This window comes from Lynx rufus, unplaced genomic scaffold, assembly GCF_022079265.1.
Source record: "Lynx rufus isolate CCGP_SWC_20201006 ecotype Redwood Valley unplaced genomic scaffold, mLynRuf1.p SCAF_5, whole genome shotgun sequence".
Classification (NCBI taxonomy): Eukaryota; Metazoa; Chordata; class Mammalia; order Carnivora; family Felidae; genus Lynx; species Lynx rufus.
The window spans coordinates 115,577,938-115,650,026 of record NW_025814867.1 but is presented as its reverse complement, the minus strand read 5'-3'; positions in this window follow the sequence as shown (position 1 = coordinate 115,650,026).

Here is a 72,089-nt window from a genome sequence, read left to right as displayed (position 1 = left end):
TATGCGGCATACCTCCTTGGCTGCCACCTGTTGTATTTTGAATGCTCCTTGGAATAAAACCGATGTACAATAAATGTTTTAATGAATGGGTGAATTGAATGGATGACTTAATGAACAAAGTTTTCTAGAAGTTTTAGTGGGCGTCTTTGCTTGCCCTTTTTTTAAAAATAGATTTTCTTTGCTTGTGCTTTTTTAAACAAATGCATATTTTGAAATATGAATAGTAAGGAGAATTTAACTGACTCTTACAATGTCCTTGATTTCTTTAGGATTACATATTCATCAATTAAGATTACTAGCCAGATAAATTATGTAATTGGTATTTATATCCAAATAATCAGTAAATATATTTTAGTATGCCACAGATCTATTGCTTCCCCTTTTATTCCTCACATAGACTTAATTAAGAATGTGTGGTTACTCTCTGCTATCTCGTGTCAAATAATGACATCTGTTTTGTTGTTATTCGTTTCTACACATCTTATAGAGCAGAAAAATTAACCGCAAAATGACACTGTTGCCATAACATTAATGTCAAACACCTATTGCTTCAGTAGGAATCAATATTTAAAGCAACCAAAAAAATTTCATTTTCAAAGAATTTTTCCAATTGAACTAAAGCCCTTTTCTTTAAATAATGCAGGCTCTGGGTTTTAAATATTATTGCTCAGTGAAATGATGGAACAAGCTTAAAATGCTAATGTGAATTAAATTTTACTAAAGAAAAAAATGTAATTTATTTCCACTCAGTAATGTAAGTATTGTCCTTAATTTTGAAATAGAACAATTGCATGTTTTTTTATACAAAGTATCTTCTAAAACGCTATTTTTCTTAATAACTTGAGCTATATTCAGGCTTTTGAAATGTACATAAAAATGTAATTTGGGGGTGCCTGGGTGGCTCAGTCGGTTAAACGTGCGACTTCAGTTCAGGTCATGCTCTCTCTCTGCCCCTCCCCTGCTTGTGCTCTGTCTCTCTGTCTCAAAAATTAAACATTAAAAAAAAAAAAAGAAATGCAATTTGGATTTTAAATCCAAATATATGTATGAATATATATTTATGTATATTTTAAATACATATATTCCTAAACGTGAGATTTTTGCACATGTGTAAATATGAGATATTTTAGCAGTGACAAATGATTATCAATCTGAATTTAAAAGTGAAAAATAATTTACATAAAAGAATTATTTTCCTTTTGTAGATTATATACCTAATTTTGAAAGCAAAATTTAATCTTGAGTAAATTCAAAATTCCAGGTTTCTTTTAAATGAGATTTTTAAAAGAAGCACGCGAGGTAATATTTATATTAATAGGCATGTACATTAGTTTCTTAGAGCTGCCATCACAAAGTACCATGCACTGGGTGACTCAAATAATAGAAATTTATTCTTTCACAGTTTTGGAGGATAGAAATTTGAAAGTGTCAGCAAGATCATAATCTTCCTGAAGGCTCTAGGGGAGTTTCTTTTTTTTTTTTTTTTTTTTTTTTGCCTGATTCTGCTTCTGATACATTCTGGCCGTCCTTGGCATTCATTAGATTGTGCATATATGACTCCAATATGTGTCCTATCTTCACATGATTTTTTTCTCCTCTGTCTTCTTATCACCTTCTCCTGTGTCTATGTCTCTGTGTTTATTCTCTTCTATTATAGGGATACCAGTGGTAACAGATTTAGAGCTCACGCTACTCCAGCATGACTTCATCTTAACCTAACTAATTACAAAGGCCCTATTTTCAAACAAGATCAGGGGCGCCTGGGTGGCGCAGTCGGCTAAGCGTCTGACATCAGCCAGGTCACGATCTGCGGTCCGTGAGTTCGAGCCCCGCGTCAGGCTCTGGGCTGATGGCTCAGAGCCTGGAGCCTGTTTCCGATTCTGTGTCTCCCTCTCTCTCTGCCCCTCCCCCATTCATGCTCTGTCTCTCTCTGTTCCCCCCCCCCAAAAAAAAACGTTGAAAAACAAGATCACATTCTGAGGTTCCAGGAAGAACTTGAATTTGAGGGACACTATCTAACTAGATAAAGGATGTAACCAATATGTAACACTAAAATCTATTTTTTATGCTAAGTTCAAAGTGTTGAGTTTATCAAATACTCTAGGAGAAAATTGTTAGATAGTCTAAAGAAAAACAACAAAATTGATCATGTTGGCCATAACTGAAAATAATACACACGGACACCCACTATGAGTTTGTACAATGAATACGGAGTGATCGATCAACTTAGTGCTCCAGTGTTGTAGGAAAGTATCCCAGACTGTATCACTTTTCATAAGAGCCAATCTAATATTTAGGGTTTTTAAAATTGCCCCAAATTCAAATATGTTCAGCTACAATACACTGATCACAAATAATATGACGTAGCACATGTTTTTTAAGTTCTTCAATTCATTCTCATTAAGCTGTGTGGGAAGTTAAGAATTTACCTGAAACATATGTGAAAGCATAATTGGCCAAAAAAGACTCTTAGTACAGGGAACAAGTCACCTAGAGCTTTGGCCTGGAGAGGGAAACAGAGAGCAAGCTACACGTGGGTGTTTGTAAAGTCTTTAATAAAGAAATTCTTTATAAAGATGTACACAGGGTATAGGGCAGCATTAAGTTATAGGGGAGTGTCCTAGAGCTAGTGGCGGTAATGGTAAGGCTGCTCTTCTTTCTCTATGGCCAGAAAGGGAGAGGGGAAAGAAGTAACCTGAAACCAGAAACAGAGAGGCTAAGAAGAAGGTCACCTTACGAAAGCTGGGACCCTTAGTGATGTGTTCAATCCAGTGAAGCGAACCTTGCACGAAAGAAGCTGAGGTAATAATTAATTTGGCTTCTCTCTATTTCTTCCCTCTATATGCCCACCCCCCCCACCCCCCAACTCCATTGTCAGATTCTAGCCAGAAGTCAGAAGCAAGAAAGCTCCTTGATCTATATCCATATACAGGTTAGCCTCTCAGAGCACAGACCTGGGTGGACAAGGATGTAGTTCAGATCTGAAAGTCCGTGTCAGTATCATTCTCTACCCATCCTAGAAAATTGTTTACGCTGTCTGATAAAGGTTAAATATGCTCCTTTTTAAACGTTCATTTTTAATACGATTTAGTCCTAATGTCAGGCTGAAAAACTGAGAGTTTAGCTAGACCCTGCAATCAAACCAGTGATAGCAGGTAGGGTCACTGGCTTTTTGTTACATGTAGCAGCAAGCACTGTGCAATTGACAGGGACATCACGCGTGTTTGTGTAGCGGGCAGCAGATTCAGTCTAGCATGCTTTACAGAAATTGCTGCCATTTGATAAGTAACTCCATATGGACTGAGGCTGAAGCACTAAATCATTGTGTCTCCTTCATGCCAAGCACTGATTCATTGCAGTGTCTTACCCTGGAACTCATTGCTACTAGATTTCAGAAAATATGCTTGTTTTCCCCAATCACAACGATATCTTCAATTTATTATTTCTCTGGCTGAATTTGATGATGTTGATATTTGAACATCACCGTGTGTGTGCTAACCTATTTTCAACAAGGCATCTACTTATAATAGTAGCAGGGTTTGAAGGAACCTTAAAGGTCACATAATCTCACTTCTTACCACATGCATACCATCCCCAAATGATAGTCATATATCTGACTTCTGCTCGAATAATTCCAATGACAAGGAACTGACTACTTGAGATGCAGCCTTTTCTATGCTTGGATAGCTTTCATTGCTAAAAAGTTCTTCCTTATGTTGAGTGGAAATTTATTAACTCCATTTTCCAAAACTTGGTCCTAGTTCTGTTCTCCAGAACAATAAATTTAACTTTATATTCTTTTGTTAACTCTTGGACATTCACTAACGCGAGATTTTTAGCAAAGCACACGCAATTTAGATGTGGTGTATATCCCATCATAACCATACGGAACAGATTTATTCTGTTCCCTGTTTTCAGCAGCAGTGAGTGCTATTGTGTTCTAATTTTATGTCAAAATTCAAGTTAAAAATCAAACTAGACTATATAGAAGTGTCAAAATCAAAGAAGTATTCAAAATTGTACATTGATATCCTGATTCTGCTTCAGAGTTCATGGTAGAAGCAGGCTATTTGTAGGAATTTCAGAAAAAAAAATTTCATTTGTATATAAATGACATTGCTCATGCAGCATTCCCAATCGCAAATTGTGAACTTAAACTTGATGTTGAAAATAAAACTGAAATTTGAGTGAAGTTTTTACTAGTGCCCAAACTTTATTTTATTTTCCATCTACATATGAAACAGAGAAAAGAAAAAGTGAATATGTTAACAGATATGTCAACAAAACACAAATATTGACTGTATATTGACCACTAAATTTAATAACAGAACATACATATACAACATGGTGCGTCCATGCTCTGGCTTAAGAGCACTTCTTTTCTGAATGGTTTCTCCAGAGTTCCATCCCTTCACTATGAGGAGCTCACTCACATTACTTATTCCCCTTCATCTAGTTTATGTTGTCTCCCTGACTTACCTCTGCTATAACTACTACATTATGGGCTGAATACCTGCTGAGTTAGTCTTAATCTGGATTCAAGTCAACATAATATGTTTATTGAGAATTGAACATTTAGTCTGTCAGGCACAAAAGAAAAAAGGAACAGGAGTCGGTCAAAACTATGGAAACAGCAACTTTTTTCCAGGATTACTTCTGCACGCCACACTCTGCCTACATTCTTTTCCTAAGCAGCAGTGTCTTGAGAATATTATTTTTTGTTCGTTGTATTCTAGTATTAGCTATTTTGCTTGAATTCCATTCCATTAGAACTTGTGGCAGTTATTCAGATTTTGCAAATGGCTCTGAGGTTTACACTTCGATGCAGCTTGGTTCCAATTTTGCTGTTAGGATAGCTGACCTGCATTTAATAAGAATCATGCTCCAATTTTTGATTTTCTCAGTGAAATAGACTCTGAGAAGATGAAACACTGAAAAAGTTTAAATAACTCATTTTGCCTATGTAGATATTGCTTATAGCTAAAGATAGTATGAATGCTACCAACTGAATAACTGTAAAAAATTAAGTTCTCAACTCATCCAAAATATTTACTAATTCCTCTGATAGTTTATGTATGCTCTACTCTTCAAGACACTATCATTTTTTTTCTGAATAATATGATTAGAATTAATATTTCAAAATAAAATCAGCCAAAATCATGGATCAATTGATGTACAACCACAAGAAAAACATTGATTATTTGTATATGAATTGCTTACAGTTAAGTGGACTTAAATCTAAGAAATTTAATATAAAATCAAATGAATAATATGGTTAAAATTTCATGATTATATCACCTTGTAGTCATAACAATTCATTTATGCTATTTTCGCTAATTTGAATCTGTAATTAGGGCTTCTTAATAAAACATAGAACAAAAAAAAATTGCCAAGCTAAAATAACATAATTGCTTCCTTGTGATAAGCATCCCGTAACATATGTACAGTATTTAGCAATAATCTTCATAGAGAGTGTTGCTTAAGTTGACTTTTGGTACCTGTCCATAACTGTAAAGTGTCACAACAAAATAATTTTCTACACAGGTGTGTGTCTATTTAGGTTTCAGTAAAATTTTGGATAATGAATGAATGTTTTCCCTTGAAACAGAGCAGCTGTGTACTTAGGTGATGTCAGCATATTTACAGAAAGATTGCATCATCTGTTCGATTCACTTTGTAAGCTATTTACACGAATGAGGTAAAAACAGCAGAATATTGTTTATGTTGCACTGTGGCTTTGAAAGTGACACCATAGTCTTTCTAAAACTTAATTTAGCAACACAAATGCAGATTTCTTCCTACTTTTCTGATAGTAATAGAAATTTCTTTTAAAATAAGGAAAAAAAATGTACCTAGCATATTTGAAGCTTTAGTTCCATAATTTGTTTGCATTTTAGTAACAGGTAAATACAGTGAAGAGGGTTCAAGTTGCAGCCTATTTGATCAGTGTTCTCAGACATTTTAAAGACGAGTGTGACCTCAAAATCATTTCTACCCAAAACTGAGTTGAACTGAAATAATGGTGGGGTTGGAAATTGAGCAGGGATTCCTGAGCTCTGTCGGTGATTTATTATTAACTGAGAACTTTTGGGGATCTTCCATGAAAGAAAGCCTTCCTCCCTGAGTTCTTCTACTTAAATCGCAATATACTGAAATGTTTTTATTTTTCCCATCTTTGTAACCAATGTGCTTCGGCTTCCAGCTTGCTGGTTTGACGGCATTGCCCCAAAGCACGGGGGGGGAGCCGCCAAAAATGCAATTGCTACTCCACATCTGATGTGAGACCTCCTAGCTCACATATTAGAAGCAATAATGTTGCTCCTGTCTGTCCCAACCAGCTCTCCCTCTGATTTAGGTTCCTGGTAGTTGCAGAGTGATGATTAAGCACAAGTGGGATGGGGAGAGAAAGAAGTCATATTTATTACACAGGTAGCTTTCCAACTAGGCACTATGCTAGCTCTTCATATATATTATTATTCAACTTCCTTTCTGCTTTAATGACTCTTTACATCTCTCTACCAATGAATTCAATTTCTTGATGAGACCTTCCAGAGAAATGCGCAGTCTTGATTCCTGGTTGGTCTTTTCCCTACAGTCCCTAATTGCTTTATTATACTGGCAAACAAAGGCCCTATGCTTAGTTTTGTTTTGTTGTTTTTATTCATCTTCCTGAAAGTCTAAAACTTCAGCCACGGGTGAGAGACCATTTCCTGGATTGTATCTTGGCCCCACTTTCCTTCCAAAGTGGAAGGTACCTCTCAACCAAGAGACCATATTATTTGTTTTTCTTTTCGTTCCTTTTCTCTCCTTTTCTCTCCTTTCTTTCCTTTCCTTTCCTTTCCTTTCCTTTCCTTTCCTTTCCTTTCCTTTCCTTTCCTTCCCTTTCCTTTCCTTTCCTTTCCTTTCCTTTTTTTCTTTTCTTTTTTCTTTTCTCTTTTCTTTTCTTTCTTTTCTTGTTTCTTCTTCTTCTTCTTCTTCTTCTTCTTCTTCTTCTTCTAGTTCTGGAGAAACAGAAATAGGTAGATAAAAGAATTCAGAGCATCACTTTTCTGTTTCTTTCAAAGGTACAAATGAAAGAGGCTTGATTTCTTTATGTCTTTTAGATATATGATCACTTAATCTCTTTTTCATTTCAAAAAAATAATTTAAAAAGATCTGACATTATTCCCCATCCCAGGTTATTGAAAAGAGCATGGGTAGAGTTTTGTTCTAATTTGGTGCACTCAGTGTCCTGTGATGTGACTTAATTCAGTCTGGACTTGCCTATCTCAGAAATTTGAAGCGAAACAGATAAGGGTAAGAGAAAATCATACTCAAAACGACCATACAGGGTAAGCATTATTATTCAAATTTTATTGATGAAAAAACTGAGACTCATACAATTTTAGTGTTATTCAACAAAAAGAGTGACAAAAATGGAACCCAGTTCTCTTTAAATCTCAAGATAATAGACTTTGCATTATAATGTTTCCTAACAGAAGAGATACATAGAAGAAGCCTATCTGTGACTTATGTACACTAAATACTCAACACATGAGTGAGAGTTTGCAACCAAGAGATTTTATATTTTATGATAGATCACATATTATATAGGTGAAATATGACAAATGGTTGAGTTTGATTCATTTTTGAAATAAATGATAAGAGTTATAATTGTCATACAATAAAATAGAATCATTTTAAGATTATAGTTCAGTAAGTTTTAATAAACATAGGCACTTGGGCAAGTACTACCCGAATCAAAATCTGGAGTGTTTTTATAACTTAAAAAAATTCTCTCATTCCTTGATTCAGTCAATCCACTCTGACCTCTCACCTCATACAACCCTTATCCAATCTCTACCAGAGATACAGACTAGTTTGACCTGATCTAGATTTTAAAGAAATGGTTACACAGTACTTTCTTGTTTGCACCTAGTTGTACCTGGTTTATTTTCCTCATTATATTTTTTTGAGACTCATCCTTGTTGTTGTATATATATCAGAATTTCATAAATTTTATTACAAATAATGTTCCATTATATATACGTGCCTTTATTTATCCATTCACTAATTAACTGGTATTAGGTTTGTTTCCATTTTTGGTCATTTTAAATCAAATGGTTTTGATCATTTGTGTAGTAGTCCCTTTGTGGGCCATTTTTCTTTTGAATTAAAAAAAATGTCCATATATATTTTGGATGTAAGTCCTTTATTAGATAGATATGTTTACAAACATGTTTTCCATGTCTGTGACTTACCTAAGCATTTCCTTGCTGTTATCTTTTGAAGACCATAATATTTAATTTTGATGAAATATGTTTCATGTTTCTTTTTTTTTTTTCTACACACATTTATTATCTTATAGTTCTGGATGTCAAAAGTACCAAATGGGTCTCATAGGGCTAAAATCAAGAAGTCAGCAGAACTGCATTCCTCGCCTTTGCCAGAACTGTTTTCTTCGCCTTTGCCAACTCCTATAGGTCACTCACTTTCTTCACTCATGGATTCCTTCCTCCATCTTCAAAGCCAACAAGATCAGGCAGAATGCTTTTCATGTTATCATCTTTCTGCTCCTCTCTTTTCTGCCTTTCTTTTCAACTGGTGAGGATCCATTCTAGGCCCAGACAGATAATCCAGTCTAGTCCTCCATTGCAAGGTCAGCTGATAAGCAAGCTTGATTCTTTCTTCAGCCTTAACTCAACTTTGCCATGTAAGGTAACATATCCATTGGTTCCAGGGATTAGTATTTGGGCATATTTGAGGGGCCGTTCTTCTGCCTACCAAACTCGCATAGCTGTATGGTGTATCTTGAAATAACAGCACGAGAATTCTTCCAACTTTGTTCTTTTTTTATTGTGTCTTTTCTTGGATTTGTTTCCTTTTTCTTTTCCAGAAATATTTTGAAATTATCTTCTTAATATCTTACAAACACACACACACACACACACACACACATCACACATCAAAACTGGAGGAATTTTGAGGTGCCTGGGTGGCTCAGTTGGTTAAGCCTCTGACTTCAGCTCAGGTCATGATCTCACGGTTCATGAGTTTGAGCCCCACATAGGGCTCTGTGCTGACAGCTCAGAGCCTGGAGCCTGCTTCAGATTCTGGTCTCCCTCTCTCTCTGCTCCTCCCCTGCTTGAGCTCTGGCTCTCTCTCTCTCTCAAAAATAAATAAACATTAAAAAAAAACTGGAGGGATTTTTATTTCAATTGCAAATTTCCATTTTCTTTGCTTTTTTCCCCCCTGAATTCTTTTGAATTATGGTTTAGCATTTAATTTTACTCCTCCATTTGTTTGTTAGCTTTCTTGCCTGCCTTCTTGCTTGCATGCCTGTCTTCTTTCCTTTTCTTTTTCTTTCTTCCTTTCCTTCTTCCTTTCTTCTTTCTTTCTTTCTTTCTTTCTTTCTTTCTTTCTTTCTTTCCATCTTTTTTCCTTCCTTCCTCCTCCCGTCATTCCTTCCTTCCTTTTCCTTTCCTTTCCTTTCCTTTCCTTTCCTTTCCTTTCCTTTCCTTTCCTTTCCTTTTCCTTTCCTTTCCTTTCCTTTCCTTTCCTTTCCTTTCCTTTTTTTCTTTTCTTTTTTCCCTTCCCTTCCCTTCCCTTTCTTTCCCTTCCCTTCTCTTCCTTTTACTTTTGAGGTTTTATCCAAGGTTCACAATATGTATTTTTAACCTCTCACATGCACCTTCAAAAAACACTATAATACCATTGTATTACTTTACCTATAATCTAAAAACATCACCCTTAGAGTGTTTGGGTTTTTTGGCTATTGATTTTTATATATTTTTTGTATATTACTCCTTATCAGATAAATGATTTGCAAATATTTTCTCTGATTCCCTAGTCTGCCTTTTCAGTTTGTTGATGGTTTGTTTTGCTGTGCAGAAGCTTTTGAGTTTGATGTAGTCCTACTTGTTTACTTTTGGTTCTGTTGCCTTTGCTTTTGGTGCTAAATTCAAAAAAATCATTTTGAGGTCCACCTGGGTGGTTCAGTCAGTTGAACTGCCAACTCTTGATTTCAGCTCAGGTTATGATCTGACAGTAGTGAGATAGACCCCCACACTCAGTGTGGAGCCTTCTTAAGATTCTCTCCCTCCCCCTCTGTCCCTTACCTGCTCTCTATCTCTCTCTTTCTCTCTCTCTCAAAAAAAATCATATACATATAAAAAAGAATCATAGCATAAACCATTGTCAAGGATCTTACTGTCTAGGTTTTATTCTAGGAGTTTTATGGCTTCAGGTCTTAATTTCTTTTAACTCTCTAATCTATTTTGACCTGATTTTTGTAACTGGTGTTAGATAGGGGTCCAGTTTCATTATTTTGCAGGTAGCTATCCATTTTTACCAACACAATTTATTAAAGAGACTATTTTTTTTCCCATAGCATATTCTTGGCTTCTTGGTTGTAATTAATTGACCATATACAAAGGGGTTTATTTCTGGGTTCTTTATTCTGTTCTACTGATCAAATCAGTAAAATTAAAAAATAAAACATTTAAATAAAAAATAAAAACATCACAAAATATATTTCTGTTTCTCCCCTGTTGTCTGTGTTATTAAGGTCATATGGTTTATTTCACTTATAACTCTCACTGTAGAATGGTATGGTTTTGCTTTAAAAGATCAAGTATGTTTTGAATCAACTTGTATTTTTAAAGGAAAAATAATCTTTTATATTTATTCACATTCTTATCAATGGCAACATTGTTAATGTCTTTCTAATTTGAGTTTCTAACTGGAATCGTGTTCCTCTACATTATAGAATATCTTTTAATATTTCTCATATTGTGAACTTTCTCAAATTTGTTTAGAAAAATAAATTAAAAATAAAGGTAAAATAAAAATATTTTCTAATTTTTTTTTCTGAATGTAACATTCCATTCCACCTTGAGAGGTTTTTTGTTTTTGTTTTTGTTTGTTTTTAGCTCGATTAATAATTTATTCTTTTGTTTTCAGGCTTGCATTGTTTCCAATGCAAAATCAGCCATTGTTTTTATATTTATTTCCCTGTACATATGTATTTTTCTTTGTTGGCTACTGTCAAGATTTTCTGTCGATCATTGGTTTCCAGAATTTTTATCAGGATTTCTTGAGGTTATTTTCTTTATTTTTATTCTACTCTGATTTTACTCAGGTTCTGGGATCTGTGGAGTTATATTGCTCTTAAAATTACAAAATATTTCATTATTATTTTTTCAAATATTTTTTCCCCTCACATTGCCATAGAATCAAATTGCACATATATTAAGATACTTATTTTCCTTTAGGTCACTGAATTTCTATTTATTTTTAGCCTTTATATTAAGTATGTTTCATTTTGATAGTTTCTGTTGATCTGTCATTAAGCTTTGGTTCTTGATATTTTTTGTTTATAGGGTCTGATCTGTTATTTTGTCAGTAATGTTTTTCATATCAGATTTTTATAATATAGAATACCATTTGTTTCCTTCTTGAAATTTAATTCCTTTATTATGTTCATTTAAAAAGTTCTGTACATATTTATGGCAGCTGTTTTTAAAACCATGTTTGATTACATTATATCTGTTATTTCTGTTCTTTGTTATTTACTGATTTTGTTTTGGACCAAAGAAGACATTTCCCTGCCTATAAATTTTTCTTCAATGGTAAACAATGAGAATTTTGTTGTTGTGTATCTGGATTTGTTGTTTTTCTTTAAGAATGCTTAGTTTTGTTCTGGTCAGCAGCAAAAATGTTTGTGGCTCAACTTGATATATTCAGGTGTTATTAATACATTTTATTATCTAGACTAAACTTCAGGGCCAGGTAGGTTAAAACACATGACATGGGGCTTCACTGAAAGCTGGGTCCTCAGTGTGGACAATTTGATTCCTGATTCTGTCAGACTTGAACATCTCCCAAACCTACGCAAGTCTCGGGAGGTTTTCAGTGTTTAGCTCTTTGATATTTATTCTTTTTGGTCTAGTTGGGTTTTACCCTATATGTACCTTATTACTCAGCCAAAATCCATGGAACACCTAAACAGATTTGTAGGTGTCTTTCTTCTGTATAACTCCCTACTCTCTATTATTCTGTCTTAAAAATTCCTGTTGCATTAGACTTTCTGAGTTTTAATCCCTCTCAACCTCAGCAAAGTCACTCTGCTTCATCTTCCCCACACAGGCCTTTGTTTCAGGGCAGAAAGCTGGTATTAGCAAAGGATTCCTTCAGTTAGTTTCCTGAATTAAATTAAAACAATACCTAACAATATTCCTAATTTAAGAAAAACAATAGCAGCAGTAATATTAATGTAAAAATAAGTTCATAATTTTACTTTATCTGCTTAGGTAACTCAGTGGAGCTGAATAAAATTGCCCACCTGCTCACATTCACTTTGATATCTTGGGTATCCGCAGACCTAATCTATTAGCATAGGAAGGGGCAGATCTGCTCCTTCCAAACTGTTCAGCTATTCAGCTCCCTCCAAATGAGCGCATGTAAGTGCTGAATAGAAAATACAAAACCAAAACGTTTTTCAAAATGAAAATTTGAAAATGAAAACTCCCAAAAATGAACTTTTCTGAAAGAGGTAATACCTTTCAGAAGTTAGTTATTACATTTTATGAACATAAGTTTCTATAGGATATTCATCGAAGCATCTACACATTTGTGCCTAACAGTTGAAAGCATCTGCCTTCATGCATGGTTTGATAAACCCATGTGAGTTTTTGAAGAATTTTACAAAAGAGTTATCTGGCAATCATTTGAAAAATTAACAAATATTGATTTGATTTTCTTCCCTTTCTCTTTCTTTGTTTCTTTCTTTGTTTCTTTTCTTTCTCTCTCTTTTTATTTATTTATTTATTTATTTGAGAATTAAGAAAGGAATATTGACCAAACACACATAATGCACTAGGCAGTGTTCTGGTGGCCTCATATACTTTCATTTAGTCCTCACAACAATACTGTAACACTGTGAGTTATACATTATTGTCCCATTTTCCACACGATTAAACTTAAGAAGGGAGTTTATTTACCAAGATACAACAACTATCAAGTTGCGGTGCTGGAGTTTCAACCTAATTATTATAGTCTGGAACCCATTGTCTTTTCCTAAATATGATGCTTTGTTATTGTTACCTATTGCTCTGTTGTAACTGCATACCACATGTTGTAATCATACATCCATCATCTGTACAAGCAGAGACCTGTGGCAGCAGGTGTTAGTTGTTCTCCTTTCTTCTTTTTTTTTTTTATTTTTTAAAGTTTGTTTACTTATTTTTGAGAGAGAGAGAGAAAGAGAGAGAGAGAGAGTGTGGGGACTGGGGGGGGGCAGAGAGAGGGGAGAGGGAGAACCTCAAACAGGCTTGGAGCTGTGAGCACAGAAGTAAACCCAGGGCTCCATGAGATCATGACCTGAGCTGAAATCAAGAGTCAGAGTCTTAACCAACTGAGCCACCCAGATGCCCCTCTTCCTCTCTTCTAAATTCCCACTCACACATGTGTGTTAGTGGAAGATACAGAATTCTCTGGAGGTGAAATAAAGCAAGAAAGAGAGGTTATAGAGCCCAGGATGACAGCAAAATCATAAAAACGAAAAGGCAAACAAAACAAAACAAAAACCCAAATTGTGATCTTTCTGTTCTCTAAAAATTCTGTTTTGCAAACTGTTTTCTCACAAGGTCTTTAGCTTTTTCTCTCCCTTATTTTCTCGCCTCTCAAGTCCTTACCTCTGATTTCTTGTTGCCTTTTCCCCTCCATCCCTACACCCTGTTCCTGTGTTCAGCCTCACTAAGCATTTTCCACTTCCTGTTCCCTTCACTAGCCACATTTATTCCTCTTTATTGTAGGCACGTGTCGTAAGTAGTTTATCAAGAACAATATCCCCATTAACTCAAGTAAAAAAGGTCACAGAAACTGTCAAGAGAATACATACTGCTGTAGGTAATTCTATATACATATTTTTCATTTCAAATTTCACTGTCAATATAAATTAACATAAGCAAGAACAAAGAAATACAAATGCTAATGTTTCCATGGTATTGCCACCAAATGATTCTTTTTAAAACATACCTGAAAATTTGCACTTCATATATGTTTTTCTTTTCTTACTTCTCTCTGCTATTTAGGTAGGTGCTAATATGGTAAAAATAGTTGATAACAATGAAACATTTATTCTAGAGAAAATAAGGCCCAGACAACCAGTTTTTAATGCTTGTATGATGTCATAGATTATCAGTAATATTACTGATTTTTAGTGACTATTATAAATACATGTACAATGAATCATTTGCTACAATATAATTGAATGTTAAAAGAGACATACTTTGGCATTATTGCTATACATAATAAAACATTGGTTAAAAATTATTTGTTAATTTCCTGAAGGATTTTCGTAGGCTCGTGAGTGTTTTACATTTATACTTATGACAATGAAAAAATTGAAGGAATGATATCAAAGTGCCAGGTCAAAGTTTTGATAATATTCACAGTGTCTTATTTTGTGCTTAATGACGATGATAAAATGGAGCAATGTTTTATTTCACAACTGCGAGTGTTTTTCAACCGTGTTGTAACATTTCACTTCACAAGTGTGCATGTGCGTGTGTGTGTATAAATGGGTTTATGGGAGTGTAAATATATTTTTTTTGTTTTTAGAAGTACATACATTTTATTAAGAAAATTAAATAGCAAATTTCCCTAGCAATTGATCCCAAGGGTTTGAAATTTGCATTAATTATTTAAGAAAAAAAATGTTATATTCCTTGGGATATATCAGGCGATTCATGGAGCATTTCGGAATTCTCTGAATCATAATAGTCCTTTAAGCGAATGAAAGTATGGAACATCTAAATAGTTATGCCTGCATCATTTCTTTTAGGGCCTTGGAAAGTCTAAAACTAACTTTAAGGAGAGCGAGTATCACAGTTATTAAAGAAACAGGTGTTGGAATCTGGACAAGTACTTGGGATATCCCTATGCTTGTGACCATAGCATAGAAATAGCACAGTTATGAGAGAAGACCCTATAAACTATTTTATTAAGAAGTTACTTAAAAAATTAAGTGGCTAGCATTATAAATCATTTAATTTGCTCACTACATTCCAGAATTTCTGGGGCAGTAAGCTCGTTACTCAAGGGCCAACTGCAAATTGTTTTATGAGAATATTGCACTTGTGATGATTGGTCGTGTTTCATCTAGAAGTTGTTTTTAAAATCAAACACAAACATAATTCAGCTACATTGTCCTAAAAATCTATACACAAAAATTGGGCACTTTAGATTGTATGGCTTTATATACCTTTTGATCTTAGGAGAAATAATAGTATAAAAATTCTCTTACTTAAGACTAAAAGTGCCATTAAGCACGATTAATAATTGAGGTAGACATATTAAGTGCTAACCTACAGGAGACCTATGAGACCTTCAATACACAGATAGCTAATGCCAGTCTGTTTTAATAACTTTTTAATTGTGTGTTAATTATTTATTCATTAAATTGTTTATTCTAGTACTTTATCTAGAGTCTCTAGTGGCACTGGATGAAGGAATTCAAGCCCCCAGTTGCTTGTAAACAACCATGCAGACGTTTTTATTACATTTAAATTAGTTGTGATGGGAAAACACACGAGAATAGGCACTGAACCCTTTCAGATTTCATAAGCTTACACTTACCTCCTGAATTAGAAATCTCAACATTTAAATATTAGCTCTAAAATTAATTTAATTATGCTGACTTTTAGACTCAAAACTAGAATATGAATTTATGGTAAATGCATATAGTGGGAAGAGTGGGGCAGAATGTTTAATATAATTTCTTGCTATAAACTGGACCCATAATTACACAAATGGTACATACTTTTTTTTTTCACAAAAACTTATTTGGGGCCAAGGATATGGAATAACATAACACAGTCTCTGTGCTTGATGAGACTATGACCTGGTGGAAGATACAGTTGTAAAAATAAACTATTAAAATATGAGATATAAGTATAAAATTACTATGGAGCTACAAAAGAGGAGGCAGAGATTAGGGGATTCATATTTAAGCTGGTTTTTGAAGAATGACTAGGATTTAACCAGGCTAAGCATGCTATTCCCAGGGAATTGCTCAAAGGCCTTAAAAAATGTGTCAGGCACAGCAAGATTAAAAGGAATAGAAATAGGGACATCCAGACAGGGAAGAAGGTGCAACTCAAAGCATGTGTAAGGTTGACTAGTAAATAATATTGTATGTCAGGATTTAAATTTTATATTTTATTTAGTACATAGAAATCTGAGGATCAACATGTTTTTGCAGAGAGTTGATACGTTTTTTATTTTCCTTTTAGACAAATAACTCTGGCATCAGACTAAAATATGTATGAGAGTACTGATTTCCTATGGGTAGTGGGGAACAGAGTAAGAGTCATTAAAGACTATAGATGAGAAATAGTAAAAGATCTGAACTAAGGAACTGGGAGCGGGACTGAACAGGGGTAGGACAATTGCAAGAAATTCTGAGATAGAATAAATGTTAACTGATTGAATATGAGTGGAAAAAATAAATTGTTCAATATGATTCCTAACTTTTAGTTTTTTTTCTTTATTGTTTATTTATTTGAGAGAGAAGAGACAGAGCAAGTGAGGGAGGGGCATAGACAGAGGGACAGAGAGAGAGAATCCCAAGCAGGCTCCTAGCTTCCAGCTCGCAGAGCTTGACGTGGGGCTCAAACTCATGAAGCTATGAGATCATGATCTAAGCCGAAATCAAGAGTCGGATGCTTAACCGACTAAGCCACCCATCTAAACTTTTTGGATTGCTGTTATGATGAGGCTATGAACTAACTTAAGTGGAAAAAACACTTTTTAACAAAAGTGGGGGAAATCTAAACATGCTAGTGGTTATTAATTTGTTTCCTTAAATATCCAAGACCTCAAATGTTTCTTATATTTTCTAATGGATTCCCTTACATTGGGTAGGGGGTAGGGAAGCACTACAATTGTAACAAATAAATCTTCTAGTTTTGTTAGTGGGACAAGTCTAAAGAAAGGGGGATGACAGTGTTACAAATTCTGATATTTGGTTTCCTAACAAACTGGAGCACGTTACTTGACCTCAAAGCTGTGGAAGAGTTAAAATTTCATCATATCTGTGTACACATAAAAGGTAGAAAGTTGATTCCAAAGGAGTTATTCAGTCATAAAGAAAAATCGGGAACCATTCAATGTAAGACTATACATAAAGAGTCCAGAGACCAGGTGAGCAAAGGAGGCCAGAAGGAATGGTATAGATGTCTATGTATCTCTAAGGTCGATTCCAATTATGTGGTAAAATCTGTCTGACCTTTATACCGTTTGTGGCTATACATGGTGCCCAGCAGAAGTAATGAAATTTCCAGTTTCTTTATGTCTGTCAATATCCACTCCTCTAATAACCAAGTATCTAGAAAATGTGAAAGATAATCTTTATGAAAACATGGAATTTTTAAATCATCGGAGAATGGTATACAACTATCTCTAATATCTCAAACTCAAGAAAGAAATCCTGAATTACATCAATTAAGTGAGATCAGCCTACAGAGGTGGTGAATTGTTGAATAAAGTGACTTTTAAGAACATATGAAGTAGAATAATTCACTTAAATAATTTCTGCTAAAACCTCCTTGAATTTTAAAATAGTTCTCATTAAAATGTACTCAGTTTTTATTGTCAAATATTTATGTATTGTCAAGTATCTTATATTATACAAGAGAATAAAATTATAAAGAGAGGTGTCAGTAAAGTGCTACTAGATATTGTCAAATAGATTAAGATGCCAAACTCAAACTTTTGTGGCTCCAGGGCACACATTTTAAACTGACAAATGACTTGGTATTTTTTAGATTGTAAATGTTTTTTTTAAATCTTTGTCCTGTCTCTTTTGCCTGCTGTGCCATAAATTAACACACACACACACACACATTCATGTAGGTACATAATCAAAGATCACATGGAAAGTTCTGAAAAACTGTAAAGTATTAAGGAGTCAACTACCATCCATTTGATTTTATATTTGCAATATCTTTGGAAGATGCTTTGGAAGCATTTTGTTTTTTCTCAAAATATGAACCCTGAAAGATCACCAGATCTGTAAACTGACATTTCATGTAAATTTTTTGATATAGAAGAATTAATATGTCAATGCAAAGAAAAGATATTTGGAAAAAGTCCCTATTTTGGTATTATGAAAAGTGTAATGTAGTTAACTACAAAAGTTGTGTGTGTGTGTATCTGTGTGTGTGTTCAAGAGCATTTGTAGTGTAGTCTTTTGTATATTGGTGATTATTTCTTTTAAGCTGAAGAAGAAAAATAAAAACAAAATTCAACTTGATGGCTAAGAAATATTCATGCTGAAAAACTTGGGGAAAAAAAGTAGCTTCTCAATAAATATTTGATTATGAATTATATTGCATTCCTTGCAAAAAGGAAAATTGATCTTATGGAACAGTACCACCATGACAAAATTTCATCATAAGTTTCTAAAAGCCTGTCTTAATACCAACTTGGAAATTAGGAAACTCATTCTGTAGCTTAAGACTTGTTTTAGGTTTCTATTTGGCCAATGTGGAAGGAAAGCAACATCTAGAAGTAAAATATACATATTAACTTTGTTTTGTTTTGTTTTTTTACATATTAACTTTTGATCACAGAGAGTACAATGGGATTTTTGGAATAACTTTGAAGATTTTTTTGTTACACTTTCATAATTTTATTTCTTGTCATATCATTTTCAACAGATTTTAACCTAGATAGTTTTCTAAATGTCCATATACACATAAACTACCTCAGATAAGTGGTTAGAGATACACTCCTGTAAGTTATTTAAATATTTATTTTAAGTGTTTTTTGATTATATATCATTTTTATTTATCTTTTTAAATAATGAAAACACTTTATCTTTGTGGTTGCATCATCATCAATAGTTACTCTTATTACTACAATTACCAAAACTAATATTAGCTATTATGTATTGTGTAATTGGTTTAAGTACTAAATATTTTATGTGCATTGTCTCATTGATATTCATGCTAGGTATATGAATCAGTTATAGGACACACTACAATTAAATTTCCATTTTCAAATAAGATACTATGACTCAAGAAGTTTCTTAATGGGTCTCAGACTACTGGGCAAGTACATTGGCAGAACTTGGATTCAAATTTGGATCTGTGTGGTGCATGCCTTCCCCAACTATGGAAACAGACTATTCTAAAGGCAGAGCTGTTAAGCATTAACACAATTATTCTTGTTATATCTTATCAGTAAAAGTAGTAAATGAATTTCTAAGACACATTTTTTTATTGCTATTAAAGAATGTCCATCCATAAACTTCCCGAATGACAGGAATTCGTGGGGATTCTCATTAGATTGATTATCTGTGGTCTAGAATGCATACAGGATCCTGATATCGATTTAGATTTCAGCATACAGTTATTTCCGTGTTTCATTTCATTCTTCATTATGGTTATTATTATCACTTTAAGAGGTCATAATTTGATGAGTTAAAATTGCTTCCAGAAGCATTTTGACATGTGAGAAAATGATCATAACTTAATGTGTCCCATGGAAATACAAATAAATTCTGCTTTTAAAAATTTGGCTCTTTAGACTGGATGGTGTTTGTAAGTGATGAATCTCTAAATTCTACACCTGAAACTGATATTCCATTGCATGTTAACTTATTGGAATTTACCAAACAGAAAATTTGGCTGTTTAGGAAAACAAATATGCACATACAAACACACATAAAAACTAAGGTAACCTGGAACCCTATAGGTATGAACACTTGTTATATGCTTTCCTAAATTTAATAAAACAAAATCTTTGTGGAAAACAATTGATAGGTATATTTACAAATATGACATGATTTAAATCCTGTTTTATTTGGCAGGATCATAATACAATGACAGTAAGTACATGATCACATCTTAAGTATTCATAGAAACTTTTCATTGAAGCAAAACTCAAATGACTAGACTACTAGAAAACTTCCTGTATTTTAAACAAAATAGGCTCGGTTAAGATGAAGGGGCTGAAAACAGTAGGATTGATTGATCATTTACACTGCATGCCCATTGTGACTTGGCTGAGGCCTTTGCCCTCATTTCATCTGGATCAAAAATTTAGGGGATGTGGCTTCCACCATCTGGAATACCAGTCCCCATGGTAATATAGAGGGTGTTGAAGAATTGTATACTTGCACTTGAAAGTTACATGTGAATTCTGTTCTTATTCTCTTGGCCACAGCAAGTCACCTGGTCTTGACTAACTCCAAGGTGTGGATAAGCAATCCTCTTACATCAGAGGAAGTGATATTATTTGTGAACAATTCTAAACAATGTTACATTCTGTTTTCACCAAAACCAAAAGAAAACATTAATGACAAGAAAGATTTCATGTGAAATTGGCTAAAATGTATGTTAATACACAAATTTATATTTGAGCATAGTAATACTTAACCTAATCACCATACCACTTCTATCTTAATCAGCTTCATGGTGACTAACAACACTTCAGATCCAAGAAAAATCTCTACGTCACTTTCCTTATATCTTTGAAAGGGAGGTTGACTGTATCTAAAAGTCTTGGGATATTGTGGGTAGTGCTTCCAATGAAACAGAAAATGCTTCAAGCTGCAGGGAGGATTTGGACAGGGAATCTTTTTTTATTCCCCTAAAATAAGTTTGAGCTATTACATTATATTTTATTTTTTCAGCCTTATTGAGGTATGATTGACAAATAAAAAATGTGTATACTTAGTAGAATCTTTTAAGTTAGAGAATTACAAATATATTAATTTGTCAAAGTTTTCCTCTCAGATAGCTATGTAGCTGGCACAATTTGTCAGTCATGTGAGGTACCCATTTTCTTGCTTTCTTTATGTTTCGAGTGGTTCTGGAATATGCATTAATGTAGTACACCAAAACTGTACCTAACAACTGTAGGATGTACGGCAGTGTTACCTCACGTTACTCTTAAATTTGTCTATATAAAGCTTGAGTGTTACTTTCCTGAAAAGTAGTAACTCTTTATATTGCCAACAGTTACCCTTTTATTTGTATAAAATCATTCAAAAAGATTTCATTAAATTTTCATAAGCTTAAGATGTCATTTTGATTTACATAATTTTCATTTTAGAATTGTGATCTAGCTCAACTAAAATTCTTTGTTTTTATACTTGCAAATATGTAAGCAGGAAAATAATTTTTTAAATATACACATAAAAATGAATTTGGGGTTGATACAGTTGAATATTTACCATTAAAATTTATATAAATTTATTCAAACACAATTTATTTTCAAATATTTATATTATTATTAAATTAACCCAAGTGTGAAAAAACCTAAGTACATAATTAGTAATTTTGATTAATTAATTTTGATATATATTTTCAGTCAACTGTATTTGTTGAACTCCCAATATAGTCTAGGAATTGTTCTGAGTATTGATATGAATATAACCAGCCTTTTCTTTTCAGGTTAACCTTTTTTTACTGTAAATTTTACTGTGGTTCTTAATTCACTCTTTTGCTAACAAAGTATTGCTTTAGTCATTGTGACACATAAAACAGATGTGGAAAAATCAATGGGGTCCTAAAAGCAAACAGTGCCTCTCAATTTAGCTACCATAGCTACCTGAAACCAACCCTATAGCACAAGATGAAAAGATCACGAAGGAAGTCAGTCTTAAATATACTTTGGTTTCCCTTAGAACACAAAGAAAAGAAACAGAAGGCTTGAAAACCCATGATTACTTTTTATGTCACCGCTTCCCAATTTAGATGTATTGTTTTCTGATAGTCTAAAATGAAATAACCATAGTTATTTCAAATTGTATTTTAAAAAAATATTCCCCAATATATTGTATGTCTTTGGAAAGGAGAACCAGTATTGTGAAAACATTACTGGTACACTCTATTTAATGCTTTACCTGCTAACCATTTAGCAGATTAACAGTTTCAGAATTTTAATATTTAAATTCTATATTTGGACATCATTACAGTGAATCTAACAACACATCTCATTTGTACTAGTAGAACTTTAATAAATTGGTCCATTAAGGAGATGTTACCTTTACTACAGTAAACAAGCAGTATTAACTACCAAGGACCAATAACAATTGTGAGTGTTTTGAAGAGATTTTAAAAGTGACCTTACTTCTTAACAGAAACCAGAGCTCCTCTAGGTTTCTGAGCCAATGTTTGGGTTCCAGATTCTCTCATTTTTATTTCATTGGTCTAATTCTGAAATCTGTATATTTAATAAACATCACCATCAGTTCTGTTTCAGGTGTTCTTTGGATGAAACACAACACACAGTCTTAATCATTATTTCCTTCCTATACAAAGATTTTATATAGGAAATCATTGGTCTACACATAGAGGAGAAGATGGATTTGATTAAAATATATTTTACAAATAGTTGTTTTCTTTTTTAAAAAAAATAATGTTTATTTTACTTTTGAGAGAGAGACAGAGAGAGAGCACAAGCAGGGAAAGGCAGAGAGAGAGACACAGAATCTGAAGCAAGCTCCAAGTTCTGAGCTGTCAGCACAGAGCCCTTGACATGGGGCTCAAACCCATGAACTGTGACATCATGACCTGAGTTGAAGTCAGATGCTTAACCTATTGAGCCATCCAGGTGCCCCTACAAATGGTTGTGTTCTGAGGGAGATATAGTGGTAAGTTTTGTGGAAAATCCCGACTTCTTCATCTTTTCAACATCTACCTAAATTTGTAGAGAACACTTCTAATCTCATCAAAAAAACTATTTGTTCACAGATTACAAACCATTTATCTTATACTGAGCCTCACCCGGTTTAGCTCTACAGAAAGCATTTGTGTTATGCTTTTAAAGCTTGATCACCTGAGAAAATAATGTAGTCTTGCCATAAGTGTTGATGTATATCACATATTATGCATATTCAAAGCAAGTAGGTACAGAAAGGGAAAATATGGGATGATTTGTGGTCAAAGAAAATATCATCCAAATGTTTACCTTAAAGAAAGAAAGAAAGAAAGAAAGAAAGAAAGAAAGAAAGAAGAAAGAAAAAGAAAGAAGAAAGAAAGAAAGAAGAAAGAAAAAGAAAGAAGAAAGAAAGAAAGAAAGAAAGAAAGAAAGAGAAAGAAAGAGTGAGCAAAGCCCTTAAGCCTATTAGGAACAAAGTTTCAGTTTTGTTCACATTATAAAATCTCATAGCATAAAGTAGTCATAGCTGGTAATTTATTCTCATTTGCATTCACTTGTGTCAACGTGGAAGTTCAAATCCTAAGCATTTACTGCAAATTTATTTTAAAAATCCTGCTCACGAAACCCTGTAACATTACAGCTTCACTTCCGTTTATGACATTGCTCCCAGCTGAATCTGTAGACATACTAACTGATCACATATCTGTAATCCCAGACTTGTCAAAAACTAAATTACACTATTAGGAGGTACTCGTATACAAGAGGTCATATTTATAAGTACACTTAAAAATGTTGTTTGGAAACAAATACATAAAAGCTTAAACAGATAGAAACAATACATATAAATTAATTATGATTATTTAACTTAGCAAATATTCAGAATGGGATTGTGTAAAAGCATACACTATCTTAAAGCAATGGTTCTCAAATGTAGATTGTGTCCAAATCACCTGAACGGCTTGTTGAAACACAGATCCTGGGTCCCACCTGCACTCTCTAATTTCTTATGTCTTGGGTGGGCCTTAAGTACTTGCATTTCTAGAAAGTTCCCAGATAAAGCTGATGCTGCTTTTATTAACTCCTTTGAGAGCCATTGCTTCAAATTGTGATTCCATCTTCAAAACTTTATTTTTATACACAACTTTACCTAGAATATTAACAATGGGAATTTGTGGACAATCTAGCACAGCATTCTAGAGGTACCCTGTACTGATTACCTTTTAGAGATTAGGGAACTGAGGCACAAGAGTATCAAGTGACTGAGTGCATAACTCCTGGCACTTTACACTGAAAATGAATTGAAGATGTGTGGGAAGATTCATGACTTCACGTGTTTGTAACAGTGGCAAGATTTAGTAGAAGATATGAGATTCTGTGAGAAAAAAAATAATTCAGCGTACCAGAGTGACCACAGATGATTAGCAAATGCATCCTAAATTCACACAAAAAATATCACTGGAAACCAACTTCAGTTCTAGCTTCTACATGTTAAGGAGATTGGAAGCAGTCATCTCCATCTTTACTAAATAAAAGCTGAACAAACTCAGGCTTTGACAATCTTTCTCCACCCATTAGAGAACTGAAGTCGATGCAAACCACTGCCTAGGACTCTGGAGAGACAGACACAGACAAAAAAAAAAAAAAAACAATCAGAGCTGAAATCAGCTGCTGTGGACCAACAGCCACTGAAGTCATATACTGACAGGAATACTTCAGTGATGAGGATTGTGGACTAACAAGAAAGTGAGAAATTTCTAGAGACCCCAGTCTGTCTTAGGGAGCCCTCACACTCTCATGAGTTTACTTACAGGAACCCCACCAGGTTTTCAAGGTAAAGAACCAAGAAAAATCAGAGGCACAAAGATGGAAACAGTAACCTTTGTGAAATACAGTCAGTATGCTTTCCTTAACAAAGGCCTACTCTTTATTGTAAAAGATTTTATAAGAGCCTTCTCTCACATAGACCGAGAACAATTATTCTGCCTATCATACTAACAATACCAGTTGCTGGAGAAAATTAGCTCAGTGTTGGCGGGAATGCAAAATGGCCCAGCCACTTTGGAATACAGTATGTAATTTTTTACAAAAGTAAAGAAAGTCTTATCATAAGTCTTGTAATTATATTCCCAGGTATTCACTTAAATAATTTGAAAACTTATATTCACACGACACCTGTACAAGAATGTGTACGGAATCTTTACTCTCAAACACCATAATTAAAAGCAACAAGGATATTCATCAACAGGAGAATGAAGAAATATAGTGTGATATATCTATTCTACAGCATATTATTCAATGATGAAAAATATGAACTACCAAGCCATGAAGACACAGATGTACCTAAATACATATTTCAAAATTTAAAAGCCAGTCTTAAAAGTCTATGTACTGTATGATTCCCATCATATCACATTCTGAAAAGGCAAAACTATCGAGACACTAAAAATTTATGGTCGCTGGAGGCTCTGGAGAAGGGAAGGAGGGTGACTACGTGAAGCACAGGGGATTTCTAGGTGATGGAACTTTATTATACGATACTGGGATGGTGGATACATGATATGCATATATCAAAACCCATAGGACTTTACAAGATATGCCCTACTATGTGTAAATTTGTTAAAAAATCATTTAAGAGATGGGAGATCACCGGATGGAGTGCAGAATGTGACAAAACAAGCCAACTGTATCACAAATGCATGAAACACTTTCACTAAAGGGGATGGACGGAAAGATGCAGCCTTAGAGAAACTTTGGAAATGAGTGCACACGGTGAGATTAAAGGCAAAGGATGGCAGATAAGCATTGTACTATGGTTGAAAACACGGTTTATTGGATCCGCAGGTTAATTCTGATGCTGCTGTGTGTACATACTGGAAATGAGCAACTGAGTAATGGATGGTAGGTTGTGAGCCAGGTTTCTCACAGTTTGCAGATAAGGAAGGGGAGGAGGCTAGAACGATTCATAGGTAATGAATTATAGGTGGAGACAGTATAAACTTACAGCTTAATAGATACATATATGCATATTTGAATATAAATTATAGTTCCGTGTATATACATATGGAGTAGTGTATATTTTCTTGCTACTTAAGCTAAAAGAGCTTGGAAATACCAACACTCCCGTCGCAGTGTGGACACCAATGCACATATCTTGGTTTTGAGTACGATTATCTAAAAAACAAAACAAAACAAAAAAGGAGTCAGAGCTTCTTGGAGAAACGTCTGATTTTAGAAATCTAGAATGGACATATGGAGCATAAAACTATACAAAATGAACTTGGAGCATCTTGCGTTGCCAGAAATAACAGAAACGTTCAAAAATAATAATAATAAAATACCTACATGCATGGGATTATATCCAGGAGCCAATTGGAACTCCCAATTGCCAAAACTGGAACCATTTAAACAATAAAGTACTCTTGGGTTATAACCCAAAGTGTAAGAATTTCATATGATATAAATAAATACTTTTTGTAAACAAATAACTGGAAAACATGATCCTCTCTTATAGGATAATTCCGTGTAATTTATGTGAATACTTCACCCTCTTTAAGTGTGAGCTGTGTGTGGTGACTCTTTTTTCAAAGAGTACAATATGGAGACATGGGAGGAAAAGGTGACTTTGCAGTAGAGTGGAGAAACCTGGCAAACACTATCCCAACCAAGTAATCAAGGTCAACATCAACAATGATAACTCATACTGATAGTATGTAATGTACCCTTGATACGATGTGAAAAAATGACACGTTAACAGCTATAGTCTTCTCCCCAATAAATCATAACCTCAGTTTGATTATGAGAAAAACATCAAAGAAATTTCAATAGAGGGAATCCTGCAAAGTCCTATAAAATCACATGCAGAAATAAATTCTGAGAAACTCACAGGCATGAAAAACCCACGGAAACAAAACAAGTAAATGTAATGTTGTAGTTCGGAACAGAAAAAAGACTTTAGATAAAAACTAAGGAAATCTGAGTAAAGTCTGTAGCAGTACTGTATCGATATTGGTTACTAAATGCAACAAACATTCCATCCTAATGTAAGATAGTGATTACAGGGAAACTCAGTGAAGGAATATATGTGAGTTCTTTGTACCATTTTCTGATTTTGTCTGTAATTTTGAAACGACTTAAAAATAAAGTCTAGGGGAGCCTGGGTAGCTCAGCGGGTTACGTGTACAACTTCCATTCAGGTCATGATTTCACGGTTTGTGAATTCGAGCCCCACATCAGGCTCTGTGCTGACAGCTCAGAGCCTGGAGCCTGCTTCAAGTTCGGTGTGTTCCTGTCTCTCTGCCCCCGCCCGCTTGCACTCTGTCTCTCTGTCTCTCGGAAATAAATAAACATTAAAAAAATGTTTTTAAACAAAGTCTATTAAAAAACATTTGAAGCCTTTATTAAACAGTTACATTACATAAAAAATGCATTTCCATATCTGAAAAGTCTTATTATTCATGTGATTGTTACATCAAAATCAAAATCTTACCCTTTCCCTAAACACCTGCCGTAAATGATAGCAAAATCTACACCCAGATTCTTTAATGCATCTTTAAATTCTCCTGTGTGCGGGAATGAATGGTTAATGGCTTTGCACTGTGTGTCTCTGAGTTTTAAAATCTTTTTCTCCTTCATACCCGAGTCCTCTAACCCTTTTAGAAGCTAAATTTTGTCGTTCTAATGTGACTGTAATTGCTGTATGCTACTCTACTCAGTATCCTACAGTATCGCCTCAGGGAAAGAAAGAGATAAGTGCCCTATTGAGTTTAAATAGATTTATTCTGCAGATATGCCAAACTACATTTTATTAAAAAAAAAAACTGTAAAATGAATCTGAATGTGTTTCAATTGCTCCATTTTTCTGATGGTGAGACTTTTGAATGTGATTGTGTGTGTGTGTGTGTGTGTGTGTGTTATATGAAATATCGAGAAAAACAAATAACCTTTTGGTAAGAACTATACGCATCTGTCTCTGATTGTACTGAAAAGTTTATTTAATTAGGCAGCAGCTCTGCAATGCTTTCCCAGGAATAAATTGTGATATCCACAAGAGAAACAGCTATATGACGATCTGTAGCACCTTCTTGTCTAAAGAAGTAAACCACGCATTTTAACAGTACATGGGTTGCGATCATTCAAATTTTATAATATATTATTTTAATTTTACCCATAAAGCAGATATATTTTCTTTGAATAGTTGAAAATAGTATGAACAAGGACATGGAATCAATTGAATATATCCTTTTTTTAAAATTGGCTAAGATTTTTGGAAAAATCTAATTCGAAGCTTTCAAATTTAATTCCAGGGTGCTTCCATCGAATAGGATCTTTGAAATGTATAAATAGCAAACTGTTCAGGTGAGAAGGAATGGAGGAAATGGAGAAGAAAAGCCCTTTATTCTTGTTTCTGACCACTCCATCTCCTCCATCACAGGATCTGTGTTAAAATCAGAGCATGGACTTGAAATTAATGATAGATCTGGTGACTTCATTTATCAATATGCTTGTAAGGGGATCCTTTTGAAGAAAAAGGAACGTCTGAAGGGAGGAAGAAATTCTAAGCTGTTGAGGGACTTATTGGCGGTCTTATGGTGGATGGCAGAAGTAAGCTTGATAAATATCCAGAAATACTCGGAGAGAATAGAAACCTTGAGTCCATGGCTGCTTCTCTTTCCACTACGCCACACATCTTCAATCATAATTATGATTATGAAGGAAAAAACTAAAAACTTATTTAAAATATATGACCTCACTTAAAGGAACTGAATTGCATAGATACGTTTGGGAAAGTAAGTCTTCAATTCAACACCTCAAACTGTTCGATTACTTTATGTTAAACTTCCCAAACCTCAACTAATATCACAATGCCTTTGTTACTTTACCCAATCTCTGTATCAGACCCACCTATTCTGTTATTCAACATTGTTCTTACATTAATAACTTACATCAATGACTTTTTACAGTTCAATAAATTTATCTTAAAAGAAACATGTATTCAATACCAATTGTCATTAATAGAAGTTAACTGTCAAAATAAAACTCATTGAAATCAAGAAAATTCTCTCTAGAAACTATTATCTGTCAAAAGCTGCCCTTGCTTTGTTAAAAGCAAGATCAATATAGTCATCATTCAAGATTTTTTAAAGCAGCTTTGAACCAAGCTGAAATTTCATTTTGGATGATTGGAATAGAAGATTAGACAGTGATCTTTCTAAGGTATAACGTGCTAATTTTCTTTCCCAATCTTTGGTTTTTCCACTTTTTTCAACTCCTCTAATACTCTAGCCACACGCTGTTCCCTGAAAACATGTATCTTCACTGTACCTTCTTCCAGGTTCCAGGAAGAATGACAACATTTCCTTCTCTCTGAAGCTGCTTCTTTTTCTTCTTTCTTCTTCTTCTTCTTCTTCTTCTTCTTCTTCTTCTTCTTTCAACATTCATTTATTTTTGAGAGATAGAGACAGAGCACAAGCAGAGGAAGGGCAAACAGAGAGGGAGTCAGAATCCAAAGCAGGCTCCAGGCCCTGAGCTGTCAGCACAGAGCCTGATGCGGGGCTCAAACTCACGAACTGCGAGATCATGACCTGAGCCAAAATCGGATGCTTAACCAACTGAGACACTCAGGTGCTTCTTCTTTACTCCAGACAGAGAACAAAATTGCAATTGGATTGTGGCATTGACGTAGTTTTATAAAATTTATTTTTTCCTTAGTTTAAAGCAATTTATATTTAATATGAAAAAAAATCCCTAATAATATGATTTTTTTAAAAATTATCTCAGTGTGTTTGGGTGACTCAGTTGTTAAGCATCTGAGTCTAGTATTTGGTTCAGGTCATGATCTCGCCATTCGTGGGTTCAAGCCCCACATCAGGCTCTGCACTAACAGTGCAGATCCTGCTTGAGATTCTGTCTCATGTCCACGCTGTCAGGGCAGAACCTTTTGAGATTCTCTCTCTCCCCCTCTCTCTCTGCTCCGTCCCCACTTTCCTCCTCCTCTCTCTCAAAATAAATAAATAAACTTAAAAAAATATATTCTATACAAATACTGTTTCAATTTTGTAATGCAGCACCTCGGTATATGTACAAAAATGTTCACACATGTCTTTTACATACTATGAGCCTATTACATTAGCATTTATCCTAAAACATGCAGTGAACATTTTTCTATATCAGTTTTGTTCTTATTTATTTTTTCAATGAATGAATGAATGCATAAATAAATACATAAGAAAATTCATGATCCTGGACTTTGATACCTTTCAGAATTAAGAGCAATCATTGATCCAGGGACAAGGCAATTTAGCCACTCTGTCAATAACTACTTCTATTGCTATGATCAGAGCTTTTAAACTTTTGTTACCTCAGATGGTAATCTTGAGGTCCTGAAGGAAATGAGTTGGCCAATAAAGGTTCTTGGTGGCAAGCAATAGAAAGCAGTACTGATAATTAAGCAGAAACTTAATTTTAATTGGAAGGATAGCAAGAAGCTCTGAGAAGTCACGGATAACTGGAGTGGTCTAGAAAAATGGACCAGGACTAATGAAAACTTGTTAGCAAGAATTGTAGTTAAGATCACACAACTGAAATTTTGTGTTCAGGATCCACTCCAACCACTGTCACTATCACTGGATTCTTGCTACCTCTGGACTCTCTCAGTGCTGCCTCTGTGAATAATTGCTCTATTTTGACAGTATCTTTGTGTTAGCTCAAGAGACTTTTATGTCATAGGAGAGAAGGTATGATTGGCCAAGCTTGCATGCCCATACTCAAGACTAGGAAAACAGAATGTAGTATATTAATGTAATGGGATACTACTCAGCAATGAAAAGAAAGGGAAAAGAAAAAAGAGAAGAAAAAAATAGGGGAAAAAAAGGAAGAAATACTAACATACAAGAAACATAGATGAAACTCAAAAATATTATATTAGGTAAAAGAAGCCAGACACAAGACAATAAGTACTATATGGTATATTTTTATATGAAATTCAGGAACAGGTAAAACTAATCTGTTAGTACTAGAAATCAAAGCAATGGTTTCGTATGAGAGGCGGATATTGACTGGAAGGGGTCATAAAGAAACTGTGGCATTGTGGATATCGTCTATATTTGGTTGCAGTGGTGGTTATAAATACTGGTAGTTACTAGGAACAACAACAAAACTTGATGTGTGTTCAGTTTTTTATCCAGTTGTTTTCCACACTTTGCATTATTATTTTATCCTGATATGACATATTTACCAATACCAAGAGGGTTGAAATGGAGACTTATTGCAAAGTATTACTAAATTCTTTGATTTCCAAAGACCTTGACATAGTTCTTTTGATCCCTTTTAAATAATTATACACAATTATTCATCTCCATAGTGTAGAAGTGAGGGATGTGGATTCTGCCTCAGACTATCTGGGTTAGAACTCAAGCTCTGCTACTGACCAACCAGGCAATGTGCCTGAGTGTCTTAACTTTTTTAGTCCAGGCTCTTCATTCACAAATGAGGCAATAATAATAGTACCTACCTTTTATAATAAAGTTAATACCTGAAATGTGGTTAACTGCTCTATGTGTATTAGCTATTATTATTTGAAACTCATCAGTCAATTTCTAAAATGTCTTTGACCCTTTTTATATTGCCATCTGATTTGACCATAAAAATGGAAAGAAAATGAATGAATTTATGAGGGGTAAGTCATTGTAAATCTCTTCCAAATGAGGAGCCCAAGGTAAAAACTGATTTTAGAAGAACAGCCAGTTTGACCTTGGCCTGAATTTCCTTTTAGAATCACTTCTCAATGGGTGCTGCTGGGAAGAACTATCCAGGAAATATTGACCGGTGTTTTGGAGAGATTTTGTAGTTGAATGTACTTTAGCAGGGCAGAGAATGAAAGCTTGTCAGGGGGATTCCTGACACAAATTAGCAAGATCCTCAAGCAACAGCAACAATATTTGCTTACTTGTTAAGTAAGAAGTGTATTTACTCATTAGCAGGCATTTTGATCAACATACATAATACACACCTTATTGGAAATTGGAGATTTGAGTTTTAAATATAAATAAGGAAGAATAAAGGCACTGACATTTCATTTTTGGTTGATGAGTAGAAGGAGATTTTCAACAAACAGCATTTTCTATAAATGCAATCCAAAAAAAAAAAAAACAACATTTAAAATTAAAGCTGTAGTTAAAAACCCTAGAGTAGCTGAAACGTCATTAAAACTTTCTTCCTTTCTTGAGTTATTTTAGTTCTTCTCATCAGTGATACACCATTTTTATTTTTACTTCCTATCTCCCATCTTCATGTATATATACTTCGTCACCTAGACACCTTATATATTTATAGTGTAGTCCTTGTGTTCCTTTCCTTGGGGGAAATGTAATTCTGAGTGGTCCCTGACACCACAGAGAGATTTTATATAATATATGCTGGCTTTTTTAATATTAGGTGTGTGACCTTGGACAACTTAACATCTCGATATTCCAGCTTTTGTGTCTGTAAAATTGGGAATTTAATAGTATCTCCTCCTATTTATTGCCATGATTAAGTGAATTCATATATGCAAAGTGCTTACGACAGTGCCTAGCACATAGTAAACATTATAAAGGTGTTAGCCATGTCGTCAGTCATCATTGTTTGCACTACAAGCAATAAGTATTATTATTATTATAAAAATTCCTATGAGTATTTATGTTTTATGGGAGACTCTCATGGAAGGGAACTTACAGGATCCCATGGATAGCATCAGGACTTGAACACAATATTTGGTAGGCATTGACCTGGCACAGAATCCCTCAATTCATATCACCTAGTCCATCCATTCACGAAGCCAGATCTTTACATAATAAATGTGTTCTTTATTCTGCGTACAATGGATAGGATAAAAGAAGGTGATCTTTATAGCCCTGCATTGGTAAAGTCAGCTATCGCTATTTGTTGTTTCTTTCAGGTTATCTCAAAGAATATTTTAAAAATTCATATTTTAGACTTCTTTCAATCTTGTGTATTCAGAAGCCATAGGGAGGCTATAAGATTAAGTCAAAAATGTTACTGTACAATATTTAAATTTCTTTTTGTTCTACTTTATCCTATTGTAGAGACTATACAAATAGTGGTAAATTTTGAGGCAAGTGAAGATTAATTTATATCCACTAGGAAAAGGATATTCGTATGTTTTGAGCGTCTACTTTAGTTCACACATTGTGATAACAGCAAAAGTATCATCCAAAGTAATCATCACTTTTGATCATCAGGTAAAAAATTTCAGGAGTCTGAATGTTTGGCATGTTTAATGGTCAAGGATAGGAGATGGCAATTAATGTAAGAATCATGGCTTACCCTGTATTCAGGACCAGTGATGTTTTAAGACCAGCCATTGAAAACCCAGAAGTAAAGTCTTTATTATGAGATAAATGGCCCATATTCTGTAGCATCTGACTTTTAATGTTGTAGCATCACAGATTGAAAATACACAAATGGACAAGCAAACACCAACTTACCTCTCATCCTCCCTTCCTATCTAATCCTATCATCCTAGTATGATTCTTCCCCAGACACTATACCTTATAGTACACCTGCCTCCAGTCTTTTCAAATTAAATGTGTAGGGTTCTCAGATAAGACCATCTAGTTACATTTCCAGATTTCAAAATATGAAAGTGCCTTCATGATCATCAGATTCATCCTATTCACATCTCCAATTTTCCTAAGACTACTGACTATATCTTTCTCTTCCTATTCTAATCCAAAAGTTGCCACAGTGGATAGCCTGTGTTATAAATAACAGGCCCCAATTTCATGTTTGACATTCATTTGTTCACTCATACAGTCATTCATTCCTTTCATAAAGATTTATTGAAAGCCTACTCCGTACTAGGTATTGTTCTAAGTATTAGAATGTAAGAACAGTCTGAGTTACTGGCATATAATAATGCATGCAAGAGAGAGGAGAGAGGAGAGAGAGAGGGGGAGAGAGAGAGAGAGAGAGAGAAAGAAAGAAAGGGAAAATACAAAGAAAGAAAGAAAAAGAGTAAGGAAAGAAAGAAAGAAAGAAAAGAAAGAAAGAAAGAAAAGAAAGAAAGAAAGAAAGAAGAAAGAAAGAAAGAAAGAAAGAAAGAAAGAAAGAAAGAAAGAAAGAAAGGGAGAGATGTATTTATTTTTGAGGGGCTGGAACAAACTTTTTAGGATTAGACATATGAGAGAATGTAGGGTGGTGTGAGCTGGTAGAAGTAATTGGTAAAGAATCTTAGGGGTCAATTTCAGATTTGATAAAGCAAGAAATTTTGGAACCAATTGTCAAACTAGTTCACAGGCATCTACTCTACAGGACAAAGATGCTCTAAGATAGATGATGTAGATATGATGACAGCATTCTAAAAATTAGAAGGTGGGGTCTTTGAGAGGTTATGAGGGCAGAGCCCTCAAAAAGGGAATTAGTGCTCTTATAAAAGAGGGCCCTTGGGGCGCCTGGGTGGCGCAGTCGGTTAAGCGTCCGACTTCAGCCAGGTCACGATCTCGCGGTCCGTGAGTTCGAGCCCCGCGTCAGGCTCTGGGCTGATGGCTCAGAGCCTGGAGCCTGTTTCCGATTCTGTGTCTCCCTCTCTCTCTGCCCCTCCCCTGTTCATGCTCTGTCTCTCTCTGTCCCAAAAATAAATAAACGTTGAAAAAAAAATTCAAAAAAAAAAAAAAAAGAGGGCCCAGAGAGCTCCTGCTCCCCTTACTCCATGTGAGGGTACAGGAGTCTGCAATCTAGGACTCTCACGGAACAATACTGATACCCTGATCTTGGACTTATAGCCTCCAGAACTGTGAGAAATAAATGTCTATCATTTACAAGCTACCCAACTTGTGCTATCTTGTTATAGCGGCCTTGACAGACTAAGACATATGGTAAACTTTTTGTCCTCGTATTTTTCTTTTTCCATTTAAACAGGGTACAGGTAAAAGTATGAGATACAGAATTTAAAAAAGAGGCATGTGAACACTTGATAATTTTTTTCCAGAAGTTTAGGCCCTCCATGTTAAAAGGCTATAACATGGAGGGGGTTTGGGCACAGACAATATGTTGCAAAACACATTAAGGGAGAATAGTTTTGCTTTGTCTGAAGTGAGATTCTTAGCAGTAAAATGGCAATGAGTGTTCTGTGCATATTTACCAGTGTCGAAACTCCAGAGCAGAGTATGATGAATCTAGAGAGATGAAATCACGGGCCTCCTAAAAGTTTACTAGGCAGTAACCAAAGCAAAAATAAAATATATATGTATACAAAAATATTTGAGCCTCAAGCATACTCATTTACATTAGTATCAAAGGTAATGTAAATTTTGTCTTATTTGATAGAAAACTCTAATTTCATAGCCTACATTGTGTGACTCTACAATATTAATATTTCTGTTTCTCAATTAGTTACTTCTTTCCTTTTCTCTCTCGTTTTCTTTTATTCTCTTTTTGCCTTTCTCCCTTCCTACCTCTACCTTCCACTCTTTCTTTCTGTGAGGACTTTTGCAATGCTCTGAAATCAGTACCTCTAATACTGTTATTTTGGGAAATACTAATGTAGAACAAACGCTTAACAAGGAGAAATTGTTCTTTTCCATTTGTTATAACAATAGTTATATTGTTTTATATCACAGTGCAAATTTTGTTTGAATGTCGTTAGTATTTGAAAATAGTATTTGGTCTAATTTCTGAGTCATAGTTTGGCCATTAACATTGAATCATTCTTTTTCTACTTAAGTCAATAATCCCACATTTCACTTTAGACAACATTGAAATCCAGTTTTTATTTTCTGTTCTTAATAAAACATCCCTTTCTAGTTCAGGAATCTGAAAGCCTGCACAGCGCCAAACACCGAGAGCAATATTATAGCATAGAGGGTAATATTTCTTTTTTTCATCCTTTGGAAGGGAAGCCACACAAAAGCACAGTGGGAGAGCCCTTTTCTGCATACACAGAGTGCTGCAATCCTAGTAGCCTCCCATTTACAGTAACTGATGAAGGACTGAAAAGAGGATCTTGCTGAGAGCACCTCCTTCGTGCTCACCTGATTGATTAACAGGAATGTGTTTGGTTTAATTGCTCAATAATAAAAGCAAAGTATGTCATTACACGTTTTGCACTTTCTGATTAGTAATTTTCTCAAAAAAATCGGGACATAAAGTTTTCTTTTTCTAAAGCATTGTCAATATGCTTCAAGCAGGTGAAATCTGAGCTTCAAGTAGGTGAAATCTGAACACCAAGAAGCATTTAAGCTAAAGGCGGATTACATTTATATTTCATATATTATATATATGAATGTATGTATGTATAATTTTCTCCTATTGTCCATTTTAGAAATTGAAGACCTGTTTCATGTGGATTTACCTTCTCTCTCAAATACAAGGTTCATAAAGGCAGAGAATACACTGTGTGTTTTTAGCGTATTTGTAAAAGAAGTTAGTGTAATGGACCAGGCTCATAACCGTTTCTTCAAATAATCTGAATCTGTCTCTCTGTCCCTACCCTAAATCCTCAGTTTTCTGAGGGTATTTTTTCCACCCGAGAAAGGACTGTAATTTTTTTTTTTTTTTTTTTTTTGTCCTTTGGTCTGATAACAGAAGGGGCCCTGCTCCACTTCTCCAGGCACTTGGGACTGCCACGTGACCATGTGGCAGCTGCCTTTCCTTCTGCCTGATGGTGTTCCACTATTCCATGGGGAGGCAGAGACTGAAACGGTACTTACTTTTGGCTCTCAGACTCAGACATGCTTCTCCGGAGTCCTCCGATTGGAGAGCTACACAGCCTGTGGAATTTTCCACAACTTGAATTTAAACCACTCTTCTCTAAACGTGTAGAAGTCTGACTCCTTATTTACATAAAATTCTACATCAGTCTTTCCACATTCTAAGTCGAGTGACAGATTATTTATTTCCTTAGTGGAAGAGATAGAAAGGTATTTGGAAGAAATCAGGTCTAGTGATATAAATTCACGTTTTCTGTTTTGTGTTACCCAGTACTTTTCTTCTTCAATTTGATTTTTTAAATGATAAATTGTATGTCTCCCAAACCTGTGTTCTTCCTTTACCCTTTTGCTTTTAGTTTTATACACCTGCAAAATTATTAGCTTTGTGAAAAAGGAGAATTATAGTTTTAAATGCATGCGATCTTTCATATTTTCATGTATTCATATTTAATTCTCTACTGAAGACGGATTCAAAAATGTGATACAAACACAAAAGTTCCCTTTACAAAATATTAGTATGTTTAGACAAAATCCTGTTATATTTTCATTTAAGATAACTTTCCATGACATTAGATATTTCAGCAGGGTTTTGTGTTCATAATGCATTTGCTATCATTTTAAAACATAACCTTTAACAGTTAAAAATTATGATAGGGGCGCCTGGGTGTCTCAGTCGGTTAAGCATCTGACTTTGTTTGGCTCAGGTCATGATCTCAGGGTCTGTGAGTTCGAGCCCCTCATCAGGCTCTGTGCTGACAGCTCAGAGCCTGGAGCCTGCTTCGGAGTCTGTGTCTCCCTCTCTCTCTGACCCACCCTTGCTCATGCTCTGCCTCTCTCTGTCTCAAAAGTAAATAAAAACATTTAAAAAAAATGTTTTAAAAATTATGATATAAATTCAAGTATAAATCCCCTGCTAATAATTGTGAAATAAAAACATATTATTGAAAATAAATCTTAATTCTGTGATCAAGGTAATCTCAGAAATATCAGTTTGCCATCAGCATGTTTTTATTAAAGCACACTAAGTCAGTAGTGCAGAACAGATTCCCTGGCCTAAAGAATTAATCTAAATGGGCAGAAGTTGCTACAGGTGATCGAGAGGAATAAAAAGAAGCAAGAGCACAATAAAGCCCCTGGCACAAAAGGAATGTAAAATGTTGTAATCGCTGATCCTTATGTGCAGAGTCTTGTTATCTACAGAAACAGAGAGATCAAAATTTGCTCCTAGTGAGCGGGAAGTTTACTGCAGTGACAGCAAAGCATGCCACAGTTGCCAGAGGAAATGGGGTATGAGCAAAAGATTATGGTTAATTACTCTTGCTAATAAGAGGATGTCTATGTTGTAACGTATTTCATATTTCATAGGGGACCGACTTGAATCTCTGGTACCAACATTCTTGTCTACATTGTTGTTGCCTCTTACACCTGCCTGGATAGAGGTAAGAAGATGGGTTTGTGTGGGAGGAAGGAGGTCAAGAGACAGACTCTCTAGAGTGAGAGAACTAACTCTCCAGAGTGAGTTCCATTTGGAACTAATTGTGAAACTTACATTTTGCATGTAAATTAAAAACAGGTGGAAATCTGTCTAATTATTTTTCTTACAAAGATTCTCCCTTGCACAATCCTTGTGATTCTTTCTCAAATCAGTAATTTAAAATACTATTATACAGATACAATGAGACTTCATTCTAGGAAGAAGACTAGAAGCTATGAGTTTGGAGAAATATATATATTTCAAAATACTCCTTTATACAGGGTCATAATAAAATATTAAAATGCTATGAATTTATAATCAAGTCAGGTACCAAAGAAAATCACTGAGGAAAATACTTCTGTTTGGCTTAAAATATAAGGCACGAAATATCTGTATTTAACTCTGTTATTTTATTTTTATTTTTGTTTTTTTAAATGTTTACTTTTGAGGCAGAGGGACAGAACATGGGTGAGGGAGGAGCAGAAAGAGAGGAAGACACAGAATCTGAAACAGGCTCCAGGCTCTGAGCTGTCAGCACAGAACCTGACACGGGGCTCGAACCCACAAATTGTGAGATCATGACCTGGTCTGAAGTCAGACTCTTAACTGACTGGGCTACCAGATACCCCTAACTCTATTATTTTAGATACTAACATAATCACTATCTATTCGATTAAGACATCCAATTGATCTTGTCTTTTTATGATTTGTGTATCAACAGAACTGACTGGTTAACCCAATCCACCAAATAATTCTTTCTTAATATTCTATGCTATTTTATCTCATATAAGTATTATCTTCGTCTATTGATACTAATAACACTAATCTTTTGGGGGTGACTACTGTATTGGGAAACACACTTTCCAGAAATGTTCTCTAATTCTTAGAGTAGTCTTGCAATGTAAGATATATTAGCATTCGCATTTTTCAGTTGAAAAAATGTGATGAGGGTTGCCTGGGTGGCTCAGTCGGTTGAGCGTCCGACTTTGGCTCAGGTCGTGATCTCGCGGTCCGTGAGTTCGAGCCCCGTGTCGGGCTCTGTGCTGACAGCTCAGAGCCTGGAGCCTGTTTCAGATTCTGTGTCTCCCTCTCTCTGACCCTCCCCTGTTCATGCTCTGTCTCTCTCTGTCTCAAAAATAAATAAACATTAAAAAAAATTTAAAACAAAAATGTGATGAAAATAGTTTGCAAGTAAAGATAGTTCAATTAAGTTTCTCAATATTGCATATTACAGTTTCTAAATGGTAAAGAGAAGATAGAAACCCACCTGTGTCAGATTCTAAAAGTCTTATTTTTTCTTTACACCAGACTGCATTAGTTATTGAACTTCATGGTTTTAATTCTTGACTAAACAAGATGACAATGTCTTTCACCTCTTCAATTTTTTTAAAAAAGTTGAAAAAGATACTAATCAGTTAATTTTATATCTTGACGCCATTTTCCATCCAGAAATATCTGAATAAAATTTTGTTGGAAGAATCGAGGAAGGCTTAAATGGAGCCTAGAACCAGCAAAAGGTGTCATGGCTATAAATATGTGAATGATATGCATTATACTTTCATGGTCTAGACTCAAAGATATTTGAATTCACTAGTGCAGTCTTAATCTAGTGTTGTAGATATTTGGATTTGAAAATCATTAATTGTAAGTTAGTGCCCTGCATTGGTAATACCAAGATTGCTGACTTACGGAAAGAAGGGTAAGACAAGTTAAGGACTGGAGTTATACATTTAGCAAAAAAGAGCCTGCATGAAGAATCCAGCTAAATATCAAGCAAGGTTCAGCCCAATTTGTGAAATTTTTAGTATGTTTGCCAATTCAATCATGGGTATCCTTGAAAACATTAGGCACATTCATAGTTTTCTAACCATAATATTCCAATGTCCAGCTAGACTAGTGGGGTTCTAATGAACCCCACTTCCCACTTAGGAGCTTTGATGGCTTCTATACTTAAAGTCACCAAAATGAACTCCAAATTGGAATTGGCTCTAAGTAGACATATAAAAAGATTAACAAAAGGCAGTTATTTAAGAATTCTCACTGGTACATTCTAAATGGTTCGCAAGGTTTTAAATGTGCTTGCAACCAGAACTCATACAGACTGAACGCTTTGGTAGAAATTAAATACCACTATCCATCCAAAATTTCTTGCATTTTGAGCTCTAAAATTGCCATTCACAGCCAATTCTATAGCTTATTTGAGAGACAATTTCCAATTTGTTACTGGGTGTTGAAAGAGTAACAACTGTTCACTGCCACAGAAATATATCAGATAATTTTAGAACTTTTGGCTATCATGTCTCAGGTAATGTTGGAGACATTCCATAGAGAGAGCAGTGTAGCAATGTTCACAGATCAGGTGGAGTTGACAGATCCAGAACCATGATCAGGAAAGTCTCATTATGAGTTCATGCAGACCTGGTTTCTTCACTGCCTGCAGGGTCCTATGATAGAGCCCTTGAGGGATCTCCCTTTCCCCATCTCAGTACAGTCCAAACCTTATGTTTCCCTTTCAGCGAAGCCCATTATGCTGTTTGGTCCACAATTAGTGTTCTAGAACTTAGGGTTGAATGGCGGTTTTGGAAATTGGTTGCAATATACTTGAGAGACAGTATAAAACCCTGGTGGGGAAGGAGAAGAAACAGTTCACACTAGGTGAAGCTGGGAGCAAGTCATTTAACAGACACAGGTGGAATTAGGCTCCCACACAGAGAATACCACTTGGACATTTGCAGACCTTGTGCTATAGCCAATGGCCTTAGAGTATAATGAGACAGAGAAATTCTAGCTAACTAGATGACAAACTCCACTGCTGTTTAAGTTACTCAGTTATGGATGTCTCCTTGGGAATTTACAGAAAGATTCAAGGTAATTCGTGTAGAAATCCTTGAAAAAAAATTTTTTTTTTTTTTTGCCTGCCGAGAAGAGATGCTGAGAACAGATTGGAAATCACCAGAGATACCTTAATCAGATCCCTAGAATTAGTATCCTGAGTTCATGAAATGAGCATGCGTAGATATGATCAGGCTGTGCGAAGTAAAACCTCAAATCAAGTCAAAGCACTAATGTGGTAAGAGACTCCGCTTTTTTGCTGGTACCAACAGGAAAGAAATCTCCTTAAGGTGGCTCTGGATAATATTCTTATTACTCAGAGGCCTGCACTTCGCTGGAATTTCTGGACTCCTGCCAGTAGCCACAGGGAGCTAAACATGGGTATTGTTTAGAATTTAGAGTTGTTTTTGTTTTTGCTTTTCATGTGTTTCTTCAGTTTCAGAAGCAACTGTAGAAAATACAATTGAAGTTTGCCATAGCAAACAGGCTATCAATTTGGACTGCCAGTTTCTTCTGATCAACATACACACTTTACAAATGTATGGCTGTAAGCAGGAAAATATTTTAAGCAAGATATGTCATGTTCCTTAATACCCTCTGAGTAGAGGTTTCACTGAATACATAACACAATTATGCATTTTTTTCTCTCCAACCTTGCAAAATTTTTCTTTTCATCTACTTGACTTGGTGACCCTAGGACAACAGCTGCATTTGCCTATGGCCAGAGAATGATATTGATACATAAGATACAATATCTATTAGATAAATTTTTCAGCGAAAATTTCTAAATGAACTCTAGAGTGGGTAACATTTTGGCCCTGGTAGCTAATTTCGACATAATTATGATTATGTCCTCATTACCAAGTGGCAAGGACAGTCTTATAACTTTTGACCGATCAGGTCCTAAGACTTCTTCCTGGAAACAGGATAAAGACAGGGCCTATGAGACAGATATTGATGTTTTGTGTGTCTATACATAAGAATTATGAACAAACAGAGCACCCAATCAAGGAAGGAAGGATATGTTAAAACAGGTAATACAAGACAAATGAAGTTTATAGCAAATGGGAAGGGCACCTAATATTTGTTTTATAATTCCAGGGAAAGATGCAGTAATTTTATTCCCATAAGGGTATCTCAGAGCAAGAGAATAATACTCAGCTATCTAAGATCCAGTATTAACTAATGGCAAATATGGGAAAAGTCATCTGACCTGTTTCATACAAAGAACGAAAATTGACTTATGCTGATTTATGGGTTCTGCCTAAAAACTTGATCTGGGTTATCTGGGGAGAAAAGATAACAATGCATACCTAAGATTCAACCAGTTAGAAGTAACATCGGGTGCATGATTTGTGGACTATATTTACTCCATTGTTTATTTTAAAATATATCTTGAGAGGCGCCTGGGTGGCTCAGTTGGTTGAGCGTCCGACTTTGGCTCTGGTCATGAGCTCACGGTTTGTGAGTTCGAGCCCCGTGTCAGGCTCTGGGCTGACAGGTCAGAGCCTGGAGCCTGCTCCGGATTCTGTGTCTCCCTCTCTCTCTGCCCCTCACCTGCTCACGCTCTGTCTCTCTGTCTCTCTCAAAAATAAACATTAAAATACATCTTGAGATGATTATTACACTTGAATTATGCTGCTTAGCTTCTGCACATGGTATTAATTTGAAATGAAATGACAAATAAAGGCAGCTGCCACAATATGATAGGAAGACAATTGCTACCACCCTTCCAGAAGGTCAGCACTTGACTTGCCTCATTCAATATACTAAAATGTGAATGTAAATTAAGTACCTTTAAGAAAACTGGCATGGAAACAGGGTAACCTCAGGAGAAGGGGATACAGGTTTATATGGCAGTCACACATCACAAATAACTCTATTTTGAGGTACAGATGTGGCATTTATGACAACCCATCCTGAGCTGTTTTCAGAGTTAGACTCTGCCCAGTGGAGAGTTTAATGGGCTACACAGTTCTTCCGTCTCATGCCAAAACACCCCCTGGTAACAACATGTGGTGACTTCATGACAACTGGACACGTTAGGCAGGATGCGATATGGGAATTTTAGTTGACTTATGATTCTGGGATTTAATGGACCCTCTATTTGAGGAGAATGGCATCAGCAGTCATTTGGGAATGATGAAAAATTTGTGAGTTGGCTAGTCATGTTATTAAACTGATGAAACACCAAACTCATTAAAAGGACAGTATGGGTTCTGGTATATTTAAAGATCTATAGTCAGTAAGGTTATTGACCTAGGATAAGGTGGTATGTATTAGGGGACGCTATAAATAACATCAACTATGATGATGCCACAGAGGAGTAAGGCATGATTGTCACTCCCTAATATCTCAGATTCCAAAGATGAAAAAAGAAATTCCTTCTCCTATGATTCAACTGGGACTGGGCACATAAAGAATCAACGCCATTTTGTTCTTACGTGGGGAGAAATGGGTAATGTCATATAATATCTGGGAAACTATATCTGTAAAAGCTTATATTATGATATCCTGGACATGCACATACCCAAAAACCAGATAGAATCTGCAATTTTACTGACTAGTGGCTTCGGATAGCTATCCTAGTCACTGAAAGCATGGGAACAGGTAATTTCTACTGGGAATGAACAGAACATGATAGTGTAACTTTTAAATCTCTAATGTCACGGCAGTATGATGTAATGAAGAATTTGCATATCCATTAATAGAATTAAATAGAACAAAACCTATTTATATGGTACCCTCTATACCCCCCCACACACACACACCAAATGAGAAAATATTAGGCAGACTGATTTGAAATCCACCAATGATATACAAATTATTGGCCAGGAAAAAAAAATTAAAAGTGAAATTGGCCTCAAGAAATTGATAATACCACTACTACCTTTCTCAGTGCTAAGGTGTGAAAGATCGATCTAGGGTTCTACTTCCTTATAAATACACTGCGATGTTTACTAGTGGAAGGACAAGGGTAGTATTCTCTACTGAGAAAGAAATGGCTTTTTATTAGGATCTGCCTGTATGCCTAGGTTGCTACTTGTATACGCTTGAGACTTTATGGATTCTTTTGGAGAATAGCTGCCTGGAGAATAGGAGGTAGGAATGTAAACATCTTTTATATGCAAAGCTGAGGAGCCCCAAAAGCAAATGACTTCTTTGGGAATGTTTCCACACACATTGTTTACACCTTGTTCATTAATCCTCAACCACAATGCATAGTAAAGTGGGAGTGATGATTTTTCCTTTTCTGAATCCATGTCTGAAAGATCTGGGTTATTTCACATGGAATGTATTTAATCCAATCAATAGAATCTTTATCTTTGCTGATGGCTAAAAATGATGATTTTTATGAGTCTTTGATAATCAGTCTTCTGTGTTATCACATCATGAATTTAAATATCTTTATATATTGAATAATCTCACTTTTTTTCCCAGTGGAGACCTATGTTCTGAGCTGCAGACTCATAAATTTGTTTAATTGATATATCCACTTAAATCTCTCACTTATCTCAAAATTGTATCATTTGGTTGGTATCTCCCCAATCCATGTCAAATCAGATAGTTTCTCTTTATTCCCATTTTATGACGAGTCACCCTCTCATTTATTTTTCCCTTGCCATTACCTAGAGAACATAAAATCCCATAGAATCTCCATTAAATTATTTTTATCATGTCTATTTTTTTAATATCTCAGTTTCCTATACCATAAGTGCAAATAATGAGTTTCTCTCACATAGATGATCACAGATCACCAAGTTGGGCTTTTCTGAGTTCCCATTTGTCCCTATGTCTATACATTGTAATAAACATCGTTGGAAAATGTAAAAGGTGTTTAACAATTTGGTCACTATGGCTGACCTGAAATAACAGCCACCATATCTCTGCGATTGAAGTGGCATCATTAATCTTAGGCGAAGGTAATAGATAAAGAGGGTAAAAATTCAAGATGAGAAAAGCCAATATGAGAACAAGAGCTTTAAACTTTTTATCTCAGTCCTTGCCACACTCAATCCTATTAAATACTATTATTATCACTATTTTGTAGATCATGAGACTGAGGCACCTAAAGATCAATGGTACCAGAATTCAAAATCATAGCAAAGGCTACTGCAGGGCATGACGATGAATGGAAGATGGAAAGAACAAGAGAAAGGGAGGCAGAGAGACTCAAGAGTTTAAAGTAGGAAATTGAGTAACAGAGAAGCAACAAATGGAAATATATGGAACAACTGTTTACAAGACAATGAGCATCAGAGAATGACCCCTGAAGATGGGAAACAAATGAGGTGAATCCTGTGATTGTCCTGGCTAATAACTGCCTCGAGAGAAAATAGGTTACAGTACAGGGAGGGGAAACTCAGGCGGAGCACAATGGACTCCCCGATTTGAGGAAGTGATGGTCTAGGAAGACAAAGACAACTAGAATTTGCAGCATAGAATACAAGATAGGCGAGAGATACATTGCTAGAGAACTCCAGTGTATTCTCCTGTAGATCATTTTTTGGTGCCTTATTGAAGAAATCTTTGCCTAACTGAGGTCACAAAGATTTCTCCTAAGTTTTCTTAAGGAAATTAACTAGTTTTAAATTTTACAATTAAGTCTATAATCCATTTTAAATTAAGTAATTGTGTGTGGTGGAAGGTATAGATTGAAGTTTGTCTCACATATGAATATCAACTGTTCTAGTACCATTTGGTAAAAGATCACACTTTGTCTACTGAATTCCTTTTTTATCTTTGTCAAAATCTGTTGTCCATACGTATGTGAGTATATTTCTGGACTCTGTTCTGTTACACTGATCTATTTGTCTATCTTTAAACTACACCGTCTTTTTTTTTTTAACATTTACTGAGATATTTTGACAAATAAAATCGTAAGATATTTAAAGTGATTTATTTAATGTGATTATTTTATATGCAGATAAATTGTGAGAGGATTTCCCTCATTGAATTATTTAACCCATCCATCAACTCACATATGTATCTTGAATGTGAGCACAAATGTGATATATCACTCCTGTGATAAATTATAGTTTGAAAGGAATTTTTGCCAATATAATTAAGGTTACTAATCAATTGGCTTTAGGTTAATCAAAGGTAGATTATTAGGGTAGTTTTTACCTAATCACATGGTCTACAGGTAGGAGAAAGAGCAAGTCTAAGTTTGAAAGCAACAGAAATACTCTCTTGCTGACCTTGAAGGAACAGATGCTATATTATAGAGAAGGTCACATGGCAAGAATAGTGGGTACCCACTGGGACCCCAAACCAATCCTTGTTTATATCCAAACAGAAAACAGGGGCCTCAGTCCTACATCTGTAAGGAACTGAATTATACCAACCCTCTAAAAGAGCGTGGAAGAGGATCTTGAACTTCAGATGAAACAGAAGCCCAGATGACACCTCAATTTCAACCATATGAGACCCTAAGCACAGAACTCAGCCATGATATGCCAGACTCCTGACCCATGGAAACTGTGGGATAATAAATTTGTATTATTTTGAGCTGTTAAGATTGTGGTAATTTTTATGTAGCAATAGAAAACTAATATATCTATATATATCTATATATATCTATATATGAATGATGGGTAAAGTAAAATAGTTATAACTTGTGATCATAGGGCTCATCAGAAGGTAATATCACATGCTAAGTGTCCCCTTGGACTGTCCCAGGTATAAAAAAACTAAATTCTCAAAATGTTCAAAATATGATTTTTATAGAAATACTTACTATATGGCTAAATTCTACTAAACCTGTTAAGCATGGAATCAGAATGGCAAAAACCTTGGTTCAAAAAGATACAAATAAAGGGCAAAGGATGACAGAATAAGATTGCTCACTGACATACAAAACTGGTCTGTATCCTCAAAGAGAATTAAATCGTAACCTTTGGAAATAACTTCACCAGATGAGGAATCATTTTCACATGATTGATTGTCTACAAATTAACCACTAGAGTTTGGTTTCCAATCAATAGCAAATACAAGTCAAACAAAATTAGGTTCTTCTAGACAATTAACTCTGAGGTGATTTTGTTAGGTGATGTTCTAGCATGATTTTGAAGGGAAATGCAATCATTTTCCCCCTTTATTCCCAAGTTTTGCATTTTTTTAAATTAATAGGTATTATTGAATGTGGGATAAGGTGATGACTGAGGGCCTACTTATTAACAACTTACGGATCTGACCATTAAAATGATTTCAGAATAGTGCAGGCTGGATGAAGTCTAGGAGTATTCAGACCTGCAATAATCAATAAAAGCCACCATATTAAATAAATGTATTTGTAATACTTAAATATAAATGTCACTAAAATAAAAATTCTTCTGAAATTAGTTTATCTGTTTATATTATATACGTATGTATTAGAAAAATAAAAAGGAACAATTTCTTTTTTTTTTTTTTTAATGCTTGTTTATTTATTTTTGAGAGAGAGACAGAGCACTTGCAGGGGAGGGGCAGAGGGAGAGAGAGGGAGACACAGAATCCGAAACAGGCTCCAGGTTCCGAGCTGTCAGGACAGAGCCCGATGTGGCCCAGGAACCTTGAGATCATGACCTGAGCGGAAGTCCAATGCTTAACCAACTGAGTCACCCAGGAGCTCCGATGAACATTTCTCTTTAAAATCTTAACTAGTTGAATGAGAATTTATGCAAAAGGTTTTTTCCCCCAAACTATTTGCCTTAGCATTACAATGAGAACTTTTGGTCCCTTTAGGATTTTAAGATTTCTGCCAATTAACTCATTATTCCTTCCTGGGACAGTCTCATTTTTATCTCATTTCTTTCAATGTCTTGGTTATCTCAACCTGCTCCACTTAATATAATCTAAGGTTAAGTCCAGCAATTCAGCGACAATTCTCTGGTCAAGTTGCCAACAATCAATTAATTGCTAAACCCCACCAAAAGAGAAAAGAAACAAAACAAAACACTTCTTAACCTACTTTTCCTTTTTACTATCATACTATGTTGTACTTACCTCCAAGAGGATGCAAAAACACTTGCAGGTTTCCTGGAGAATATTTCTTGGAAGGAAGGAAATATTCATTACTTTTTGTCGTTATCTCAATCTAACACAAAACTGTTACCTTAGTTGGCATTTATTCAATGAATATAGGTAATTTTAAGAGATAGGTTAGTTAAGGATGAAAGCTCATATCTTGTGGGTTATTATTGGCCACAGGTATGAAGGAAACGGTTTCTTGAGAAGATTGGAACACTCTGCATTTGAACTAACTAGCTTTAGCATTCTAATTTAAGATTTTTTAAACTTCTGGAAGCTTTCTAGTGTTCTCTGTTAAGTCTATCATTTCAATTATAAGTTTTTCTATGGTCTTGGCACTCTGTTTGGAAATCAAATGCATATAATTAAATGGAGATTGTGGAAGGAAAAACATTACACTTCCCTTTATTTCTTTTTTTTTTTAAGATTTTATTTTTAAGTAATCTCAACATGCAACATGGGGCTTGAATTCACAACCCCTGAAATCAACAGATGCCTGCTCCACCAACTGACCCAGCCAGATGCCCCTAACTTTTGTTTCTTAATCAATATTTCTCATTGTAACTCATACTAATACCAATTGATGTGTATTTTATAGTCGTAGTTTAAATATTATAAATGAACAATATATGCCTGTGTATTCTAATAGAAATCTCAAACGTGATATAAATTAGTCACTTGCTCAATATGTGACCAGTTACCACAAAGAACGTAAGGTAGAAATTGTGGAGTTTTGTCTCTGTTTACAAGTAAATTAATATAAAAAATTTATTCTGGGGTAATTTGAAACAGTGTCAATTTTTAAACCTCTTTTCGTCTTATCCTAAATGAGAACATCATCCCTAATATTGCTTTGCTCCTCTCTATTTTCTGTTGGTTGAATGAGCCTACCCTTTTTCAAATATGATTACCCTCTTCTTCAGTTTTACTATTCCTGTGGAGTTAGATCACCTTATCAAGTACAGCAGTTCAATAATAGCCTTCCTTAAATAGGTACATGAAGGTCAACTTGAGACTTCCTGCTCTACAGGGATCAAAAAGAGGTATGAAACGCCATTACAGCCTAAATTCTGATTGTCTCTAACCAAGCAGAAGGTGTTTTTCTAAATAAATCTAAGTTTATAACAGATGGCTTAGTGCAAGCAGAAAGGAAATCAATAAGAAAAGTGAAAACAACTATAAACCAATGAATATTAACAGCTTAATATTAAAAGGCCCATATTAATTCATAGCAATTGTATATATTATTATTTCAGAACTCTTATTTTTAATAAAGGGTATATTATTGTCATGCGATGAAGTTTGTTCTTTCAGCACATACTAATCTCTAACATCTGTTTTCATATAATTGTACGCTAAAGCAAATTACAGTATGACTATAAATAAACGGCATGCTTATATTTCTGCATATTTTCTAAGCCCTGTGAATATACCATTTATTGCTCTTATAACTATCAGAATGTCAAGAGTTTTCAGCTCAACCACCTGCAATAGAATTTGTGTAAAATGATCTTTATAATTTCCCAGATGGTAGGATAGAGAAGTCTTTTTGCACATGTTTATGAATTTTTATACCCTCTGATGTTTTTTTTAAATGAATTGAATTTTTCTCTTTTTATTCAAAATCTTATTGCCGGCAAAGTGCTTAATGATAGAAAATCTCCCCTGACAGTGAATTAGAATTCAACCATTTTCAATCTCATTTTAACGTACAGATTATGCTAAGCTTTAGGTAAAAACATGACTTGTGAGGTGATCATATGTTTCCTTTGAACCGAATTTTATATTGGACTGACTTCTTTTGTCATCTGTGAAGACAGTTGCAGACATACTCTCGTTCCTATTCTCTCTGTTTGCCTCACATAATAAATTAGTGAAAGTCGACTCTATCTCTGAAAATGTCTGTGACATTATAACTCCACAGCAAACTACATGCAACCGTGGACTATGGAGCCATAGTTAAATGACTGGCCAGATCCACTAAGCCTATTCTCAACAATGCAGCCTGAGTAACACATTTCAAATAGATTGTTATCCTACTTTTCCCCTCAGAAACAACAACGGTGTCCTACATCACTCAAGCATAAATATTCAAAGAGGCTCTCTATGATTGAGTGTTCATTACCTCTCCAAACTCGTCTCCTATTCCCCACCTTGCTCCTTTAGTTCCGGCCACATTGGCCTTCATACTCTTCCTGGGTTAAACAAGACATGCCCTGCTTCAGAGTTTTTGCCCTTTGTCATTTTCTTTACCTGGAACGCTTGTCTCCAGTACACAGCTAAGCACATGGCTGGATGCATCTCCTCTTTTCAGATCTTATGTCAAATATTATCTCCTCAGTGAGCCCTTTCCTGTCCACCATCCTACCTAAAAAGGTAACTTTTCTTCTCACCCTGTTATTTAGGTCTTTGTTGCTTTAAGTTTTTCTTACCACTTATTATCTAACAGTGTGTGCTGTGTGTGTGTGTGTGTTACTACAAGTAAAGGAATGTATACCTTCCATTTCTTATTCTCATTCTCTCTCTCCCTTCTCTCTCTCTCTCCCTTTTCCTCTCTCTCCCTAATTTTCACTTTCCTAAAACTATGTTCCAGTCCATTAATCATTCCTGGTTTACTTCACAAGTATAGCAAGGTCCTAGGCATCCTTTAACACTGTCTGATACTACTGGATAAATTTTAGTTTTTTTTTCATTTCCCTGTTCTAGTGTGGGATACCAGGGTGTTGCTTCACAACCTTGGGAGCTTTCTGGATGTAATCTGAAACCAGCAGGGGAGACTGAAGAAAGAGGCAGACCACTTTAGATTGATAAGGGGCAGTTTTAATAAGGAAGGGGCCTTACTTGGGTGACCACAAGACAAGTAGCTCTCCAAATCTAGCTGCCATAATCTTAAAAGTTTACACAGAGGCCTTTAACTAGGTTCAGTCACAGACATTGTCCAGATAGTCTCATCATCACATTACTATCTCAAGGCTGTATCTTTGGAGCCCAGAAGGCAAGTGGAATGCTCATTCCAAGAACCAGGGAAGGAGTGAGGAACCTTCAATTTCCTGGGTCCAACCTGAGGGACAACTGGTGACCATGTCTTCCTGATGGCCTCCCCCAACACAGGGCTTTATATATTTCCTGAATTTGGTAGTTTCAACATTCCCTTCAGATGGATGCCACATGGAGCCTGCCTCTCTGCCGTTCACTGTGGTTTCCTCTCAAAACACCACCTCTTGCACGCTTGCAGATGACTCAGATTCTACCAGCTCCACACTGAATCCCACCTGTGTATTCTTAGTTTATCATAAGTGTGTTTGAACGTTAGATGAGGGGGTGTCAGATAATTGGCTAATATGCTGAAACGGAGTGGGGCAAGGATAGTGCTTTTCTGAAAGATGTGCGGGTTGAGCCTGTAATCGGTTACTGGTAGTGAAGACACGTGCCTCTACGCAGCAGGCAGCTGAGACAGCAGCCTTCGGTATCCTCAGGATACCCTAGTAGTGTGTCAGAACCACTTGTGATGGAGACATAGAAAGTAATATTTCGTTTTATTTTTATTTGGTTACCCCCAACAAATATTTTACAGAGGTAATATTTCTTCGGTCATTCAGGTACATGATTCCCATTTTCAATGGATTCAGTCCTTCAATTAATCTTTAAGACATGACATTGACTTTAAGCTTCAGAAACACTAGAAAAAATGTATTGTGGGGAAAAAAGTATCACTTTAAGAAGTTCAGAATTGCCTAGTATTTTTTTTTAAAGTTGTAAGCCTCACTTTTCATTATTTAGATTTTGTCATTATTTGAACACATTAATCAGGGTAATACACGTTACCTGAGACCAAAATATAATTTATATGTAGTTTAAAGTATTTCACCTGCATATTTGGTCAAGTGATTTTGAACGAGAGTGCTGAGGCTACTCAATGGAGAAAAAAACTTCAACAAATAGTGTTGGGTAAACTGGATCTTCACATGCAAAAAAAAAAAAATGAAGTTGGACCCTTACCTTACATTATATACAAAATAAATTAAAAGTGTATCAAAAATCTCAACATTTCTGGTGATTTCTTTTTGGTGGAGTCTATCAGGTTTGCACATGATAATGTCATATCATGTGCAAATAGTGAAAGTTTTACTTCTTCCTAACTAATTTGGACGCCTTTTATTCTTTTTTGTTGTTGTTGTTTGATGGTCATAGCTAGGACTGCCAGTATTATGTTGAATAAAAGTGGGAGAGTGGACATCCTTGTTTAGTTCCTGACCGTAGGGGAAAGTTGAGTATGATGTTTGCTGTGCGTTTTTCATACATGCCCTTTATTATGTTGAGGTATGTTCCCTGTAAAACTAATTTGTTGAGGGATTTTATAACAAATGGATGCTTTAATTTGTCAAATGCTTTCTCTGCATTTATTGAAATCATTATGCGTCTTTTATCCTTTCTCTTATTGATGTTATATATAATGTGGTTTGCTTAGTGAATATCAAACCACCTTTGCAATTCAGGAATAAATCCCACTTGATCATAGTGAATAGTTTCTTTAAATGTATTGTTGGATTTAGTTTGCTAGTATTTTTCAAGCAGTTTTATACCTATGTTTATCAGCTACATTGGCCTGTATTTCTCTTTTTTGTGGTGTCTTTATATGATTTTAGTATCAGGCTAATGCATGCTCCATAGAATGAATTTGGAAGTTTTCTCTCTTCTATTTTTTGGAATAGTTTGAGGAGAATAGGTATTAACTCTTCTTTAAATGTTTGGTAGAATTCACCTGAGAAGCCAGCTGGTCCTGCACTTTTGTTTGTTGGAAGTTTTAAATTATTTATTTAGTCTCCTTGCTCATCATGTCTGTTTGAATTTTCTATTTCTTCCTGCTTCAGTTTTTATAGGTTATATGTTTCTAGGAATTTATCTATTTCTTCCAGGTTGTCTAATTTGTTGACATATAGTTTGTCAGAGTATTCTCTTACAATTGTTTGTATTTCTGTGGTGTTGGTTGTTATTTCTCCTCTTTCATTTGTGATTTTATTTGAGTCCTCTCTCTCTCTCTCTCTCTTTCTCTGTCTCTTTTTGATGAGTCTAGCTAGAGGTTTATCAGTTTTGTTGAAACTGATTATATATCACTTCACACCTATTACAATGGCTAAAATAAAAAAAAAACATAAGAAACAACAAGTATTGATGAGGATGTGGAGAAATAGGAACACTTATACACTATTGGTCTGAATGCAAACTGGTGCAGCCACTCTGGAAAACATTATGGAGGTTTCTCAAAAAGTTAAAAATAGTATTATTCTATGCAGTAATTGCACTTCTGGGCATTTACCCCAAAAATACAAAACACTAATTCAAAGGGATACTTGCTCCCCTATGTTTATAGTAGCATTATTCATAATAGAGAAATTATGAAAGCAGCCCAAGTGTGCAACAGATGAGTAGATAAAGAAGAGGTGGGAGTGCCTGGGTTGCTCAGTTGGTTGAGCGTCCAACTCTTGATTTTGGCTCAGGTCATGATCTCACTGTTCGGGAGATTGAGCCACATGTCAATCTCTGTGCTGTCAGCACAGAGCCTGCTTGAGATTCTCTCTCTGTCTCTGCCCTTTCCCTGCTCATGCTCTCGTTCTCTCAAAATAAATAAATAAAAAAAGAAGAAGAGGTGAGATATATATATATATCGAGAGAGAGAGAGAGAGAGAGAGAGAAACCAAGCAACAGACTTGTAAGTATAGAGAAGATCATCAGAGGGGAGGTGGGTGGGATGATGAGTGAAATGGGTGATGGGGATTAAGGAGTGCACTTATAATGAGCCCTGGGTGATGTATGGAATTGTTGAATCACTATATTACACACCAGAAACGAATATAATATTGTATGCTAACTATATTGGAATTAAAATAAAAAAAAAAACTAAACATAAGATCTAAAACTATAAAACTCATAGGAAACAAAGAACAGGGAAAGGCTTTATAATGATTTCTTGGCTATGACAGCAAAAGCACAGGCAAGAAAAAATTGATAAAGTAGACTACATCAAAATTTAAAACTTCTGTGCATTAAGAATACAACAGGTTGAATAGGCAACCCATTGAAAGAGAATATTTGTAAATCATTTACCTGTTAAGGTTATAAATCTAATAACATGATAAGGGGTTAGTATCCATAGTATATAAAAGTCAGCAACACAAAACAACCCAATTAAATAATGAGCAAAAGATTTGAATAAACATTTCTGAGTAAACATTTCTCCTAACAAGACATGCAAATGACCAATAAGTACATGAAAAGATACTCAACATCACTAATAATTAGTGAAATACAAATCAAAATCACAATGAGATATCATATCACATCCATTAGGATGACTACAGATAACAATAGAAATAACAAATGTTGTAAAAAATGTGTAGAAATCGGAATCTTGTGCAATTTTGGTAGGTATAAAAATGGAAAACAGCATGGTAGTTCCTCAAAAAATTAAAAATAGTAGTATCATGTAACCTAGCAATTTCGCTTTCGGGTATGTACCCAAAAGAATTGAAAGCAGGGTCTTGAAGAGACGTGAGTTTATATGTTTACAGCAGCATTATTCACAATAGACAAAAGGTGGTGGCCACCCAGGTGTCCATCAGTGCACAAATGGATAAGTAAAATGTAGTATATACATACAACGGAATATTATTCAGCTTAAAAAAACCCAAAATCTGACACATGCTACAGCATGTATGAACCATCAGAAAAAATGCTAACTGAAATATACCAGTCACAGAAAGACACGCCCTGTATGATTTCACTTATATGAAGTACCTAGAACTGTCAGATTCATAGAGACAGAAAGAACAATGGTTGCCAGGGGCCAGAGGAAGGAGTTGTTTAATGAATATAAAGTTTTGATTTGCAAGTTGAAAATATGCTGGAGACTGGCTGTGCAACAATTTAAACGTCTTTAACATTACTGAATCATATGCTTAAAAATGGTTAAGATGGTCACTTTTTTGCTATATTTATTTTACCACAATTAAAAATAAAAAAAAAATATTTCACTGGGTTGCACACTTGAGATGAGACTGCTGGCAAATTTCACAAATTCTTTTACTTAAGAGAAACATCAGTTTTACATTTACTAATGTGAGAGAAATCTCTACCCTGATTTTCTAGTAATTCCAAGGAGTCAGCACTAGAGAAAACATGGATAAGTAAATCAGAGAGTAGTGCTCACACATGGGAATCATGGTGTATTTCCTAGCGTGTTCTTATTTGCATGGAAAGCTAATGCTTGGGATATTTTAATGCAAATAGGTATGTTTATAATCTAGAGAAGCTAAATGAGAAAAATGCATAAACAGGGATGTTCAAGGTACATTGATAAATGTTTTGCCAGTTGTTTTCCTTAGAAAGGTGATTAAATATCCAAAATAAGAGCGGAGCAATTAATTCAGCATTACTTGGTAACACACTTTGATAATTAATGAAAAATTTGGTGCCTCTTGTTCCACTGGCTCTATTCAAATAAGCTGTGTTTCATGGTGATTTTTACCCTTCTTTCCTGTGGCTTAGATTTTAGGTAATGGAAAGGAAGGTGCTTAATGGATGAAAGTTTTCTTTTTTTTTTTTTTATTTTGTTGTTGTTTCAAGAATTTTACTTAAGTTTAATGGTACTATTACATTTGGTATGTGGTTAACCATAAATGTATCTTGAAAAGATTTGTCCTTTCTTTAACTAAATATATCACTCTTGTAAATGTATTTTTACTGATTTTTTACTGATATTTTCTAGAATGTGGACGTTTTTCCTGATGCCTTATGAACTCCTGCAGATTTAAGCTACTAGGGAATCCTGGAGATATATGCCCCTCTCTCCTGAGGCAAAAAGGGAATGAGAGGTACTATAATCCCATGTGAAAAGTCTAAAATCAGCTGTACCCTTCCACGAAACCTAAGGCAGCTTATAGTGAAAGAGAAATCTGATGGGAGGTAATATTCCTGGGGCCATTTTAGCATATATTCAATTCTTAAAATGTGAACAGGATCCCACTCAGACCTTATTCACTTGTTTTTCTTCCTTGATTATTACTAGGTATCCCTAAAGCTGACCCCTTTTTATCATTCAGGTCACAGGTTACATGCACCTCCTCTGAGGGCCTGTTCATCTTCTCTAGTGAATAACTTGTCAAAGGACTTTGTTTTATTTTTCTCATGACATTTATCACTTTCTGAGGTTATTTTATATTTGAATTTATCCCCCCTCCCCATCTCTCTCAATGGAATAGAGTTTCATGAATTCTGTCCTCTTGAATGTTATATCCCTCATGTTTATTACACTTCCTGGGAGGAAGTGATGCTGTATGTGTGTGTGTGTGTAAAATCTATAAATTACTACAGGGAAATTGGATGTCAGTAAATGCCACATGGTAAAAATTATTTTCAATCATTCTAATTTATTCTTAAGTAATTAAGTTTTGAGAGAGAGAGAGATGGAGGGCATAAGAGAAGCAGAACTCACCCGAAGCTGGGCTCCAGCTCACCCAAAGCAAAACTTGTGCTCACCCAATGTGGGACTCAGACTCACAAACCATGAGATCATGAGCTGAGTGAAGTCAGATGCTTAATGACTGAGGCACCCTGACGCCCTGTAAATTATCTGAAATTCTTACCAATATTGGCAACAATCTAGTATTTGTCATTGACAGGATCTCTGTCTCTATCCATTGTGAAATACCAGAACCAGAGGCTCATGTAGCCCTAGGAAAACGGTGGAGAATCTACTTTTACATATGTGGTATTAGAAGGGTGGTGCCTTCTTGCCCTGATCTGGATGATCCATTTCGAGATGATCATCCCCACACTGGCTCTGCAAAGCTCAGACACACGGAACCTCATGAAAACTGTACAATCACTACACCAAGTGCCTCCTTTTCCCCTTTGAGGTGTCACCTCCCACTGGCACTCACTTTCGGGTCCTCATCACTTTCAGGATCTCCAACCTTTCTCAATTTTCAAAGATCCAAACTTGGCCATTAATATTGACTGTTTTCAATTCTCCAAACATAAAGGTTTATTTTTTTTAACCCCTCTGGGTAAACCGGTGGCTCTTCTGAAGGCCTGGATGTTCTATGCAACAAAATCAATGTTTTAACTCATAGATTATCTGCTCTAGAGCTGAAAAACAAACAACCAGCCAAACAAACAAAAAACAAGCAACCAGACAAAACATATTTACCTTATCCATAAGAGTATGAGAATATCTTAATCACTTTTATGAATTATGTTACATTGTCTCACATATAATCAACAAGAAGAAACGCAGTGAGATGGTGTGGTGACACCAACTGATTCTAAAAATATGCTCTTTGCAAATTTCTTAACAAAATACTCCCTTCTCTGGTAAATCATTAACATCTTTGAACCTGAATAAGATTTCTGTTTAAAGTTGTTGCTAATCAGGGGCGCCTGGGTGGCGCAGTCGGTTAAGCGTCCGACTTCAGCCAGGTCACGATCTCACGGTCCGTGAGTTCGAGCCCCGCGTCGGGCTCTGGGCTGATGGCTCAGAGCCTAGAGCCTGTTTCCGATTCTGTGTCTCCCTCTCTCTCTGCCCCTCCCTCGTTCATGCTCTGTCTCTCTCTGTCCCAAAAATAAATAAACGTTGAAAAAAAAAATTTTAAAGTTGTTGCTAATCATTAAAAAAAAGCAAAGACACATTGTATATGAGGATTTAGAATACAACAAGTTTTAGCTAACGTGGTCAATTCATAAATGAGAGAAAAAATAACATTTCCCAATGTCTTTCTTTAGAGAAAGTGCAAGATTTAACAGAAAAAAAAAATGCTGCATATAGTTTCTACTTCCTTCTTTCTACCCCTTAGAGAAAGATTATAATCTGACATGCATGAGTAGAGGAGAAATAATGAAGACTCTATACATAGAATTTTAAAGATGAGGGAGTCTCTAGATAAAAATCTAGTTTGGCATTCTTTATGCAAGTGACAACAATCTGAAGCTTCTGAGCAATAAAGCTAGTGAGTACCAGGTGCAGGTCTAAAATTCAACTACCCAGACAGCTTGGTCTTAACATTTTTTTTTTTTAAATCCGATAAAGATAAAATAAAGGAGCTAAAGAAACAATTCCCTAACTCAACAGTGAAAAAGTAACAGGTTAAACATTTTTTGTTTGTTTGTTTGTTACTGTTGGCTGGAGGCCCTAGAACGGAGTCAAAGTCATTGAAGGTTTCGGAAAATAAACTAATTGGTGACACAACAAAGAATTCTATTGGATGGAGAGTCATCTTCCAAAGTACAACAAAAAGTAATGATAGGGCAGTATAGCATTTATCTTATTGATTCTATATTTTTCTTTCTCTTTTTGTTAAAAATAGTATTCATTCTTTGCTTGGTGTGAGTTTTATTTTAGGACTTTTAACAAGTGTGTAATGTGATTTTTTTTAACCTGTGTAAACACGGATCTAGAATCAATACACAAACCTGTTCCCTGTACAGCCAATGAGTAAATCGCAATTCCATCACAGAATTACACCAGGCACCAATTTGACTATCAAATTTTAAAACTGTATGAATTATTGTAAAGGTAGAATCTGTGAAACAAATTTTGATATAAAAGTCAATGTCCCAGCTGTAATTTTACCTATTTAATTATTTCAAGTTTTTATTTAAATTCTAATTGGTTAACGTATTTCCCAGATGTAATTTTAAATTTTTAAGGTTTTTATTTATTTATTTTGAAGGAGAGGGAGAGACAGAGAGCAAAAGCAGGGAAGGGGCAGAGAGAGAAGAAGAGAGAATCTCAAGCAGGCTTCTCACCGTCAGCATGGAGCCTGATGTGGGCTCGAACTCACAAACCATGAGATCATGACCTGAGCCCAAAGCGAGAGTCGGACACTTAACCAACTGAGCCACCAAGGTGTCCCCCACCCCAGATGTAATTTTAAATGGAAAATAAAAAGTAGATCAAAATCCATTTACAAGTTTATTTAAAACAGAAGAGAATAGTTTTAGTCAATATGGAAGGGGGGAAATCGATTAGAAGAAGTATTAATTATGTAGATCTTCACATGACAAGTCATAAAAAACGACTATATTATTTTAATTTATTTTCAATATAAAACTGTCCTATAGATTTTAATACCTTTTAAATGAAGAAACTAACACATGAAAGATTTATATCAATTATACAAATGTATACATCTAATCACAACAAAAATAAGAAAAAATATTTCACTATGGATCCTATTTTAATGAATTCTCATATAAAACTATGCAGATGTATAATTTCACATCCAAGATTTAGAAATTTAAAAAAACACAAAATTTAGAAATTTCTAGGCTTTTGTATATCTGATAAATTAAATTTTATCTTTCTCAATAACTTTTTGCAAACCTCAATAATTTCTGACAGTAACCTACCTAGTCAATTATTTGAACTCTTTTGGTAATTAAGTTACAGATTTATTTAAATCCATTTATGAGTCTTCTTTTTCTGTAAAACAGGGAGTAGGTGACAGAATGTGTAGTTCATTCATGTGGTTACTATTACAAATCTAAATGTGGATTTGTTTCACGTAGAATAATATATCTACATACTTTTCTTGGCTCACTTCAAAAGTTCACACCAAACATGTGTACATGGCCATTCTTTTAAATTTATATCTCAAGTGCTAAAATGACAGGAAATCTGGACAATGAGATCTGTTTTAGGTGAATTCATAGCACTTCTTGGGTAACCTTGCTAGAAGAACGACTTCTATTTTTCCAGGTACTTGGGACTTTCTACTTTTGTGATTTAGCATTGCCATTTAAACACAGGGAAATGGCACCGCTTTTTAAGTATTTTGTAGTCACCCACGGAGGTAGGCTCCTTCCCAATTAACAAGTTGAATGTTGAGTCTGATGAGACTCCACGCGGCAAGATAATTTGTTACTCCTACAAGGGAAACCTGGGGAGAGCATGGCAGGTTCAAGATGGTCCCAGCTGAGTGAGCCAGAGAGTGAGTTTGGCGAGAGAGTACACCTGGGAGGAGTTCCCACTAGTCAGCCAGGCGTTGTCAGGTTTGAATTTCTTTTCAGAGGCAAAACAGGGAGCTCATGGGCTTTCTTATCAGCTCACCCAGACCTGAGGTAGAAGGGTGCCTTGGTTCATTTGAGCTGCTGTAACAAAGCGCCACAGACCGGGTGGGTTATAAACAACAGGAACTTACTTCCCACAGTTCCGGAGGCTGGAAGTTCCAGATAAGGTGCCCACGTGGTCAGGTGAGTGCCTGCTTACTGGTTCTTGGGCGGCGGCTTCTCACTGGGTCTGCCTGTATCATGGAAGTAGCTAGGTTGCTGAGTGGGGTTTCTTTTATATGGCACTAATCCCATCCCTGAGGGCTCCGCTCTCATGACTTTAGCATGTCTTAATGGCAGCACGTCCTAAAGCCATCATCTTTGGGGTTAAAAATTTCATCATAATGAATTTCAGGGAACACAAACATTCAGACCATAGCAAGGAGAGAGGCGAGGTGGGGCCGGGAGGCCATCAGTTGTCAAATAGTAAAAAATGAAGTCAGACTATGTCATAGATATTAATATTTTAGGATAAATATGCCTCATAAAGGCATAGGAGGTAGACAACCGTTATTTTGTAGGAACTTTCCTATGTCTGCCAATAAAGCAATAAGTGTGTTTTGCAAAATAAATAAAAAACATATTCAAGATCTCTAACTTGCTGAAAAATTACTCATGTACCTCATTCTAAGTCCAAATATATCATGATGCCAAGAAACAGATAGGTTGGAGAAAAAATGTTACAGATGTTGAAAGGCAAGAGGCCGTCTGCATGGCATCTAAAAAGAGTGAAAGGTGAATGCAGTAGGTCAGGCAGGAGAAAATTGAATCTAACTGAAAGTAACACAAGAGGCTTAAAGTTTATTCAAGAAACTCTAAGAACCGTTGATTAAAATTGGGACAGAGAGTATATGCAAAAATTCGGGAATAAAAGAAATTAGGAAATAAAATTAAATGAGGTGCCGTAATATTTAATCATGGCTTTCTGAAGGTTGGAAGCTCATAGATTCTATGAAAAGAGTGAAGAAAGAAAATGGTTTATTCTTTATGCAGCAAAATGCAAATGCTAAGTTTTTTCTAATGGCAAATGACTATTGCAGTGTTTTTCTTTTGTTTCGTGTTTTAAAATCATGATTGAGAATCTGCAGTTGTGTTTGCTTCGTGTTGAAAGCAATCAGCTGATGTATGAATTTACTTCCTGAATAGAGCTAACAGAGGGGTGTGTAAGTACCTAACAAAGTGATTCTTGACCCAGGCTTATGAATAAATTTGCTATGAAACAGTTCAATTTCCTGTGATTTTCAGTAGCAGAAACACATTCTCTAGAACCTGACCATCACTAGATGAAGGAAACTGTAAGATTCTGGATTTCCTGGTTGAAAGCCTATGTCCTACTCTATGGTGACCTTACTGAGATGTGTCAGCCTTCAAAACTGGGCATCACAAGGGGTGCCTGAATGCTCAGTCGGTTAAGCATACGACTCTTGGTTTTAGCTCAGGTCATGATCTCACAGTTTCATGGGTTCAAGCCCCACATCTGGCTCCATGCCGACAGTGTGGAGCCTGCTTGGGATTCCCTCTCTTTTTCTCTCTCTTTGCCCCTTCTCTGCTCGCACTGTCTCTCTCTCAAAAATTAAATAAACTTTTTAAAAAAGTTTAAAAACAAAAACTGAACATCAAAAATATCATAATGTATTTTTATATTAACTTGCTTTAAACGTATTAAATATAGTCCAGGATTAGACTAGGTCTACTTGAATAATTACTGTTAACTTTTTTTTTAATAGAAATGACCAGTAAAATCAGGGAAAAACTGAAGTTTTATAGTTACTTATCATGATTTAGGGACAGAACCTTGTCATTTAGTCAGTAGAAAATAAATGGAAGCCATGAAATGAAAACAAGAGGACATTCTAGCTTTCATAAATTAGATTGCTATAATGAGACAATAGATAAAATGCTATATTATGTTTCAAGCATTTTGCTTTTGAGCTAGTAAGGTGTCAAAACTGCTCCATGATTTTCATACAATGCACACGAGTCCAGGTTCTCCAGCTCTCATTTCAATCATATGGAACTGATGTTATCTGAGTCCCCAAACTTGAGTAAATGCAGAATTTTCAGTTTTTGTCATATCCTTCTTTAGCATAGCTGATATCCCTAAGAGATTGTTCACAAGTTGCAGAAATGTATCACGGTTTCTCCTTTGTCACATCCTGCTAGGGACCCCTGCTTCACATTTCTCACTTCACCTCTTGCCTTCTAATAACTAGGTTCTTTGCTGTATTTTCCTCCAACCTCACCCCCTAATGCTCAGCTAACTCCACACTGAAGCATCATGCAGAAAGAAGCATGCAGAACAGTTTAGGAAAATTGTAAAAAACATACACTACTGTTACAAAGTCCAGAGTATTTACATGCACACACACCTGCACCATTGGCATTGTTATCTCTAAAATTTGAATTCTTTATCTCTTTAACAACATACTCTCAACACTTCCCAACCAGTAAATATGATTCAAAACCGTGATTTAATGCCTATGAATTATTTCATGATATGGAAAAATCATAATCTTTTTAACCATTTTCTTTTTTTTTTTAATTTTTTTTTAACATTTATTCATTTTTGAGACAGAGAGAGACAGAGCATGAACGGGGGAAGGTCAGAGAGAGAGGGAGACACAGAATCCGAAAACAGGCTCCAGGCTCTGAGCTGTCAGCACAGAGCCCGACGCGGGGCTCGAACTCACAGACCGCGAGATCATGCCCTGAGCCGAAGTCGGACGTCCAACCGACTGAGCCACCCAGGCGCCCCTTTAACCATTTTCTAATAGGAAGACTAATTCCTTTTTGTTATTGTAACCAACACTGAGATGTGTATTGCATACTTTAGCCATTTATTGTTTCACCTCTGATGATTTCAGAAAATCTACTTGGGGTAGAGATTAGATAAACGATACATGGTGGGGAACGTGTTTTGGTCTGCTATGGTAAAATATTTCATTTACTACATTTGAGATCACCAATTTCAATCCTAAAAGTAACTAAAATTAGAAGTCAAGATAAGCGTGAATTTTTTTTTTTTTTTTTTTTTAGAGCCTAATTGGTGTACCGGCTCTTGTTCATTTGTGTAGGAAGAATATTAAGTGGCAGGAATTGTTTCTATGTTGACAAGCATCCACACGCAAAAGCAATAGCTCACAAAAACAAATGTGCATTTAGAATCCCTGTTCATTTCTCTGGCTATACTTAATGTACATAATATGTAAATGCAGAATTTCACAGAAAGTTAGAAATGACAGATATCTGATAGGCAGAAGAAATTGAGCCCTGCTGTCCCATTAGTGGCAGAATCAGCTTTCCTAGCTCCCGGTCTAGAATTTTTGTCATTATACCACTGTTAGGATATCAACATTTTGGTTACATGTGCCGATGTTTGATCAACATCTAATAATTCAGAGTATCTGGGGATTTGCCTCAGTTTTTAAGGATATGTTGTTTTTATGAAAACCATCCATTAATCTAATTTTTCTTATCCAAAAGATTGTCTCTGAGTTTCATTCTGTTGCAAGAGCCACAACAACTTAGCAGGGAAGATTCCATGACCGATTTGATGCAGAACTGGTTTTCATGTGGAGATTTCTCTAGGCATATTTTTTTTAGTTATCATTTTTTTCATAAGTGCATTTATTTCAAATATGAGCTTTTGTTCTGAGGAATAATGTTGGCTGGTCAATGTTGTTTTGGAGTATTTATACTGGATTTTATTTCTTGTAAAATTATTTATCATATGTTATTGCTTATTACTATCAAGAAGTTTGTCAAAAGACAGGATAAAATTGAGTAATTAAATAACTGTTTACAATTTTAAGATATCTAAGCTTACTTGAAGCAAAAAAAAAATATATATAAAATCCCACTGTGGTTACTAGGATGAGATGAGACTTGGTGTGAAAGTCATTTAAGAAAAGTGAAAAAGCAATAAATTTCCAGCTGTTTGGTTAGGAAGGGTTTTTTTTCAGAACTGCTTCAAACCCAGCCAAATAGTCAGGGTTCTTCATGGAGCTAACTGTGGCTGATAATTGAAAGGTTATTTCCGATGTATATTGTCCATTTGAAAAGTATATGTGAAGCCAACATTAATATTCCCCTTCCTCCGTGTGATGGTATATAAAACATAAAGATTTCCAATATTCTTAAATATTAAACATACTGTATTTTTTATCCTCACTTTTTCAGAATTGCATTTAACCATGCAAATGCTGCTTAAGAGAGTACAAAGTATAGAGTCCATTATTTTGCACCCTGCACTTGGAATTGGAGAGAAAGTTGCAGTTTTGAGTGGGGGAGAACATGGCTGGGTATATCAAAAGCCAAAAGAGTGACGGCAGACCTGTCTACACGGTAGAAAACACAGATTTTTAAAAACTGCTGTTGTTCTGGTTTCAAAAGAAAAAAAAAGACACATATTTATTGTTAATAAACACTTTAGAGAATAAAATACTTTAGAGAAGAAATTTTATCAATTTTTGCTCAGAAACTCCCTATATTCTTTGATGTGGAGAAATGGGAGATTTCTTGCAGTATCAAGTATTTTGAACAGAGGAAGACTAAGCAAGGATTGGGAAGGAGAAACGATAAAGGAGTTATTGGGTAGGAGTCTTGGTTTCTTAGGCTCTCAGGTAAGGCGATGCAGTTCGCACTGATGCTTTCACTGATTAGGAAGTATCCTTTGAATGTGACACTAACCAAAGTTCACATTCACTATGTACATAGTGACAAAGTCTGTAAGGAATCGTTTCTGTCATCTATACTTGTTCAAAGGTACACAAATACAACCGATCATAATCGGATCAATCAGTGATCAAAAGAGAAAAACAGCAATATTAAAATCACGTACCATAAACACACCGATGCAGGGTTCAAAAGAGAGTTTTTTTTTTTTTTTTTGTATTGTCAGGTGCAGACGAAGAAAATAAAATAAAGCTTTAATACCAATTTGCTTTAGTGAATGCATTAATTTGCATTCATTTTCAGGACCTAAAGGAGACATAATCTATCACTCAGCTGGAATTATTGAAAAACTCCGAAGTCAATGTGTTGTATGCATATTAAGATTGAATTCTAAAGTTCTCAAAGTCATTTATTTAAACCAGTGTGTGTGTGTCCATGTGTATGTGTCTGTGTGTGTATACGTGTGTTTGAATTTTTCTGTGTAATTGGAGACATCTACTACTCAATGATTTAAGAACAGGGAACGTCACAGTAAATCTATATACTATTCACATAATTGTATAACATTTCATTTGATTGCACCTTACAAAATAAATAAACCATTACTTATAATCTAATGTCATCTGAACTACCAAAATTAGCAAACATACATATTTTCACATTATCGGAGGTGAACAGTACATTATGTTCTGCACTGAGTTATCTTCTGTGGTTGGTCAAAGGCAGATATTTAGAAGCATGCATATATAAAAACAACTACAACAACTAGAAGAAGCATGCATATCTAACCTCAACCAGCAATTGGTTTAACTTATACAGAAAAATAAATCATTTTAGGTGGTGTACAAAGAGATGAATTATACTGCTTAATTCTTACATAGAAAAGTCAATGACAATAAATTTTTCAGGTGAGGGAGTCAAGCACAGGTTTTTATTTCAAATACCAAAAGGAAGACATTAAGAGCAAGAAAGACCAGGGGGTCATTTTTTAATGAACCATGTATTATGGTTGACATCTCTAAAACAAGGGAGTAACTTTGTTATCAATTCAAGAATCACCTTAAAAGTGAAACACGGTGCACTTAACCTTTACAAAAAGTATATAACGGAGAGGACATCTTTTTTAAAAGATATTTTTGTGAAATATCAGCTTTAAAGTATTAGCTGTGCAAAATGCCAACCTGAAGTGTTGGGTTAAATGACTTAGCCAAACAGTGTATCTCAACAGCATTTCCCTTTGCAACACCAGATGCACAGCTAAGCATTAAAATCTCTATAAACAGGATCAAAAGAGTAATGAAATATGAACTCTTTCCTCAGGGTTATTTACTTCTGGACAAGTAACATCAATGTTACATTGAAAACTAAATTGATTTATTGGAATATTATGTATGTTAGCAGTTTTAGAAAATTAGTAGCAGAAGCCTTTCTTGAAAAGACCTATGCAATACCCCAATACATGGTTGAGGTAGAATTTTAAAAGACCCACTGGCTCTCTCCTCTGCCCAGTTACTTTTCTCTTCAAACACCAATGGAACATACTTGGGAACCCCTGAGACTCTACTGATACCAATGAGAGTTAACTCTGATTTTAAAACTTCCTCAATGTCCCCAGCCCCCAAGTCTTTTTCTATATTTCTATGAAAGAAAATACACTTCAGTTCATATTGATGTCAGATCCATGAAAGCCATTCAAGACACTGTAGTAAAGATTACTGGGGAGGTTGGAGGGAGACTGAGGATCCTGGTGGATGTCTCTTGCAAGATGTGATAATGATGGAAAAGAGATTCTGGACTTGAAAGGGAAGGCAATGCTTCGTTCTGAGCCTAATGGTCTCTGGCAAAAAGTCTAAGGTGCTGAAGCTGACAGAAGCATTGACCACCACGCACCCTCTTCCAACTGACTTAAAAAAGAAAGTAGATAGTTTACTGCTAAGTTTAAGACTCAAGTTGGAGGAATAGAGTCTTAAATGACTCTTCTCCATGAATCCAGCTATAAAAGGGAAATAACTTTTAGGAGCCTCTTAAAAAGCTTCATCTGGAGGAATTAAGCTATGGTGTAAGAAGAAGGAATATTTTAAGATCTTGGAGAGATCATATATAGGCACTCTGCTTGATAGTCTGGTTGAACTGCCAGTTCAGAATAAATCATCTTGAAAGTCCAGCCAAAGCAAACCTTCACATTGCAGAACCGTTTACAACAGATAACAATCCTATGCAGTCTTGCCCACTTTCCTTAAGTTCTGATCTATACAATTTTGAGCTAAATAAAGTGGTTATAAGGCACTGAGTTTTTAGGTAATTTATTTTACAACATGAACCATTGGAATAGCATTTTCCATAGTTCATCTGCTTATATAAGCATAAAATCAAAATAATAATGATATATACATATAAAACAAGGTAAATAATGAGGAAATATTTGATCATGAACTTAAGTTAATACATACCCTGAATTTCATGATTACATTTCATTTTAAACCCCTTGGTTGATCAGAAAAAATGATGTCATGATGTCAAATTTAGTTTATATTGCTTGATTTACGGGAACATACCTTTAATTCAAGAGGGACAAAAATCTCCTGGTTCTATATTCTGAGGGAAATTGACTTTACATCAATCCATAAATAATAGAATTTTAATAATGTGCATACACTTATTAAGCAAACATTTTAGACGCCTATTAAAAGCCAGACATTATTTTAGTAACTTTGTGCCTTTCCATTGAAGTTTACAGTCTTGGGGTTATGGAAGTAGGAATTCAGTTCTCCCATCCCTTATTTTAAAATAATTTATATGTACTAAGAAATTGAAAGCATGGTTCGGTGTGCTTGCATGTATTTACTTACCTCCTTTACCTAGGTCTAGAATTAGTATTTTGTCCAGTGTTTTCTTCTTTTCCTTCTCGTCTTTTTTTCTCTTCTTTTTCTTTCCCTTCCCTCAATCCTGCCCCCCACCCTGCTTTTGAGGATATGGAAGTGCCTTCTAAATAGGCTGCTTATATCAATTAATAGGATAGACATTTAAAAGTACTATCAAATATTAAAATATGTCTACAAAGTACATTAATTTTCAGTATATTAACAAGAATATAAAATGAGAAGCTAATTCAAATTGTGTGATCAGGGGAGCCCTGTCTGGGAAATCGGAAAAATACCAACATAACTGAGCAGGCATCCAGGAAGAAGAGGCAAGGGGGAGGATATGAAGCATGCCATAATGAAAGATTAAGAAGGTAATCTCAAACATAAAGAACAAAATGGAAGAATGGCTTGATATGATATTGGAAAGTTACGTTGAAGTCAGATCATATATGGCTCTAATAATTATTTTATGAAGATTGTATTCCCTTCTAGATGTCACTAGAAGTCATTGAAATGTTTTAAGCATCAATGTGATGTGATTTAATTAAAATTTATTTAGGGGCGCCTGGGTGGCTCAGTCAGCTAAACCTCTGACTTCTGTTCAGGTCATGATCTCGGGGTCTGTGAGTTCGAGCCCTTCGGCAGGCTCTGTGCTGACAACTCGGAGCCTGGAGCCTGCTTTGGATTCTGTGTCTCCCTCTCTCTCTGACCCTCCCAGTTCATGTCCTGTGTCTCTCTGTCTCAAAAATGAATAAACATTAAAAAAATTTTTTAATTAAAATATATTTAAAATGCACTCTTCTGTGTAGTGAGATCATTGGGGTAGGCAAAATATAAGTAAAAGAAGATATTACAGGGATACTACAGTTTTAAGTAAGATAGGACAGTGGCATGGATTGTGATGTGGATAGAAATGTAGATATATTTAATATGTATTTTTAGCAAATTTATTGAGATACAATTTGCATACTTATAATTTATCAATTTAAAATGTACAATTTAATTGTTTCTAGCATATTTGCAGATATGTGCAACCATTACCAAAGATAATTTTTTCCAAATATTTTCTCCTATTTGGTAGTTTACCATTTCTTTCTTTTTTTATTTACCCCTCCCCATCTCTTAAAAATAATTGGAAGCGGGGCACCTGGGTGATTCAGTCGGTTGAGTGCCCGATGTCGACTCAGGTCATGATCTTGCGGTTCGTGGGTTCGGGCCCCACAACAGGCTCTGTGCTGACAGCTCAGAGCCTGGAGCCTGCTTTGGATTCTGTGTCTCCTTCTCTCTCTGCTTCTCTCTCTCTCTTTCTCTCTCTCTCTCTCTGTCTTAAAAATAAATAAACATTAACAAAATTGTTTAAAAAATAATAATTGGAAGCTTGTATTTCATAATCCCTTTTACTTTTTTTTGCCCATCCTTGCCCTCTCTTCCTGCCCAGTAACAACCAGTTTGTTCTCTGGCCTTATGAATATGTTTCTGTTTGTTGTTGTTTATTTTGTCATTTATTCATTTGTTCTGTTTCTTAGATTCCATATATAAAGGAAATAATACTTTATATTCTTCTAAGCTTATTGAAGTTTATTTTATGACCTCATCTGAGACTTAGTGCATCTAGCTGGAGGCTGGATCAGAAACACTGACACCTTATTGCTCCCAGGAAAAAATCCCTCTAAGATCTGGGAAGAGATAGATCATTGTGGTCTTGGCCATGTGGAGGCTGGAGTGGAGCTGGCACGTCATTGAGATGAGGGGGAGGGAGAAGAAAAGAGGAAGTGGTGTTGGTTCAAAATCACAGACTCTCACCTTTATTAAGCAATTTTTGAAGATGTTCTTTGAGTATATGTTTCTTTATTGGCTTTTAATCCTTAGGAACATTTCCAGGGGCTTTATATGGCTGATTTGTATAAGTTTCACTAGTTTCAATGGGAAGCAGATCAACGGAGGTCCTCACACTGTCGTGCCAGAAGTTGATCTAGTAAGATATATTTTTAAGGTAGAATCCACTAGTAAGTTTTTGTGTTAGACATGGTAATTAAGCCAAAATAACAGGTAAAGTATGATTCCCAGGTTTTTGACTTGAATAAATTAGTAAATAGTGGTTTTGATTATTAAAAAATGACAAGGTCTAGGGCATATCAAAATAAGAGACAGATAACAATGGTCCAGTGTCACCAAAAAAAGACATTTTGGAGGCATAAATTTCAAGTGTTCTATTTTTATAGAGATAGTGGTAGATATGCAAAGGGACATGTCTATCTTATTCTTATTTACCTGTTTGTTTTTACTTTGGGAGATATGAGAATAAATTGGCCTCTTACTGGCTGAGTTTGCCCTTCAAGTATGTTTGGTAGGTAGCAGCGTGTTCAAAGAATGAAATATGTCTTCTTGAGTTTGCATTGAGCTCTATCACTGCCTGTCCTGCATCTGGCTTTGTCACAATTAGAAAATAACTTACTTGTCCCTTAAGACATTTTATTCTTCATCTCTGTACTGGAGTTTGTCTGAATGAATATGGATATGATTCTGTTAAGAAGCGGAAAGATTCAGAAGACAGACTCAGAAGACTCTTTCTCACTAAAGAGTTGAATTTCCTAATGGAGAACATAATGGGGATAATGAGAAATAAACAGAATAGAGTAAACAAGTGAAGAAATGGAGGAAAAAGAATACATATACTTACAACTATGGATGAGTTATAAATTTGATGGCAGAAAGATGCCTTCTCTTTTTTTTCAGACACACCAGTTGAAAATGAGATGGGGGCCAGAGATTGAGGAATGTTGTAGTAGAATGAAATTGACTCCATCCTGTTGGAAAAGCATAGCTGCCAAGGGGAAAAAATAAGTAAATAAAATAACAGATGTTTTGGGTGGTATCGAGTGCCCATGAGAGGAAAGTGATCCTTAAGTAAATTAAGAACAGAAAGAATGATAAAATGATAGTGAAGATTAGAAAGTTATCATAACATTAATAATAGTGATTGCTAATATTTAATGCACATTTACTATCTTCCAGGAATTGCTGAAGCATTTTTTCTGGATGGATTAATTTATTCCTTACATCAAATCCATCAAAAAGTAATATTGTTATGTTCATCCAACAGATGAGGGAACAAAGACATACAGAACTTAAATAACTTGAAAGTCACATAGAAAGATTTGCAAGATCAATACATTTGACTTCATACTGATGTTGGGGAAATGTTACAGTAGGAAGTCTGAATTGGTTCAAAAGATAGTTCATCTTATGATAATGACAACATGCACATATAATAGTGTAATATAATAGTGTACCTGTAATAGTGTAAAATAAAGGAAAATTCTTTAGAATTGAATATGTTAGGATCTTCAGGAGAAAGATGAGGTCCACAGAGCATTGAAATATCCTAGAGAGGAATGGAGTGGAAGTTAAGTGCTCTGGGCTATCTGATAAGGTCTGTAACTAAGGGGATAATGCCTGAGACTGTGGTTGAGGATCACTAAGGGCAAGTATAGAGCAGGTATGTGGCTAAATACTGAGAATTCCAAAGACAGAGAAGAATTAATGATCCAGAAGCAACAATGAAGAGTAAGGAGAACACCAATTCTCTGCTCAAATTTAAGATATACGGCATGTGAAAAAACAAAACAAACAAACAAAAAACGTTCCAATTGAAAAGACTACAGGAAATGATATATTCCGAGGGGGTAAAATATGCCTTATTTAAGGAATAGATGCAAAGGAGAAATTCAGAAATGTGTTTGAGGGTACATAGTACTTGGTGAACTGACATTCCAGGGAATAAACTGGGAGGAGAGGTTGGAGAGAGGAGAAGACTAATGAGCTGAGTTCACGAATTGGACAGATGGGAATAAGAGGTTAGAAGCTAATGAGTGTGCAGAGAGCTTTTTCAATTTCATATTGACAGAGATGAGTAAAGTGGAGGTGACATTTGGTGGATTTCATCTTGTTTGTCTACATTGTGGGTGGGCACTTCAAGTCCTATAGACAAAAGGGTATTTGCCTGGACAATAGGGATTATGGGTATAATTAGTTTTATCCTTTCGAGTGGAAAAGAATATGTTAATGTGGTGAACAGTGGTTTTGTATGGAATAGCTCATTTTATCTTCTCTTTACCAATAATTCTGACTTTTACTCCTATTAAATTGTGGAAAGAATATCAATATCAGCATTTCCTGGGGAAATGGGAGTTCTGAATCCTCGGCAGTTTCCAGGAGAATCAGAGGGGCCTCATAGTTCATCTTTAGAATTGTCTAATGGTGACCTAACAACTGACCCTAATACATATTAGAAATAGTGTAAATAGTTTCACAAAAAATCCTACATTTTACATCTGAAGTCGTCCCTCTTTCTCTTCTTTTCTGCCTGGCTGCTTTTGACTGCTTTACACAAGCACTTCAGCCATTGAACCGGGAACTGGGTTGATTTGTTTTACCAATTGGTATGTAGACAGCTAATAAATTATGAAAAAAATAATGCCAAAGGAAGTTTTTTATACTCTGTATCAAAGGGACGTATGGTCATTAGTAAATTAATTATTGGCTAAAACAGAATGTTGACTTTAGTAAAACCTTACAGGTAATGTCAGTCTTGCTAGGATCATAGTGGGTTTTTTTTATTATTAAAAATGAAGATTAAAAAGAGCAAGTGTTTCAAGAATATTTGAGAGAGTGCTTATTTATTTAAAAAATTGTATTTTTAAAACTTCCAAGCACAGCAATGAAGTGAGGTTCACATGGTGAGAAGCACTTCTCACAATGTACAAACTG